The sequence below is a fragment of the Diorhabda carinulata genome, chromosome 7 (genome assembly GCF_026250575.1).
Source record: "Diorhabda carinulata isolate Delta chromosome 7, icDioCari1.1, whole genome shotgun sequence".
In the NCBI taxonomy this organism is placed as follows: domain Eukaryota; kingdom Metazoa; phylum Arthropoda; class Insecta; order Coleoptera; family Chrysomelidae; genus Diorhabda; species Diorhabda carinulata.
The window spans coordinates 12233537-12298004 of record NC_079466.1 but is presented as its reverse complement, the minus strand read 5'-3'; the positions used below and the strand labels follow the sequence as shown (position 1 = coordinate 12298004).

At 30.2% G+C, this 64468-nt stretch overlaps 3 protein-coding genes across 3 annotated transcripts; 2 read left to right on the top strand and 1 right to left on the bottom strand.

Annotated features, from left to right (window-relative positions):
* The first annotated feature begins 5586 nt into the window (after positions 1-5586).
* Positions 5587-14130, top strand: LOC130896263 (uncharacterized). The gene is made up of 15 exons (XM_057804235.1): positions 5587-5699; positions 7484-7770; positions 7826-8119; positions 8491-8801; positions 9365-9505; positions 9573-9900; positions 9954-10343; positions 10494-10901; positions 10964-11260; positions 11319-11576; positions 11672-12020; positions 12087-12286; positions 12414-12708; positions 12803-13109; positions 13176-14130. Exons 1-15 carry the CDS (start codon positions 5692-5694, stop codon positions 13428-13430), a joined length of 4128 nt encoding a protein of 1375 aa, XP_057660218.1. The 5' UTR covers positions 5587-5691; the 3' UTR covers positions 13431-14130.
* Positions 14131-15625: 1495 nt separating this feature from the next.
* On the bottom strand, positions 15626-63910 carry LOC130896450 (MOXD1 homolog 1). Its single transcript, XM_057804586.1, has 11 exons — positions 63831-63910; positions 24940-25222; positions 21310-21883; positions 18575-18730; positions 18265-18438; positions 17876-18161; positions 17553-17815; positions 17372-17488; positions 16991-17292; positions 16617-16908; positions 15626-16416 (listed from the first exon to the last, which is right to left on the bottom strand). The coding sequence occupies exons 3-11, from the start codon at positions 21847-21849 to the stop codon at positions 16228-16230; spliced, it is 2319 nt and encodes a 772-aa protein (XP_057660569.1). The 5' UTR covers positions 21850-21883; positions 24940-25222; positions 63831-63910; the 3' UTR covers positions 15626-16227.
* Positions 31397-32723, top strand: LOC130896451 (protein takeout-like). The gene is made up of 4 exons (XM_057804587.1): positions 31397-31531; positions 31730-31907; positions 32132-32328; positions 32391-32723. Exons 1-4 carry the CDS (start codon positions 31474-31476, stop codon positions 32702-32704), a joined length of 747 nt encoding a protein of 248 aa, XP_057660570.1. The 5' UTR covers positions 31397-31473; the 3' UTR covers positions 32705-32723.
* Positions 63911-64468: the final 558 nt, after the last annotated feature.

Genomic DNA, 64468 nt, shown 5'->3' with positions numbered 1-64468 from the left:
TTATTTATCATTTAATATTTTTGGAATTTTAGAAAACAATTTGATTTGATTGTTTGAGCAACCGCTTTCGTTAGATTATTTATTGCTGAAATATTGAATATTAGCATTAAAAACTAATTATTTATTATGTCACGTTTTTATAATAAATTCAACTTTGGATGTGTCGCTGAGTTATTTTTTGGAAATATTAAAATAGAATTATATTTTAGAGAAGAAGAAAATTTGCTTTATTGTTATGAATAGTTTATTTTCCAATCAATCAACATTTCTAATTGTTATCACTTGATTGAAATGGAAGAATTAGTTTGATAATTGCATGAAAATCGTAGTAATATCCAGAGGAATCATAACTTTTCCTATTTTTTTGAATAAAATAATATTTATTAAAAGTATTGATGTGTTAAAAAAATTGTAATTAATTGACACGCCCATATGTACGTTTCCTTCAATCCCAAACGATCATAGTTTCAATAGATAAGATAGGAAATTATTCACTTTCTCTTGAGTCATTTGATCACAGGGGCGTATTCAGAGAAGATCAATAGAAGTATTTCTAAAAAACTGAATACCCAACGGATGAAATTAGAGTCATAAATAGAAAAATAATCTGAAATCCGAAAAAGTTTTAAATTTAAAGTGGTTTGTATCAAGCAATGATAGTTATGGGGTGCCATTATTTTTCTTAAAATATTAGCAAATATCTCTTTCCTTTAAAACGAATTTCATTTAATTTTGTTATCCAGAAACATTTTATTAATTATAAAAAAAGGACGATTATTTAGTATCTTATATGGGTTAGTCAGTGGTATAAACGTTCAGTCAGTGGCATACAAACAATCACATGACGTAACCATCAACTTTAACCGCAAAAGTGATTGCACCAAGGACGGTTGGTACGAACATTCTACTTATATTATTAATAACTATGAATCCTGAAATATAACAGTCCAGGTTTTTCCTGATATAATCTTTTCATTAACTATTAATAAAGTCATTGGAAATTTTGATGATCAAAAATGTTTCTTACATTTGGTCAAAATTAGTTTAAACAAAAGTTTCTTTCCATTATTCAAGTTTCGATCGCTAGGTAAATAATTTTGATATTAATTGTAATAATTAATTCAGTTTATGGACGTTAGAGTTAAGGAAAACCATCTCGGTGTATCAAAAAGTGTATGTTTAAAGGAAGCAAGAAAATTAAAAAAAAACGCCACAAACTATTAGATTGAGATATTAAAGCCCTTATGCTGTGTTTTAAAGTTTCTTATTTTGGGTGCCTATAGCAAAGTTGCAATTTGACTTCATTATTGTATTGTGTTCGTTGTGTTATTGATGAGTTTCGTTGGTTGTGCATTTGGATTATTTTTTTATTTGAGAATCTTTGAACTTGGATATATATTTCATTTTTAAGGTAAGTGGATATTATTAAAATTAATATACATCACTACTCTCTTAGTTAATATATTCAAATTATAAGAGACGTTAGATGTATAAATGCTACAGCTTACAATTTCGAAAAAAAAAACTGTATATTTAGCGAACTACTCACTAAAATGTATTTATATAACAAATAATCACTTCTTTACAATTTTTTAGAAATGGCTGGAAATAAATGTGTTTATTTCAAGTTTGGACTAAGTAATAGATCAGATCCTACAATTAAAATGTACAGATTTCCTGTGAATGACCCTACAAGATATCAAAATTGGATCATACACTCGGGTGAGTTATTCTTAAGACAATTATTTTTCATAAAGGAATAAAAAATAGTGAATGTGAATAAATGACTGTTTACAAATGTTCAATAAGTAGGTATTTAATTATCGTCAATGAGGATATGCTCATTTATTATAATTATTAGTCAATTTAAGCGATATAGCATACTTTAATCTCGAATAACTAACATCACTAATGATTATTCTTAAATACGTTTCTGTCGTGGATACTCGTTTTGATTTTGTCAAAAAATGTACTGAGAGGTTTACTTTAAACATTACCTGATGTTTTCGATATAAAAAAGAACTTTTTTAACCAATATAATGTCCCTCCATAACATAATCACCATAATCATTTTGTTTAAAAGTGTAGTGTTATTATTGTTACTTTATTTAATATTTCTGTTCGATATTTTCTAATAAATTCATTTACTAAAACTTTGAGTGTTTTATTTAGTTATCTAATATGAAGGATGCAATTACCTCAGAGCACCGTGATTCCTGACGTTTATGCCAAAATCTAACAAGTTTTTTATTTACATTCATTTATTTCAATTTATTCATTTCAATTTATTCATAATGTTCATTCATAAATTCACATTGTATTGAAAATACAAAATTTTAACTCATCCTACTCTATTTATATTGAAATCCGTCTGTTCACAATTTAACTGAAAGTCCAAGTATTAGGTATAATGCCAAAGATGTTTATTGCCCAACCGACCTCTGACCTGTTAGAACCTTCATGCTAAAAAATTATCATCTAGGTATCTTTAGAATTATAAGTTCCGATTATCGACGACGGCATTTCTTCAAGAAAGGACATTTTGCACAATTGAAGAATTCGATATTGTATTATGATACATTTAGTATATTTCATCTCGTTACGTTTAAAATATTTGTATAGTTAGAACTTTTTACAAGTTAATGTTTTTGATTTTATCAAATATATTAATACAGTACGAAAGCGAAACAAAATAAAAAATATTTTTCCCAGGAAGAAAGTGGAAAATGGATAAATCACATAAATCAACTGAAAGTTAAAAAAAAACGTACAAAATAGCGAGGACTTATTTTTTCGCCTTTTTAAAATAACATCAAAATATGAATGTTTCAAAAATATATTCATGATCGAGGTTCTGAAATCGCAAATTCATTTTATTTCAGTTACCAAAGGAAAGTATATATATTTTATATACCTTTGTGCAATGATCCTTCTTTCTATCCCAAATTTAAGTGATTAACAGATTAACGAAAAATTATTTGTTTCAATTGCTAGTGCTACACGAACTCATTACAAAAATCTTTTTTTTATACATTGAAATTGGTGACAAATAATTAGTACTGAGATTAAGTTTATTTTCGGTTCGAGATGAATACATGCTATAACATTATTAGAAACATGATATTTCAAAATACGCCCTATCTATCTATCTATTGTAAAGATTCCTATCGAATAGGTAATTTGTGTCACTTTCGTAATAAAAAGTAAAGTCGGCAACAATGTACTGTCGGTTCGAATTTTGAAGATAAAGAAAACTTCACATTTAGTTGGGATCTTTCCAAAAAAATTTAGTTGTTGAAAATAGTGCTATTTATTTCAGATGGCACTAAGCTACGGGTCATTTTTATGGAGAACGAGCGTAAAAGTAACTAGATGGCGTGCAAAATTGCCTCAAATGGTTTTAACATTGTCACAGTTCTACTATCCTATTCTTTATACAATAGTAATATAATTCATTTTTCAACCGTGGACTGTTATATGTTCTCACATACACCAATATAGTAATGGTTGCATACTTACAAGTACCTAAAAACAAAATTTCATAAATCATTGTGGGTTGGAATATAATGATTTGAACTTTAGAAAAAGTGATAGACATTCTAATAAAAAAAAACGCGGAAATTCTAATAGCAGAGAAGATTATAAATAATTATAATTAGGAGTATCAACCATAAAGTATTTCATTTATTCATTTCAGTTTCAATTAAAAATTTATTATCGACTTATAACCTTCAAATCTAATTATTACTTTATCGTTTTCTAGTTTCTAATAAATAAATTGTAGATTTCTAACCATATTTTCTATAATATATTTTTTTAAATAAAATATTGTTTCTTGGATTATACATAAAAATACGGAAAGGAACCGTTCTCCTTATATAGAAAACTGACTTTCACTTATCGTGATTACGTCACCTAGAAATTATTTATCGTATTGTTTGTGTGCCACTGGTTTAATTTATTGCAATTACTGCGTATTCGAAGTCATCTTGAGTAATTTTATTTATGTACATGACGGTCAAAAAAAAGCCGTGAGCAGCAGAGCTCCATCACGAAAGTCGAATTTTTCGTCGAATGAAGAATTTAACTGATACACAATCAAATCTTTCCATAAAATGAATTTCTTGGAAATGATATCAATTCTCAATCTTATTTCTTTATATGGCAAATTTGCTATTCCTCAATAACTTTTCATTTCACAAGTTAACTCTCTCTCTCGAATGAAAATTCATAATTTCCTTGAAAAATTCGACTAAAAAGACAAAATAATCAGTGAGTTTGTGATACTTTCATTTGAGTTATTTGAGTTACGACGCTTTGATTTGCTTAAATAATGAGTAAATAAGTCCTCGTATTATCTGACAAATACTAAATGAGGTCTCCAGATGAAAAGAGGATTCAATTTATTGTTTCGTTAGAATTTTTATAAAATTAACTATTCATAACCATCATAAAAATAATATCAGTTTCCATTGTGTATGAAACTCGAAAAAAATAACTATAAGCATATAATATATTTATAACGAATTGGTAATAAAGAAATTAATTAAATGCAACTTTTACAAGATAGAGTGTTGTTTAGAAATCTGATTACGAAACTTTTATTTGGTTGCAACGAATGAAAAAAATGAATTTGTATAATTGTCGAGAATATCGATATCTCTTCTTGGTATTTGATTTCAAGAAAATTAACACTGTACTTCTTACCTAAAAAGAATTATATTTTAAGATTTCCTGTTAAAACTGTCCGAATATTATCTTCTCGATTGTAAAAAAATCCGGTTGCTTCAATAATACAACTAGAAAACATTAGACATTTCGACTAAATTAATTACACTGTGTTTAAATAAGTTTAAACAATAAATCTATTGAAACAACTTTCTTTTTAAAAGGTTATAAATGTCATAAATCTGATCTATTTTGTATAACTCTTAAATTATTTGGAACTGCACGTCCTAATTATCGAAAGATTTCGTGACTGAAAAATCCATGGCACACATTAGAAAATACATTGTTTTAATGTAATTGAAATTCAATAAACAGTTGAAGTGATCAAATTTAAAGTTTCTGGTGGATCTAATTAAATGAAAATATGTATTGTATCAAATATTATAGCTGGACACTTTGAATTATGTTCTTATAAAAAAAATATAATTAGAATGTTGTATGAAAAATGTTTAGAATGTTTAGATATAATAATATAATACATCAATTCGAATTTAATTAAAAAAGTTAATACCAATTGTATACAAGATATAATACTAAAAGTATTGTCAACGATTCCCGATTATGAACGATCTCAAAAAGTATTCTTCAGTATATTATTTTAAAACAAATAAGAGAAAGTGAATACCTATTGATTTTTTTAGAAAGTTGAAGGATATTCTAATATAATTTTTATTTCGAATCGCGTAAAAAAGTTTTGAAGCGCTAAAAAGATAATTCCGTGTATTCATCTAATGCAAATAGCTTTTTAATAGATATATCGGATTTTATAGAGACTGTATTAATAATAGTACTCCTACATTTTACTCCTTTCTCTGATATATGAGGAATGTCGATCAGAAAGTACAGTCGCAAAGAAGATCCACTTGGCGTGGACATCATCACCGTCGAGAAGCGTATTCTCCAACAACGATTGTTACGATTTACCGGAAATTTTAATGTGGAAGTGCTGTGTTTATAGTGAAAATGGTTAAGTAAGTTTTTATTTTTTTAACAACTATGTTAATATTTATTTTTTCTATACGAAATTAATATCTAAATAGGTTGGGGCAGTTGATATTGATAAAAAATATATTTTATTACCAAAGAGGTAAATAGGTAAATAGAGGTAAATAGTTTTATTGGAAAGGAAATTATTCTAATATTTATTACATGACAGATAAAAATTAAACTTTTAACGTATTCTATAGTGATTAATTTAATTTTATTTTCGAATGTTTGCAGGTCTTGTTGAGTTTATTATGACGTAGTAGGCATAGTGAATTTTCTTTTCATTTTCTCAACTTATTTTTTTTTTAAATTTAATTCCTAATAAACACGAATTCTCTTATCCGATTGTTTATTTATTACCTACATTTTAGGTTAACAAATTTGTTTATTGTAATGATGTGTGTTTTTCGCTTTCATTTCCTTTCCTATTAAAATTTTAGTTTGAGCAATCTGTGTGCTGTTTCTCTTTGCCCATGACCGCTTATATTTTCTTTTAACTTCGATAAACTCTTTTACGGATATATATCCAAAGAGGTTCTTCCAATTATATTACCCAATGTGAATAGAAACAATTGTTGTTAGATTGCATAACAATCTAGTCGATCGAATTAAATATTTAGTATTCAAAGATTGTTCAGCAATACAGCGATATAAGTTTGTGCGTGTTGTACAATATGCGTTGTTTATAATAAATTAAATTGGTTCATTCTGTTTTTTTTTTGAAATTTTAACCATGAATCTTTATAGTTTATAGGTATTAGATTACAAGCCTTCTTTATTGCATATTTATCATTTTATTTAAGAATTCTATTTGATTGGTTAGGTTAGGTTTTTAAATTTCTTTAACGTTTAAAATTATTTAGATCATCTCTAACTATGAGAATATATGAAATACATGAATCATTAGATTGAAAAAACATTAAAATCAAATAAACAATTCAAGAGTTTAATACTCGACTTTCTAACAATTATAGTAGATTACATCTAAAAAATAGATACATAAACATATTACGTGGTGCGCTTTTACTTTCCGGTCAACTTTCGTTAATCAAACATAATTTTTTTTAATGTATTCCATAAACTTGACCCTTCGCGTTGACCAAAAAATCTAATAAAATCCATTCGATAGAATGTTACTTTCGATTTTACTTTCAAACATTTATTTGTTATTGATTCGTTGTATATTTTTGCAAATATTCTAAATGAAAGAAACATCGATTTATAAATCCGTTTGATGTGAAAACTATCTAAGCATTCTATCTGTTACCGTTAATTACATTTATTTACCTTCTGGGTTTTCATGAATTATCGTTCTTTTTTTTAATAGAATCGCATTCACTTCCAACGCTCTTCATAATTTATGTAGTAAAATGTTCGGAGAAATCGTTGTTTAAACAATATATAGTTACGTAATGAGGAACTGAAGGAAAATATTAATTAATAAATATTCCATCAACGTCTAACTAATTAAATGTTCGATATAAATATTTCGATAATAATTTTAATTTATCTTTATTGAAGGAAATAGGATATATTTGAACGATGATTTTTCTAAAAATTGCGTATAACCAATGGGGATGAAGGGGTGTTATTGGTGACAGTTAACATCATGTCAATATCTAATACAACAACATTTGAAACTGATATTAAATTTCAAATAAAATCGTCTGGCATATTATAATTTGATCAATTGTTTATCATCAATGTCTTAGTGATTTACCAATACTACAACTTTAATATTTTTCAAAATTGGTGAATATTATTACAGGTTTGGACTAATATTAATTGTGGTGGTCGTAAATTTTTGTGTCGCGACCGATTACAATGTAACCGAATACGTCAAATCGCTTCCCGATGATATTAAATACATTGTAGAAAAGGCATTGTTATTAGAAAAAGTAGAAACGACAATGAACTGCATACAAGTTGACGAAAGAACTTGTCCCGCTATGAAATTTAGAGAACCATCGGGAAAATGTAATAATGTTAGACATCCGAATTGGGGTGCGAGAGGACAGAAATTATTAAGATTAATAAGACCTAATTATGCCGATGGTAAGTAGTTTAGAAAAGTTTAATAAATTTTTGAGTTATTCTTTATTGTTTTTAGGCACTTCATTTCCTATAAATCATTATCCATCATATTTACTACCTGATTCACGATATGTGAGTTCAATTCTCCGAAAAAATCCGAAAAATAAACATGAATCCGTGACTGCTTTATTAGCGGCTTGGAGCGAATTATTATTACACGATCTAACCAGTACTGGTACTTTGAAAAATCCGCATTGTTGTGATAAAAACAAAAAACACGATGAATGTTACAACAGTTATCTAAATGAAGAAGATTGTCTAGAATATATGAGAACATTACCGTCTATTGATATAAAACATTGTAAATTCGGTAAGAATTTTCGAAAACAAAACATTATAGTATATACATACACAGTTGAATTTCACGTTATAATTGAATATTTGACGATTAATTACATTGTTTCTTAATAAAAAAATGTATTTGCTCAATTGCACTAATAGAGATATCGCTTTAAGGACACAATGAATTATATCAATTTACCGATTAGGTAGTTAAGAAGGTAATAAAATTCGGTCACGCCTTAAGTGTTACTGATCATTAGAAACTAAACCAACAGATGATTACTTTGGAAATATATGTGAATTTTACAAATAATATGACAAGAGATGTATATTCAAATTATTTAATTTAGAAAGTATAGAAATTTATGGAGCCGTAACTTATTAATGGTAATTTTTCAGAATTCAGAGATCAGATGAATTTGGCAACATCATTTTTGGATGCATCCTCAATTTACGGGAATACCTTAGACGATATGAACAAGATTCGTTTATACGAAGGAGGTAGAATAAATGAATCAAATTGCACTACTTGTTTTTCAAATCCTTTGTATACTGTTTTAATGGAAGAACACAACAGAATAGCCAGAGAGCTAAAGAATATAAATACACAATGGAAAGACGATGATCTCTTTTATGAAAGTAGAAGAATTGTAATAGCGGAAATTCAACATATTACTTATAATGAGTTCTTACCGCTCGTTCTAGGAGAGGTAAAATATTCATTATACTTTATTCATTTCGTGTATGGAAAGTTCAAAGATATGGGTTTTTCGGAATCTTTAACAAAACGGTAAGTTTTATCATAAAAATACCTTAGGCAAAAATTGTAGATCTCAAAATTATCTATAAAAAATGTATCAATACTTTTTTTCCTACGAATCGCCGTTTCTGAGATATAACGATTTAAAAAGTTGTGATCGTCATAATATGCATGAGTACAAAAGAAGAAGAATTTGAAAGTTACGACTTGGACGATTTAGTTTCCCAATTTTTTTTTTTATTTTAAATCCCTTTTATCTATCTATTACAACTTTTTGATTCTTTATATCTTGGAAACAGGGGCTCGTCAAAAACAAAAGTATTGATACGTTTTTCTTTAGATCATTTTATGATCTACAATTTTTTTATTTTTATGATAAAACTTAACGTTTTGCTGAAAATCGCGAAAAACTCATTTTTTATCTATGACCTTGAATAAATTTTTTTCCATAAGCGGGAATGATGGTGAATTTATATATAGAAAGAGTATTGTTTTATCCAACGGTTATTATAGGAAACCATGACGGAATTTGATCTTGGATTGAAAAAATATGGTAGATTTTCAAAATATTCGAGTAAAAATCGAACTGGAATATATAATGAAGCTGCCGTAACGGCTTTGCCGATATTACTATCGTTGTTACCGCAATCACTGGTAATATAAAGAAGAATTGCTTTTTAATTTTCTCAAATTAACTTAACATATGTTTTATTGATTTTAGACCAAGATAAATTCCGGGAGTTATTCAGATAAGGTAATTGACCTAATTAGAAATCCTGCTTTAATACCAAATGCACAAATATATGTGACGTTACGGAGCAATTGGGACACTTTTGCACTTCTTCTTCATATGAGTAGAGATCATGGTATTGCACCGTATACAAAATATTTAAAATTATGCAACAAACCTTTAAAAACCATCGAACGTTTTACCGATTTAGAAATATTTCGAATCCAGAAATCAAATTTAGTACATTTAGAACAATTATATAAAAACCCTAACGATATTGATCTTATAGTCGGAGCCATTTTAGAAGAACCTTTACCAGGTATTTATACAAATTTTATATATTGAAATATCTTTATATCTATCTATTTTTAGGTTCTTTGTTGGGTCCAACTTTTAACTGTCTTTTGAAAAAACAATTCCAACTTTTAAGAGAATCAGACAGATTTTGGTACGAAAACGATTTACCACCTAGTTCTTTCACTAACAATCAATTGAAAGAAATCAAGAAAACAACTCTTTCTAGTATTTTGTGCGCTAACGTTCCGGAACTTTATAAATTACCTCCTAAAGTATTTATACAGGAAGATATATTTTTAAATTCTGGCATATCTTGTGATCAATATCAACTCCCACAATTAACAGAATGGACAAATCAAGAAAACGAATCTGATATTAATGAGTACGTACTAAAGGAAGCTCTAGCTGAAGCTCAAAAAGATCTCGTGGAAAGGAGAAAGATGGAATATAAAGTTTGGAATGAACGTAGGTATTTTCGCATTAACGAGACTAACAACACTCAGATTTAACCTCAACTAACTTGGAATTATAAAATTAAAGTTACATGTGATCGCGTTGATGAATACAATAAATTTTGTTATTATCGATTGATATCGGATTTGTTTTTGATTACAGTAGGGGGCGTTAACCCAAAGTCTCCTCAAGGTACAGCGGTAGCTTTCAGTAAAGCTAGCAAAGACGCTCTTCAACTAGCTAATAGTTCCCTACTATTTGAGTTGACTTCTAACAAAATTATCGATACGCTTATGCATCGTAGAAGAAAACGACAAGTTTTTATCGATGAAGAATTACCAATTTTAAGGAACGAATTGACGGAAAATCTTAAAAATATAGATATAAACATATATTTATCAGATTTACACCAACAAATGAAACCTAATGAAGATTGTGACGAAAAAGAAATTTGCGATTCGACGTCTCCTTTCAGAACCTATACAGGATATTGTAATAATTTGAAACATCCCCATTGGGGAAACTCCCTAAGTCCTTTCATTAGAATGTTACCTAGCGCATATGAAGATGGTAATTACGCATTTATAATAAAATTATTGTTTATTATTAAATTATTTTTTGTTTGTTTAAAGGTATATCAAAAGCTATAGTGACTGGTGTTAGCGGTTTACCTCTTCCGAATCCTAGAATAGTATCAAGGATAATTCATCCTGATATAAGTAATATTCATTCTAAATATACTTTAATGACGATGCAATTCGCTCAACTGTTAGATCACGATATAACACTTACACCTGTTCATAAGGGTTTCGAGGAATCTATACCAGATTGCAGGTCGTGCAACAGTCGTTTTACTGTACATCCGGAATGTGATCCGTTACCAATACCTCCCGGCGATCATTATTATCCAGAATTTAACGTTAAAACAGGTATACTTATTAATAGTTCTTATTAACAATATATTTTTTGATCATTTTGTTGTTTCAGGCGAAAGAGTATGTCTCCATTCGATGAGATCTTTACCGGCTCAACAACATTTGGGTCCTAGAGAACAAATGAATATGAACAGTGCTTTTCTTGACGCTTCTATGATTTACGGGGAGAATCCTTGTAAAGCGCGAAAATTAAAAAGTAGATTAGGTATTATGAATTATACTAATCATCCTATTAAAGGCAAACCCCTGCTACCCCAAAGTTCACATCATCCTGAATGTAAATCGCGTTCGGGATTATGTTTTATCGCAGGTAATTTGTTAATATTTTCAGTATATCAACTACAATCAAATTCGATCTATTCAGTAATGAACTTCGTTATGGTAATAATGAATGTTGTAATTTAGGAGATCCGCGCGTTTCTGAACAACCAGCTTTGGCAACGATCCACACAATATTTATGCGAGAACATAACAGAATATCGGAAATTTTATATAAATTGAATCCTCATTGGGACGAAGATAATATTTTCGAGCACGTTAGAAGAATTGTGACGGCCGAATTCCAACATATAACTTACAATGAATTTTTACCGAGACTTTTAGGCTGGAACGCTATGAATTTGTACGAACTCACTTTATTACCTAATGGATATTTTAAAGGTTATGATCCTGATTGTAATCCTACGGCGTTTAATGAATTTGCAGCCGCCGCTTTCAGGATAGGCCATTCTTTATTGAGACCACATATACCTAGGTGAGGTGATTAAAAAAATTTCAAGTTTGAATTAATTAAAAGTAACTTTTTTAATTATACCATCAGAGCGAATGCTAATTACGAAATCGTCAATCCACCCATACTTCTAAGAGATGGTTTTTTCAAAATGGACATGATGTTAAGAGAAAACATGGTGGACGAAATTACAAGAGGACTTATTTCGACACCAATTGAAAGTATGGATCAATTTATAACAGCTGAAGTAACGAATCACCTTTTTGAAGATAGGAAAATACCATTTTCAGGTGATATTCCATTATTTACTAAAGATCTCATTCAACAAATTGTTTGTCTTATGAATGTGTTTGTTGCATCCGAAAAAAATGTGATTGAGATCAGCACAAGAATTATTTTATTTAATATTTTTTGTAGGAATTGATTTAATTTCGAGAAACCTTCAAAGAGCTAGAGACCACGGAATTCCATCTTATAACAATTATAGAGCTTATTGTAATTTGAAGAGAGCTACGACTTTTGAAGATCTTCATCGAGAAATGACTCAAGATAGTATTGCTAAATTGAAAAGTATATATGCATCGGTTGATGATATAGATTTATTTCCGGGTGGAATGAGCGAAATAGCGGTGAAAGGTGGTATGGTAGGACCCACTTTCGCCTGTATTATTGGTATTCAATTTAGACAATTGAAGAAATGTGACAGATTTTGGTGAGTAAGTAAATGGAACATAATTTTTTTTCCAATTCCAATCCAATCGTTCCAATTACTCGATTGATAATATATTAATAGTTGTTATTTTAAGGTACGAAAACGATAATTTTGCGACGAGGTTCACAGAACAACAATTAGCCGAAATAAGAAAAATTTCGTTAGCGAAAATTCTTTGCGATAATATGGATGTAGCAAATTATATTCAACGTTACGCGTTCGATTTACCATCGAATTTTTTAAACCCCCGAGTACCTTGTCATTCGCTACCGTCTATTAATATTCGTGCTTGGAAAGAATACGGGGCTCATAGAGGATGTTTAATCGGAGATAAATATGTGGCAGTTGGAGAGTCTAATTTCCCGAGTCCCTGTTCCGCTTGTACTTGTACACCACAAGGAGTACGTAGAAAAAATGATATTTCTCTTAATATCCCCTATTTATTCATTTTATTTTTATTTGTTTAGGGAAATTGTGCCTCTTTAAGAATAGCCGACTGTCATAAGTTGATTAGATTTTGGTCGAAACGAGAAATTTTGAAAGATGAAGTTTGTACAGCCCAATGTGGTTACCTATTATCTAAATTAGATTCATCATCAGCGCACGAATTCCGACAACACTCGATCAATTTTCTTAGGAATAAACCACAATTTCCACCGACCAATCTAGACAATTCCAACGATTTCGATCTTATAGATTTTTCATATTTGTTAAAAAAATGAACTTCGTTTCTAACGATATAGCGTGTTCAATAATCACAATCTGTAAATGAGCAATATTGAAAATCGTTTTTAAGAACAATCAATAAGACAATAAAATTAATAGATGATCTCATTATAAAAAAGTATTTAGAACATGAATAATTCGGAAAGAAAAAATTAAAATTATTTAGACATACTACAAGGAAATAAAAACTTCCGCATATGTTAAAACAAATACTTTTTTGGGTAAATTTGCGTAGATATACGTTTTATTTTTAATTTTTTTTTCAAATTAAAGCTGTAAATACACTTCTTTATTCGGGTGCTCTTCAGATTAGTCACCTGTTAAGATTAATTATACTTCCGTGTTAAACAATTGCGTAAGAACATTGATTCAGCAATAGCATTGATTTTTTTAATAGAAATTTACTTCATCATTTAGTCAGTAACATCATCATCATAATTCGCAGTTATAGCTCCATTTTATTTTGTCATTAATTGCATTTATACAGGGTGTTACTCAATTTCGACTTTACTATGAATTTAGTACAACGAAATATGAATAATTTGTAATATATATTTAGCTTTAGATATTTACTTTCACTATAACTAAGTATTGTATATATATTTTCTCATTTTATAAAAACCAAACTGTGATTTAGCCTGAATGTAAATTGAATGGACACAATTACCCTTGTGCCAAATAAATATTTTAAACACTTCTTTTATTTCGAATGATAATCATAAGGAGACGTCATAATTAAATATAAAACATATACGAAAATAATTCGGTAGAATAAACATGATTTGAGTCTTAATATATTTATCAGCGTTTTGAATTTCGGTAGTGAATTGAATTACCCTATACACAAGTAATTTGAAACTACATTTAATCATTAGCGATAAAAAGTAAGTAGTTGGAAATAATTATGTCGAATATTAATTCCGTTAAATATGCGAGTAAATCTTCGCTTTACAAAAGTCACTGTGAAGAAACTAAATATTTATCTACGCCGAATTTGAAACACGTTGCACCAGGAAATTTGTTTAAGAAGAAGAGCCGTTTAGTTTCTGTATTATTGAAATGGAGGAAAACTCACTCGGAATTAAAAGATCTGATTTCAGATCAAAAAGCGATGAAATATCATTTAGATAAATTAAATCGAGAGTTTGTAGCAGATCCAATCACAGCGACATTACAAAGCGGTGAAAATTTATTCATCACTAAAAAAAATCTTATTTTAATTCAACTTTTGGTTTATACTCACAGGTGAAAAAGCGATAAAAACGTTTAACAAAGAGTGAATACAACCTATCAAATTATTTGTGCAGCTTATAAATCCTAAAATAAAGATTCTAAAAACAAGATGTTTTCATTAAATGGCATTGCTACGTGTTATCCGTATACTGTGTGTTACATGATGAAACACGGTTTAGGAAAAATCCATTTTTCCTAATTCCCAATCAATTTCTATCTCTTTTACCTGAATTTAATATTAAATTGCATTTAATATCATGCGACTAGGGGATATTTGAAAAAACCAAACTTATTCAAAGAGTGGATCGATACATATGTTACAAAATATATAAAGACACATTTATCCATTACATTGACCGCATTTCTTGTTTAAAGCGATTGAATCTAATTAATGAAAAAGGTGAAGTTGATTCTGCCGTTATAGATGTAAATAAAAACGTAAAAAAGATATGGAACATCTTGGAAAAATCTTCGAACTAGTCCAACGTCGAACAAAAAATTAGAAATTTACCAGTAAAATATTACATTGAGAATAAACAACAACAAAGAGGTGTTTTCAATGGAGATCAACGGAAGATAAAACTCTTGATTAAGTTGAATAAATAACAGCAATAAATACTTCTTAGAATCAGTGAATTTTAACGTTCGACAAGATAAATCTTTTTTTCAAATTAACGGGGTCTAGGCAAGTGATTCCCTCAAATCAATTGATAGTTTGAAAGATTTTCAATATTCTAGAAGGTTTTGTTATTGAAGTGACATTTTTTTAGACATAAAATGTGAAATTACTTTACATTAGGATATTAGTTCAGTGAATAATTTTATAGTTTATCCGGCAATCATACAAGTTGTCGTATAATGAAAGCAGATTTAATTTTTGTAGAGATGTAGAGAACTTTTGAATTGATTCAATTCAACGCCATTTGTGTATGGAAGGTATTTAAAGAATAAAACAATCTTTCTGCAAAAAGATATAATTGTATTAAAATAATGTAGTGGTACGGAATATATCTAGTGAAATCTAATAGGTAAGCTTATTATATCATAAATAAATACATACGAAACAATTGAAATTGATCGTTGTGTATGTCGAATTAATTCACAGCACAGTTTACTTAATAATGTAATATTACAATCTAATTTTTTGGTACAAATCCTTATATACATCAAAATGTACAAAATTAATTATTTTCCCGACTTACAAAAATATACAATTTTCTTATGAATAAATAATAAATAAAAAATTCGTACAAATCGGATTTAAATTTGTAAAAGAAAAATGATTATCGACCAAATCATAAATATTTCTGGATGTTATCTGTATTTTACTTTCTAATGTTTTAATAACATAAAAAATAATAACAAAAATGCTATATACATAAGACATAAATTATAAATATCCTTAATTATTATTAAAAGATGGTAAAACAAGCGTTTTTTTTTTCAACTTTCAACAAAATCTCTTATTTATATACATGACTAAATTGATCATTATCTACGATAAATGCAGAAATATTTCGTTTATGATTTTTCAGTTTTTCGATTCTAAATTCAAAGGTTCTAAATAATACTCCTTAGTACCTTTATCAAAAGATAATAACTTAATGATAAAATTAAATCGGGGGATGAATTCCTAGACTGTGCCCCAACTGTGTGTGTAGTGTAAATTGTTTTTGAGCGATAACTACATTGGACGTTTTCTTTTTTTTCGTACTGTTGAAATTCGGGAAGTTTCACGATTTGTTTATTCTGCAATACAAATTTAGAAAATTAATGGACTTTATTATTTGTTCAAATGAAATTATCGTATGAAAGTAACCAATGTAATATAGATAATAATAGCAAAACATATTGGAGTTTTTTAGTTTTAAAAATATTTTTCCAATACAATATAAGAGATTTATTTTTTTTTTGAGAATCCATTGAATAAAAACATAAATTTGACTTACCATATCGACAGTATCGTGTTTTTTCCGACAAAACGTTAAATGCAATCCCTCATAGAAATATTTTTCCATAGTTTTTGTAAATACGGTCTCATTATACGGCATATTACGTAAATGTTCGGTAAAAGTTAAATTTCGAAATTCTTGAGGTTCTTTTATGACCAATTTATCAAATACGATATTCCATTCACTTTGTCGATCATCGATCAAGTGGTTTTTAACTTTTTTATCGACTTCCGGAGATATTTTATTTTTTTGGTTATTGGGAGAAGTTGTAGTGGAATCGTTTTCGATACTAAAAAAAATAAAATAAAACTTTAATATATTTAATAATAATTCTACTACTAATTTTATTCGTGTAGGTTATGGTTAGTTACCTTCCTTCCAGAAGCGCTTTTTCGATTTCCCCCATATCCTTCCCATAAAATTCTTTGATTCCAAGATTTTCGAAGAAATACTTTACCGGCGGTATAGAGTAACATCCCGCGAGTCGAGTTCTTGGATAATGCAATACAAAAGCCAAACACATTTCATTTGATGTGGTGTAACCTCCCAAAGTCGGTTTACTTCTATTCAACGTCGAATAAGTACATTCGGTTATGAGGCCGTCTCCTGGTAATATAGGAATATCCTGAGGTAAAGACCTCGATTGTTGATAATTAAAATCATATTTATTGTCCTAAAAACATTTAACTTAATGGAATCTTAATAATTAGCTTGAGAAATTAATTAATTAATGTATATAATATAAATCTTACTTCAGCTAATGGCGTCAATTCTTTCATAGCTCTAAAATGCCTTAATTTCAATTTCCTCGCTGCCAAATGCGAATGTAACATAACGGAGACGACGTTAATACCTTCCTTAGGGATAAGCTAAAAATAAATAAGGTAAGCGATCGTCATAAATTGATGAAAAAAAGAAAAAAAAGTTACATACTTCTTTTGTGCAATCGACACTGCAATACCCGGCGGTTTTGTATTCTTTTTGATATGGAGGAATGAAATGCAGTGTAGATGGCGCTACACCCGTTACCAAAACACCGGCCTCATTTTCTCTCAATTCGCTTGTATAATACACCTTTAAACCGGACGTATCTACAGCGTTTTTTACATACGGATTGTCAAAGTGAACTTCTAACATATAGAAAGAATGTTTTTTCTCCGCCAGCGGTAGCCCTACGTGGTTGGGAAAATTTTCACCTGTTGAATAAAAAATTGATATTACATTGATATTTATACGATAAAATTAGATTTAATTACCTTTCGAACCAACTGCCCAAGCTACTAATGGTGTCAAACACTTATCCCATAAAGACGGAATATTAGAATAACAAGATTTGCCTTTATCTCTAGAGAACGTTTCCCATAATTCGATATCTTCTTCTTCGTCCAATTCGCATTCGTGCATTACCATGTGATGTATCATTTTAGAATGATTTTTACCGATATTCGGTTCGAATCCAACTATATGATGCTTTGAATTTAGAGCGGGCGCTTTGAATATCTTACACCAGTACAACGTCTCTGCGTATTGTGGAATGTTGAACTTGAAGAAAATAATTTTACGTTAATATTAGAAAATATGATGCTTATAATTAGCTTATAAATGGAATTATATAAAATCCAAAATATATTTTTGTGGCACTTACATTCTCTAAAACAACATCCCATGAAGTAGAGTGTCCAGCACTCATTTTAGCTACAGGTGGCGGACCTAATAAGTGAATACTTTGGTATCCTCGATTTTCACCATGATAAACCATTTCTGCGCCTCGTTGCGGATCATATTCGTGAAGCGCCCAAATCACCCGTACAGTATCACTCTGAAATAATTAAATAATTACCTCGAATTTCCGAAACAACTTTGTAGGACTAAATGAATAAATTTTGAATATTATAGTATTAGAAAACTAATTTCGACGACCAGCGGATGAATTTACAAAATTATTTTCAACATACCGATAAAATGTAATCGTCGGGATCGCAGGTGTCGAAAGCTCTTCGAAACTCGATGACCGTATGCGTATAGTTCTGCAGGCCCCTCATTAACGTATAATTGTCGATTTCATCTCTGACAGGTGCACTGCCTTGGCTAGCGAGTACTCCGTGGCAATCCTGAGAACAAAATAAAAAAAATATATAAATAATATATATATATATATATATATATATATATATATATATATATATATATATATATATACGTACAGTTGTACAAATCGAATTAGATCTGTCTATATTCCAAACTACCAAACTAGATACTTTAAATACAGAATGTAATGTTATTATATTAACAAGAAACAAGTTACAGCAACGCGCATGAAGAATTGATAGATAAATTTCTTTTGGTAATTTTGTGGTACGACCACGTTTTGAACATGTCGCAATTAATGGATCAAGTGATACATTTATACTTACCCTTATAAAAAATTTTATTATAATCGTTTTTAAATGAGATATTCAAGCGTAATCTGTAAATTTCTATTCACACCCTTAAGTTTTTCACACGCTATAAACAATAGTTGCAATAAAGGTATATAGGAAACGACTCAACCGCAGCTTTAACTTCTTTTTTATGATTATCTTTGCCTGAGGCTTTTCCTGTTGAATAAATTCTCCCAATATTGCGTTATAAGTATTACGGTTTAGAAATTGTAAAAAAAGTAATTTTCTTTAGCGTCTCACCGCAACTTTACGTTGTAAAACTATAGAAATATGGGTAGCGCGGATACAAAAGTTAACCGCACCCATCAATATCTATTAATCAAAAGTAAACAATAAAATTATAATTGCATTCATATTCTATAGAAACTTTCGTGACCAAATTTTTTTATTTTAATTATAACACAAAATCAATAAAAAAGACACAAATTTATCATTGTAATATAGTTTTTTGTTAAATTGTTATGTTATTTTTTAAAATATTGTCGTGCTTCAAATTTCAACTACAATAACTGCTTCCCAAGAATTGTTAATGTACTCCATGACGAGGGGATTAAAATTACTTTATTACGCAAAAGCAGCTGAAAGTTTCTCACGGCACGACCCAAAGAGTAGTCAAATATTTTTGTCCCCATTCCTATTTATAAAGAAAGAAAAAACAGATGGTACGTTTCTTGTTCGGGGTTTAAGCGGTGCCACTAGAGCCAGGCCGGTTCTTATATCTCGTCGCAGATGTTTTTGCACCTGGCACCACGTGCCTTTACATTTCTTTCGGTTCTAGACGATTTCAAAAAGTTTTTTTTCTACGTGGCTTTCCTACTGACCTTGCATTTGCTTTACAGTAAATATATTATTTTTTAATTACTGCTATTTTCTCGCAAGAAAAAATAATAAAACAATAAATTTGTATTAACAATCCCACAATTCAATTTAATTAAAAATTAAACGTTTCTGGAATCTTCTTCGTTTTCTATGAAACTATGGAAACATTCTGTGATATCATCAATTGAAACTGTTTTAGTAATTTCGTGACTTTGGTCGTTTTGTAACAATTATTACATCGGACTTACAGGTTCAAATTCTTAGAAACAGCTGCCACCGGCAGGTTTTCTTTAACAGTCGAGACGTTTATTATATTAATCTACAAATCAACCCATTAATTAAAATGACCAAGTATGTAGTTAACTCGCGTAGGAAGAAAATATTTTGTGAACGTTTATGGGGAGTTGACGAAATTATAGAAAGTTTTGATGTGTCTTTTTGATTTGATATTTTCAAGATTGAAAGTTGTAGTTTCGTAGACACTTCCAAATGTTAACTAAAACGGAGGAAATATAAAAAATAACTAAACCTAGAACGGATATGGCAACCGCCACAGGAAGTCGAATAAGACAGAATATCTATATTATAATATGTGAAGCTGGTTCACTGGTTATCTTGTGCACCTTGTGCACCACACCGTGATGATATAAATATACGCGTTACTCTTTGGAACACAGGATGTGAGATAAAAAAAAACGAATTTCCGATTCTTTCAGAGAAACAAATTAAATTGTTTTAATTATACCTGGAAATCTTCATTTAATTTTAAATGCTCTTTAGTAATCTCATTACATTTCTTTGAAAGTACCTATGAAAAGTAATAGTTCGTTAAATTGAACCAAATTCATATATAAAGGAAATTACGTTTAAATAAAGTTGAAACAAATATGATAGTGTATAAAAAAATTAAATCAGCTGACAATATGGTTAATTGTAGACACTTAAAAGTGACGGAAAAAAACGAAACTGTTCATAATTCTAATATATTTTTGTTGTCAATAGTTTACGAAAACTGATATATTGAAAAACAATATTTTTATTAGATCATGATCATCGTTTTTATCCGAGACAAGTATTTTATTTTACTGTCTACTCTACATACCAGTTTACTGTGAACGAGAAATATCCAATTAATATAAATTTCTATATTAATTACAGATGGTTTTAGACTTTTGTTTTTATCATTTGAACGTTTTACAGTTCAACCGATCTCCGGAAGTCACCGTTATTATAAGTATCGTTAGCTCCAAAAAGAACTCGAGATAAAAAAGACGTAAGAGGAAAGCCATTAAACAAGTCGATCTGGTTTTTGTTTAAGTGGATATTCTGATCAATCGTTTATATTTGCAGAATAATAGATTTAAAAACTTTACTTCTCATACAGAATGCTTCGAAATACGAAAGATAAAACAATCGAATCAAAAACTCACCATTAAAACTGCAACACCAGAATTATCATCCACCCAACTGAGTACAATATCAGCTTTCTCCATTTTCCCGTCTGGACTAAATCCCAGTCCAACGTATCCACGAGTTTTGGCTTCTACTCTGAATAATATTTCTTGATGTCTAGGTTGCCATCTCAGTATTATCTTTCCTTCTTTATCCAAAACTTCTGAGTGTGTCCAAACTATATCAGTAGATGTATCTCTACGATTACGACGATATATATTTTCGTTTACATCTTCTAAACTATGTAATCTTCTAGACAAATGTTTATTTTTTGTTGTTATTTTTAAATAATCGTTTTCAGATGGAAAAGTATGATTGTAGGATTGTTCAATTGCGGAAAGTTTTCTCCTTAATCTCGGATGATATCTTTGGTTTAGTCGTTTCTTAATATCGTAATTTATACTATTTACATTTTCGACATGCTTAACATATTGATCGAGTAAATCTTCCGTAGCACATGTAATAGTTTTCAGAAGAAAAATCAGTAGTATGCACGAACTCAACCATTTTAATGTCATGTTGAGTACATATGATGCTATTAATTATTCATAGCTGTAAATAAGGATCTAATGAATATATGAGATAACATATTTTGTAAAAAAGTACAAACTAGAGTAATATAATATTTTGTGTTATTTATAGGTAAACGTCAATCGTAACTTTCGAAAAGTTTGTAACAACTATGATTATAATTGTGAATAGAATACATTACAGAAGTTTTAGTATCGTGAGTCATCGAGTCTTTAGAACGGTACTATCATACATTTATTGAATGCCTGAATGGAGTTCTTGGGAATCAGGATAATAAAATTCCAACACAGAATTTAAATAAACGAAACGTATAGAGTTGTGACAGTAATATTTTTCAGTATACAATTAGAAAAACAACTGCGAATTTGTTTTTCGTGTTATCGTTGTACATCATACATTTTTTGATTTGACCCTATTGATTATTTCGTTACCATTCTTTACACAGTTTCTATAATATACAAATTTCCATATTATTAATCTTCTTATAATTATTTTTCCATTTATATATTATTTACCTATCTTGATCAACATATTTATAAAAATATAATGATAATGAAATGATACAATTATATTAATAGAGATCGATATAAAGTAAGGAAACCGTAATTGTTAAGATATTAAACTTCATTAGTTATAAATAAGTTGTGACTAAAAATGTTTGTTAATTATATAGATATTCTATATTAATTGAAAACGGAGGTTAAATTATTGGCAATTATATATAACCGCTGGAATATACAAACTACTAATAGGAAATCTATTGAAATAATTCCATAATCTAGTTATTCCTTAATTATTAGAATTTAAGGAAATTTCGTGTAAAGTTATATTTGCTGAATGGGAATGAATGACATTTAAACAGATAAAAAGACCATTTGTCTGTTTTCCTTTTTTTATCTAGCGATATACTCTAAAAAAAGATATTTTCCAATCATTTTACTGGCTTTTCTAAGTAAATACAAAAAACTGCGATATTCTCCACTAATTACCTCCATCGTGGTTGTATAGACTGTGCCTAAATTATTATTGATTGGTGTACAAACGTTATTAATACATAATTTGTTTTTCCCAGGGTCGATTTCATTAAAGTGATTCGCAATTAAAAAACAAAGTTAATTTAGAATAGAAATCTTCCGTATCAATAATATATTTATTCTAATGACCTAACGCTTTTAATTTTCATAATTAACAACTAATTCCTTCATAATTAACAACTACTTCCATTGAAAATTTCCAGTCGGGTATGAATTATGCGTTTTTACACCATCATACTATGTAAACTTATATAACTAGTGCGGGTAGGTTTCTTTGTTTCACTTTTGTATAGCCTACTGAAGAGTAGGTAGTTATCCCCTTCGATGCACCTTTTCCTGTGTGAAAAATATAAGGATTTCATTGCCACTTCCGCTAGCTCATCAATATCTGTACACCGGAAGTTACGCTACTATCAAGTTCACTACGCATGTGAAGAAATATAATGTCCATTGGTTGTAGTTATTTTTTTTTTGTTACTTAGTGCGTCTGAATAATTTCGTAAATTTATAAGGTGAAAAAATATTCAAATCTTATAATGTATGAAAAATATGATTGTTATATATTTCAATTCAATATCGACAATCAAAATGATTAATAACTTGAAACAATCGTTTACAAATCTGACATATAGGATCTCCTCGTTTATTCTTCAATTTACTACGTACGATTATTTTGCAGAATATAATAATTTTGTCATGGCATTCATAAAAATGTCATATATATTCCTGTCGACAATGATCGTTATAATATCCACGTTTCAGGAAAATCTATTTATTCATATAAATACGGATGGATTCACAAAACTTGGGAAAATCAAAATTTCATGTATTCAAATTGTGGCATTTAATGTGGCTCACGTTCTTAACATGTACACCAAGAATATACAAAAACTAATTATTATGTGAAAAATGTAATTTACCGTGATATTATTCACAAGCAGAATTTTATTAGAATAGTTTAAATTCAATGAGATTCAATTAAATTTTAGTATATCGAACTGGAATAAATATGAAAAATTCTTAGTAATTGATTGATAACCTCCAATTTGCATTTTAAACACGTTTTCTTAAGATCGCAAATTAGTGCATGGCTACTTCAAACTCACAGAACTGGTTTTTAAAGTTAGGTTCTGATTTTGATTTCCATAATCTTTGAAAGGGGGAAAACGTATATATAAGCACTTCAATATCTTTTCGAAATCTACTTCCCTATATTTTTTAATAAAATTAAACTACATTTGATGAGTACAAACGGTCTTTTGATAGATAACAAGACAAAACAAGTACTATAATGTTAAAATCAAGGTAAAATAAACCTAAAACAAGGATATAGAAAATTTCAGAAAGAATTTGACATTGTAGAACTTATTTCTCGATGCTTGAATATATATCTAGACACAATAAAATTTCTACAGTTTTTAAAATCTATTCTGTAGTCGCCAGGATTAAAAAAAAAAAGAATTCTGAAATGGACGAGGTATGCTTTCCTCTTCAATTAATTACAAACTTCGGTTGTTGTAAATGCACAAGAAAGGTATTTAACAAACTGGTTTCGTTCCAGTAAAGATCTCAAGAATCCGATTTTATTGTCGTTATAAGTTCTCGAGGCTAAATGGGAATTCTCAAAGTCGTATAAGGGTATCTTAGCCGGAAATATTTTGAATCAATAAGTACCTAGAAAATATGTCAAATAAAACAATAACGAACTTTTGAAATTTTGAACATGCTCATTTTATAGGAAAAAGGTACTTAATTTGGTAATTATAGATATAATTTAGGACAAAAACTGAGTAATACGACTATGGAGTTTTGATTTAAATTGCTTGTCAATGAATCCAAATTTCATGTCGATATGAAAAAAGTTGGATTAATTCATCGGATCGTTTAGATTCTTTGCTATAATTTCTTCATAGACTAGAATGGGAATGTAATTAACTAAATATATAAGCAAATACCAATTTTTTTTTAATTGGAAACAAATTTATTTATTGTTTTTACAGTAAATTATTTAAATGAAACAAGTTTTCGAGATAAAAAACTTACCAAACTGTCTCGATTGACCTTTGTAGTAACAGCACGTAATCCTTTGGATTCAAAACGAATTTCGTCACGTTTTATTGTGAATAATTCATAATAATTCAAGAAGCAAATTCGAAATCATTAATTTTCGGGTCTCTTCGAAAGGTAAAAAACTCGATGTACTCCACAACCGAAGAAGTAAACAACTGTCGGTGGTGCATATGTGTAGTTTTAATTCTCGTTGGTCGATTTCCACCAGGCCGGTGCCTCAGGCAAACCCTCTTCCTTCCAACCGGCAGTCAGCTACCTATACAGATGGGCTGTTATGATTTTATTATGCTGGTTGCACCAACATACTGTACATAAAGAACGAAACAAATTTAAAAAGTCACCGGTCATAAAGTTATTACAAAATATAGAAATGTTAGTTTATTATATTTAGAATAAATTTCCTTCTGTTCTGTTTATTAAGTATTAAAATATAAGCAAAAACATTTTTATCTATCTAAAAGAAACGGAATTCGGAAATACAAAGCAAGACGTGGACGATACGAAAACGATGTACTTATAACTTTGTACTTATTATTTGGGTTTTTAGGTGTTAAAGTTTTCTGAATTTTACAAAACTATTTTTATATTCCAAACCAATAGAGTATTTGTTAAACAAAATAAAATTATAGATAGAATTGAAGAGACCATAACTGCTAACATGGACCAAACAATTTTTTCTTCACTTTATCCATTTCCCCTCTCTCGGAGAGGTTGTGTGAACCATCTCAAGGTTCGGGACGGTGATATTCATTCATAACACGATACGAAACTTCTCGTATTACTATAAGAATAATGAAAATTCGACAATTGATCGACGTTTATATCCCGACTTTATCACAAGCTTTGGTAGCCATCCAACTAGGCTATTTTGAATACGGTTTTTATTATTTTTTCGTTTTACTTTAATAGATTGCGTTCATTATTTTTCGCTAATATAGTTTGTAGCAATTTGTTTTAATAATTGGAGAAAATATTTTTTAAATTTTAAATAATTATTTTTAAAACACACATAAGGAACGAACTATCGATAAATATTTCAATAATAAAAATTGGAAGTCTGGCTAGAAAATGAAATGATTTATATAAAATTTGTGCATAGACACTTCGAATTAACTGTTGATATTAACGTCTCTTACGGTTATTCGGGCAAAATCTTCTATATATTTATTGATTTTTAAGATTATAATTGTCTATTAGAATAATTACTTCATAATAAATGATGTACCTAAAGCACAGGATAAAAATCAGCGAACTGGTTTTAAAGAAATACAAGAGAATGAAATGGTACGAGTTTTGTTCGGCCGTAGACATGAAACGGTCAACTATATAGTAGGTAGTCATAGACAGCGTGGGAAAATATTACGGAACGAGTTTTCGAATTAACTAACGATACAAAAGACTAATTGGTAATAAACGTTTTTAGATATAAAAGTTGGTAACCGTTCAAAATTATAGAATTATAGAACGTTTAGTTTATTTGATTCGGTAAATAATTTATTCACTGCAACTATAATTATTATATTACACAAGGATTTTAATTATTAAAATTTGCAATTGAGTTTTTACAGAGTGTTTGTCTGTATATGGAGATATTTTTATTCAAAACATATCAAAATCCACCACATTACTTTTAGATTATAAATTAACGATATTTTTGTATTTTCAAATATTTTTTTTAATTGTAATCATTAAATTTCGAAATCTTTATTATAAGTTATTACAAAAAATTATTATGAAGGAGGAAGTTACATCTGTTATATATCTCGAACATTCGATCAGCCGAGGGGTTAGAGAATAATCGTAAAATCAACCAAATCACAATCAGTGGCGTACTCTTTCAACATTTTAGCGATCACGAAATTCTATATACACATAAATAATAAGAAGATTTTTTCTCTGTTAAAAGTGAAATCAACATATTTCAACATTTATTGATACAAACTAAATATTGGTATGATGCAGGGGACGAAATTCATTTATACAAAATAAAATTATCGGTATCTTTTCAATGATTTTTAAATTTGAGAAATTCGTTGATATTAATGTCCTACTTAAAAAAAAAGGTGCTTTAAGTACGATAACAAATTTTGATAATATAGAGTTAATTTGCAATTAGATTTGTTGTAATCGAGAGAAATGTCAAGTGGGCAGTGTGGAATAATCTACGAGAAGACTTAAATTGGATATTAATACAATTTTTTCTAATAAACATATATAACAAACTAATAAAGGAAGTGAACAAATGTGTGTTTAAGACATAAATTGAGTCTGTCGCCTCTATGTTCATACTACGCCAGTGGCATTAGTTTAGTCACCGTTGTATTTTTAACATCTGCCGCCACATTTGGTTGAACATTGAGTTCCGGTGTAACAGATGGGGTGGCACGTGCCTAACAGAGGGAAAACAAATGAATAGAATCTCGCACTTGTTTGAAAATTTAAAATATATATATATATATATATATATATATATATATATATATATATATATATATATACTTATATGAACATTTATTTTTTAAGAAATTTCTTCTTAACGTTTCCAAGAATTCAGTGAATACAAAAATATTTTCGAGACCGTACGCATTGTGCAAAATATAATAGATTCAGGTAAGTACTAAGCAGAATATACCCCAGAAATTTTTCTTTTCTTAGGCATTGGTTCGAGTTTTAAGCCGAGTCTCAAATTAAATAATTTTGGTTCCCATAGGAAAATTTTTAAGCAGATTAAAAATTAAAAACGATTCAATCGTATGAAAAATGTTGATTACTGAAATTTTTCATTTTTCTATCAACTAACAATATTATTATCGCACAGGTTATTATTTCAGTCATCTTTTATGAAATTGATTTATCCAAATGCTCAATTTATCGTATAATTGATTTGTATGATGCTACAAAACCATAATAAAAAAAATTATCTTTACTTGAAAAAACTATAGCTAGTTATGGAGAGAAAATTTGAGGTTATTTTATTAAAACGGAATAGTATCAAATATTGTAAACACATTGTCAGCAATAATTTTATTATATAAACGAAAGAATGTAAACACTTTGGTAATGTATTATAGTTAGTTCGCTTAAGATATTAATTGTAATCATTCAATAATACAAAATTAATTGTAATTTTGTGTTAAATAAATTTTTAAAAATAATTTTCGAACACCGAAAAATATATTTGGCGCAGTCAGTAGGATAAGTGCGGTCGCGATTTTTCACCCATAGTGTGGTCGAAGTTTCGACTACGTATTTTAATACAGAAGCACTAAATCTACGTTCTACGAGGGACAGGACTTCAAATAATTGTAAGTGTCAAGTTTCCTAAATTTTTATTCCTTTTTATTATCTACCTTATCTATTCTGAGTTGTTACGTTGTTAAATACATTTGATAATTTGAACTTGATAGATAGTTCAGATTACGATAAAATGGCAACGGCTAATCCAAACACCCTTAAATGGGAATTATTTAAACTAAAACTGGAAAATATAAAACCATACGACGGTAACAGAAATACTTTAAACAAATTTATCAATAGATGTGAAAAATTAATAGAGACGTACTCGATTTATAACGATCAAGATATCAATGTCCTGGAATGTATCCAAGAAAAATTAATTGACAAAGCTGAGATGATGGTAGGAAATAGGATTGAACTTAATACCTGGTTCAAACTAAAAGAAGCTTTGATACAATGCTTTGCAGACAGACGTGGTTTAGACTGTATATTACAAGAACTAACAACAACCATATAAAAATGAGAGTCTGATAGCCTTTGGAAATAGACTTCAATTGCTGAAAAGTCAAACAATCCAAAGAATCAGTAATAATTTAAATTTAGGTGAAATTGATAAAAAATGTCAAATAAACCACTGTGAAAAAACAGCTTTGAACACCTTTATAGCAGAATGTTCAGGCACCATACGTAATAACATGTATTTGAAATGTTTTTGGAAAAGCCTGTATCGTTAGAAGATGCTATGGCTTATGTTGACGAGTTCGAAAATTTTGAAAAACTCTATGGCCAATTTTATGAGCCCAGAGTTAAATATAATAATAATAATAAAAATGTTCAAACGAATCAAATAAGAAATAATAGAAATAACCAATATAGTAATTACAATTCTTCTTACCGACAATATTATGATAATAATTACAACAGAAATTAATCTAATAACTATGAAAACAATCAAAGATATAATAATAACAATAATTATAATAATTTTCCTAGTCAACCAATAAATATAAATCCTATACCACAAAAGAGACAAAATTATCCAACAAACGCGCAGGTGTTTGGCACCAGGAAAAACGTTTTCCGGCCAAATCAAATACCTGTAAACCGTTTACCAAGTCCAGAACCGATGTCTACGACATCGAGAAATTTTTCAGATAAACCCAGTAGTCACATGTCTACTACATTAATAACAATTTTAATAATAATAATGCAAATAATACTAGATATTTCCAATCACGAAATGAGAAACCAAATTAGACATCGGAGGAATTATACAATAACACTAAAACTACGATCGAATCGTAAATTTTCGGAAAGAGCCTCGAAAAAGAATCAAAAATAGAAGAAATAAATTTTACTCCTAATGACCCATTAGCATACTTTGAAAATTTCATAGAAACTAACGAATCAGAACCCAGTGAAAAAATAATTGAAATAAATTTCACATCTAATAATTCATCACCAAAAATTCAAAATTTCATAAAAATGAAAGAATCGGAATTAAAGCATTGTAAAGAAATAAATGAACAATGAACAAAGAACAAAAAGAATTCGGAAGAAAATATTATAATGGTAGGAGAAATGAATAATGATACAAAAGGAGAATTAGAATTAAAATTATTTGATGAAGTGAAAGAAAATGTAATAGAATTAAATAGAAAAATAAATGAAATAAATAATGATAAGACAATGGGAGAAAAAGAAATAATAATTTTATAAAAATAGATAATGATATATTAGAAAAGAATGTTATGTTATAAAACCTGAATTAAATACAAATATATTGGATATACAAAATCAAAATAATATGATTGATAAAAGAGACATGAATAATGAAAATAAGAAAATGGTTATTAATTAAGAATTAATTAACAAACAATTTGATAAGAATAATAGTAATATAAGTTCAAAATATTTCAATAAAAAATTAAAGGCTATACTAAATGAAAAGTTAATAGAAGAACTATTTTTGAAAAATAAATATTATCATTCATTAAAATGGTCGCAATTCAAGAAATTATAAAATGGATTTTTATAATAAGACCTTTCTTTCTATTTTATTATTTTGTTATAAGAATAGATAAGATTTAGAATTAATAGAAATCAAAATAAGTAAAATATAAAAGATTAGTTAACTTTTAGAAACTAGAATAATGAAAAGTTATTATTAATTGGAATATATAAAAGAAACTTAATAATATAATTCATAACTTTGTTTATTTAACTAATGAAAAAGAAGAAATTAATATAAAAATTTAAATTATAATCAGTGTAACACAAATGAAACTTTTAAGACAATTTCTATAACTTTGAATGAACCTCTTAAAGTCCATCCTTTAGAAATAAGCCAATATGAAATTCATAATTTTAATTACTTAACGGAAATCGAAAATATAAGTGGCACAGAAATCAAAAATGAAAAAGAAAAATATAATCGCAAAAATATAATTGGCACGAAAAAGATATAAGTAAATTAATTCGAACCAATCACATGAATATTTATTCACTGTACAAATGTTGTCAAAGATATTTTTACTGAAAAAGAACAAAAAGAAACATTAGAATATTATCATGTATATAAAAAAGGACATAGAGGAATTAATGAATTAAAGAAATCATTAACTGAAAAATACTATTGGCCTAAGATGCTACAGGGTATAGAAAATTTTATTTATAGTTGTGAAACTTGTCAAAAGAATGAATATGATAGAAATCCTCCAGTAATTAAATTTAATTTAACCCCAACAACTAGTAAACCATTCGAACACATACATATAGACTTTTAAAATAGCAAATCAGTCATATTTAACTATAATAGATGCATTTTCTCGCTATGGTCAAGCATATTCAATGACAAGTGTGAATGGAACTTCAGTTGTTGACAATATATTGAATTACGTTACTCATCATGGTTTGCCCTATAAAATAACAGCTGATTGTGGTTCAGAGTAATTTTGTGTTAAATAATTTTCGAACACAGAAAATTATATTTAGCTATACGAGTTATTATTCGTTTCATACTTGCTGACCTAAGAATAAAATATTCACAAACTTGATCAAATAAAAAACCACATTCACAAAAAAAAACTCTTAAAAAGAAATAATACGTAAAAACAAGTTAATCAAGAAATCAACAACAATATTTTTCTCTCAAGGACATTCTGAAAAGTCTATAAATATATACGAGTATTCTTTAATTTTGTTATATATATATTCAAGATTTCACTGTAAAGTGGTCTCTGTTGGTTGGTCAGTTAGACCTATATCAGTATGAGAGTAGTTTATTTTTTATTGTATTTCTTAAGTGTAGAGGCGGCCAAAAAATTACGTAAGTCAAATTAACCGTACTAAAAGATTTTTCAATTATCAAACTTTTTTAAAAAACGATAAATATTTTTAGAACTAATCATGTGTAGTAGTAATGACTGGCAATTGTTTCTAAATGAATATCATCAAAAATATTTTGCTGACATTAATCCTTCCCTTATATAAAGATAGTGTTTACTACTAATTCAAATATTTACAGCGTCATACGTAGAGCAATGTTATAGAAACCCACCAAATGAATTGTCCCAATGTCTTAAAAGAAATATAAACAACCTTCGATCGAAGGTTCGAGATGGAATATCAGAACTATCGATACCGTCTTTAAATCCATTGATATTAAATGGTACAGCTATACTTGAACCAAACGCCGATTTCAGGTAAGTTAAATTACGAGGGTTTGTTTTAATGAAATTTACTCTTTCTCAACTTCAGACGTGATGGGGCGGATTCAGAAAAGTAAACTATAATTCCCAAATACGTTGTTTATATAAAATTGAATAGTTCTTTGTTTTGATTATTCTAATCGTACAAATTTCATGACGCTAATGATTGACGGTGTTTACAATTAGGAAACAAAATAATAATCAGTTCAATCTTACAGGTGTGAAGTGGAAGATATAAAATTATGGAATATGAATAATCTGGTGATAAACAATTTTGAAATGGAATTAGGAAAAGTTAAAAAATGGTCACTAGATATAGGATATTCTTACCTATCAATGAATTTCAAATATAAAATGAAAGGGAAATTACTCGTACTTCAATTAGACAGTAGCGGAACCGGTTTTGGTAACGTTAGTAAGTATATACCAAACACTCAAACGCAGAAAATATCCTATAACTTCTCAATTATATTTTAGCTGGAGTTAATCTGAAGATTGATACGGATTTAACGACTTACGTTAAAAACAATGGGAAAGAATATCTGACAATTAAAGATGTGAATGTAAAAATGGATACAGATTCTGGTTACTTCAATTTTGAGAACCTCTTTAAAGACAAAGAAGACCTTAACGAACGAGCTAATCGGATCATTAACGAAAACTATAAAGTGTTTCTAGAAGACTTCAAGCCTCTCGTAGAAAATATCATACAATCGTTTGTGAAGCAGCTCTTCAATACGTTTTACAGCAAGTTTTCCTACGACGTATTGTTTCCAGAGAAAGTTCAATAATATATATATATATATATATATATATATATATATATATATATATATATATATATATATATAAATAAATAAAAAATATAATATAATATATAATAAATATAAAAAAAAATATCGGTTGTTATATTTACAATAAATAAATTTTTATTATAACGTTATTTGTTTTCATTATAATTTTTTTCCGGAAATGTTTTTGTGGTGTGTCACATTGAGTAGTTGAAGGGTTCTGTTCTGTTCTATCGGTCTTTAATTAGACACGAGCCCACAATAAAAGTCGGTTTTGTGATATGATTGAAACTGGCATTGGAATATATTTAGATTTAGTGTAAATACTCAAAGTGCGAAAACTATACATTTGCGATTAGTACCACAACCAGCGATTCATTTTAATATTATAGAAATAGATACATCTAGAATTAATCCGTAGATTTGAATTTTATTTTTGTATTGTTAAAAATAACGATATTAATGGAAATAATTCTCACAAATTCAATGATGACAAAGTATGGTTATAATGCCTACTGAATATCTAACTTTAATCACATCAACGTATGAAATTTGTTAAGAAATTAATTTATGACTTACATTGCTATCTGGAGAGCGGTAGTGAAAATAAACATAAAGATAATAATTACTACTTGAATCGATGTTATAACTTTTAGTATTGTCCTTCGTTAAGAGATGACACTACTATAAAAAACTTTGTGAAATTTCTTAAATATTTTTTTATTATTAAAACTAACGATATTCATTAAAATAATTAAAACAAATCCAGCGATGGCAAAGTCCATACTATAATACTGTAATAGAATTAACAGTAAATATTATTATTTCTACGTGAATCGATTTTATAACTTTTAGTATGGCAACTAAAGAACCGTCCCCAAAAACCGATAACTCCAGAAAATTACTACCTACATATGTACATGGTAGTAATAGAGCCCGCAGAGCCCTATATCACACCAAAATAAGTGTGGTAGAAGAAAAACGGCACGTCGGACCTGTACAATGTTACAGATGCCAGGGATTTCACCAGGGACAAAACACGTCCAACATGGACGAACACTTCTTATTCTATGATTTCACGATTTTATCGCCGTCTAACGAGCGAAGTCAGAAACTATAAATAGTCTTTTTCATGTTATTCGACATCCTCTTCTAAAAATAGTTGCCTCTCCTTAAGGATGAGACTAAATTAATTATATCCAAATTTGATATTTTCATAAACAGCTATTTAATCACATTCTTATGCAGATTCCGAAAATCACATCAGTTTTCGAATTTGAACAACGGTTTTCGTTAAAATCCAGTTTTCACGACTTTTCTCCACTTTTCCCCCCTTAATGATTTTTTTCGGAGAAACTGATAGCTTTTCTGGGATCCTCATATCAAAATACCCCTCCCCCCCGTTCAAAATTCAAACGAAATCGGAGACAACATATTTTTGTCATTTTGAAAATTTGAAGAAATGGCATACTTCGAAAGTATCGAAAAAAACACGTGGCATTACTTATTTTCTTGTAGAGATTCCGAAAATCACACCAGTTTTTGAGTTTGAGCAATGGTTTTCGTGGAAATTCAATTTTCTTGTTTAATTTCTACTGAAAGTGTTTTTGTAGCGCATATCATATCCGCAACCCGTTATACGACTCGCATAGTCCCACAGTGCAGTTCCAGTTCAAGAATCTGTATTATATTTTAATCAGTTCTAACAGTAATTACTTGTATATCATTCTTTAATTCCATTTGAGTGCATTATAATTAATTAGATTTTCCTGCTCTACACCAACAATTCGGTGTATGTATGATTGGTTGTCTGCTCTCAAATCCAAATATTTTAAATCAATTTCAATGAAATTATCTACCATTTTCAAAACTTATGAAATCAGTATTGTGCCATTAGGAATAATCTGCTTCAATCATTATTTCAATATACTTTATACACTTTTAATAGTTATAACTTATAGTATAAAATAAAATCATATTCTAATTCCATTTAAGGACATTATTATTATTTAGATGTTCATGTAACTCGGCAACCAATTCCACACTGCGGTATATTTATGATCAATTGCCTGCTCTTAAGGGTGAATCCAAGCATTTCAAAGAAATTTTATTCCAAACTACTTATTAGATCAGTTATTTAGGTATTGTTCCTAACGTAATAATGTAAGCAATTATTGCTATATATATTTTATTTACATTTAATAGTAATAATCAGTATAAAATCATTTAATATCCATCCAAGTTAACTAATAATTATTCAGATGATTCTGCAACTAGTTCGACATGTCGTGTATAATTGGTTGCCTGCTTTTAATAACTACATAATATACATAATTCCAAAAATGTTCAAGATGCAAATTAAAAAACGAATATAAATTAAATTTAAAGCAAAAATCTACTGTAAATTTGTAAATATTCCACTTGTGAGAGATTATTTGTTACCTTTTATTATGAATTTTAACTTTTAATGTTTTTTTTTTCGGTTGTTGTTGTTTCGCTTATTTAGTAATGCAACAAAAGCTTAAATATTTCATCACATTATCAAAAATAATGAATATTTTATTCATGCGTGTCACAATTTTTAAGAAAATTATTCGGTTTTCTGCAAAAAATTGAGAATATTTGTACCTATAGAGTGGAAATATGTGAAAAATTACATGATATAATGTATTTTATTATGGAAATTTCGAAAATTATATTAGTTTTTGAGTCTGAGCCATGGTTTCACAGAAAATACAATTTTCATCACTTTTTCTTCCTCAATACAATTTTTTTGAGATCCTGATTAAAAAAATACCTGTGTAATATTCGAATAGAATCAGGGGTGAAAGATATTTTTTTTTCCATTTTAATAAGAGGTTAACCGTAAAAAATTTGAGAATTTGAAGGTATTTAAAAAATCATCCTTGTTTTCAGGTATGTCTTAAGACAAGGTCTAGAAAAACACCATTAATGCTTCGAGTTTATATTAGAAGAAAGGACAATTTTTATGTTGTCATTAATTTTTTTATTAGTATTGATTCATCCTATAAGTTCTAAGATATATTCAAATAAAAATTAGGAGATGTGGTTAAAATGTTAATTTATAAAATTACTATATATGGGCAAAATTGAAAGAGAAATTTTAAAAAGAACTATTGTGAAAAGTAATAATAAATCGTATAGCAACAGACGCCTTTTTTGTTCCAGCTCCATCATAGTACACTTGGTAATCAACATTGACGCCATCTAGTGGGCGGAAATCAATGTACTTCCAACGAAGTATCCTCTTCCGCTTTCTTTCTCTTCATTGTTTTCCTGACATGACCAAGATGGCGTCTGTTAGTTAGTGAACAAATTCACATATTTTTTCATATCTCACAGTTTTTGTGATCCTAATGCGAAATTATTGACTTCCGTAAGTACAAATTTATTAATTTTGCTCAATTATGTAGTACTTCTTTATGTTTTTTATTTTTGCTCGAAACTATAATTTCAAATAAATTTATGATTCAGCAATATCACGTTGGCCAGCTTGTTCTTAGAACAAATTTTTGATAAAATTTAGTTTTTTAATTTAGTTGTAAGCTTGAAAATTATCTCAAATTATATGTTGTGTAAAAGAATATTGCATGATAAATGATTAATTGTATTCCAAATCTACAAATAATTTTTTTATCCTCTGGATTGAAATTTTGTCGTAATTGTATTTTATGTATTAACAATAATTGAAAAAATTTAAAATTACTTGAATTATTCTTATTTTATTTCACATATAAAACCAAAATTTTAGTTCCCGATAATGAATACATATTTATTCGAAAGCTTGTAAAGCATATTCAAAGTTGTAAGGTATTAAGTTAATAGAAAAATTGACGTACGAAATAATATTACAATTATTGTCAAATTATGTTGGCGGTGCTGCGGTCGCCATCTTGCTAACACTTAAAATGCCTCATAAACAGCAGGTAAAAATTTTGGAGATATCTTCATTAAATATGTATATGTATGAACAAGAATTAGGGATTGTTATAGGGCTATAACAATAACTCTGTTCTATTTATGACTTATAACTATAATTATAATTCTTGTATCAATAACACTAAATTCGGAGTAGTACATGTAAATCATATTTTTCATATCTATGTAAACATAAGTTAATTATATTTTCATGATATTTTAACGGGAAGGAAAAGCAATGCTGAAAATCAGACTAACAAGATATTTTTTATATGGGAAATTTGAAGATTTGCACTCAAACCGTGTCTATAAATTTGTCACTATTATTTAATAGAATTTATAATAGAAAACGTTGACCGGGGCAGTTGCAAGTTAAACAATAAATTTACTAGGTATTATATAAATTATTTAATTAAGTTCAAATTAGAATAACGATCATTCTGCAGGTTAAAGTTTATTCTGGAACAACACATCTAAAGGACCTAGAGCAACTGTTTCGATCTGAGTTATCGATCAAGTTATGGAAGATACTTCAATGTTACTATCGATGAACATGAAGTCTGAGAAGTCTCGGCTGGATCCACCTTAAAACGCAATCCATTTGAAAACAAATATGAAACTTGAGCTGACAACTCTTAAATTGAAAAAAGATGAGTATGTATCTGAATGTCTCAAATTTCATCGATATATTACTTTTCTAATTTATTCAATGTTGCATTGACCTTTGAAAAATTATTTTTGTATATCCATATATTTGGCAATCATTTTATGATATGTAGTTAGAATAATAAATCTCCATGTATTTGGTACAAATGAAAACAGAACTTGATTCGTTATATTTTTTTTTCGCAAATGCTTAAAGCAAAGATGTATTTTCTTTTTTTATCAATAAATTTCTTTTGCAAGTTATCAGTTTTATTATATTTCAACTGCTGTCATGAGTGTTTTTGAACTCTTAAAAGTTGATCATATATCTGCCTGTTTAAATTTTTGTTCTTTATCAATTTCAGAATTGAAGAGTACCTGATGCCTCCAATATAAAAGCAGCCAACATTTCCATATTAAAGTGGTTATCAAAGATATGGATGGAAACGGTCAATTTCATTACTTTTCATTATCCTAATCTTTCTTTTGTTGAAAAAATAAATAAACTATTAAAAATGAGTGACATTTATGTTAGTTTGAATATCATTTTAATATAGAATAAAAGTTCTGACATTGTAGCATCTTATTAGTAGTTTTACATAAATTTTCTGATTTATTTTTGTGTTGCTTTTACAAGAGCTTCAAATTTGCAAGAACAAAGTGAAAGTAAGTGTGTTAATAATTCGAAAATTATTCCAACAGTTAGAATATTTAGGAAAATTGGAACATACATAGAAAACGAGTCGAATTGTTAATTCAGCTAGCCGGCAAGAGAGAGTGGCAGTGGACGAAAAAACTCTAATAAGATACATATGAAGCTGGGTCATGTGTAAACATAGAACCACTCCTTACTACGTCACGCAAATTCTCACGGGACATGGCTCGTTCGGTACCTTCACCAAAAGGATCCGAAAGACCGTGGATCACACATGCACAACATGTGGACAAAGGGACGACCCAGCCCATGTACTTTATGAATGTGTATGATGGGGTGAGGAGAGAGAAATTGAAATAACAAATAGGAGACTTGCCACCGGCAGCTGAGATCATAGGAGAAAAGCTTAAGGACAGGAAGACCTGGAAGGCGGTAGCTACGTATATGACTGAAGTAATGACCAAAAAGGACAAAGAAGATAAGAACACTCAAGGATAAAAAAATTAGGAAAAAAGGAAATAGGGGAGGTACGCTGATGGAATGACAACTTGTGCTTCCGGCGTACGCAACTCCCAATGATTTAAGAAGGAGGAAGGTGGATTAGTAGATGAGTGTCCCACACAAACTCACAGCATTGCATGTAGGGACAGCATTAGCTTCCACCCCACCTCATGGCAAAAAAAAGTTAGGTTGGGGGCTCCGGTAGTCAAAGGAGGAGGGTGTTGCTGAAGATAATCCACACCATCCTCCTCTACGGGGCACCTATGGGCGGAATTCATGAAAATAAAAAAAAACGCTGCTTCGGGTCTGCAGCGCATATAGAACCGTTTCCGCAATAGCGCTGCAGACCATCGCGGGTGCGATTCCCATTCATATATTGGTCAACGAGAGGGTCAGAATATACAAGAGTGACCAAATTGATCGAGAAAGGAAAACAATGGAAAAAAAAGGAAGAAAGGAAAATCAGTTTGGGCAAATGGCAGCGAGAGTGGCAAGAGGAGGGTGCCAAGGCCGTGTGGACGAGGACGTTGATACCGGGTGTGACGAAGTGGTACAAGTGCGCACACCGCAGAACCAACTACTTTTTCACCCAATTTCTAACGGGGCATGGGTCTTTCAGAAAATACACTATGGAATAAAAAAACTAAAGATGACCTATGCCCCAGCTGCGGTGTGACGGAGGACCCACGTCACGTGGTGCTAGAGTGCCGAGTCCGCCAGCAGGAGCAGGAGGAACTAAAACAGATATTGGAGGTGGCACCCTAGAATGCAAAAACATGACCGCTGCCATTAGAGACAAGAAGGTTTACGACCGGGTTATAGACATTGTTACGGGAATAATATGATGTAAAGAGGAAAAAGAAAGAAGGCGTGAAGAATAATGTATTGGGTCATTTTAATGTGTATGTGCCGTCGTAATTTATGTTTTTATTTTATCCTTTTTTATATATACCAGTTTTTGAATTTTCAACTCTTTTTATTTATACACCCTTTTTTTAACCTTTTATCTATACAGTTTTTAGAGCTTTACTTGCAGAAAAACAATTAGAGATACACTTGAAAAAACAATAGCCGATTTCACTTCAGATAAAGAAACATCAGAATTCAAAATCAACGATGCTAATTCAATAATAGTGCAATGTGTGAGTGACAAACATCTAGACATAATAAAAAATGCGAAAACGGCTAAGGAAATGCTAAGTTCACTAGAAAATGTATTCTAAAGAAAAAGTGTCTTCACAAAACTTACACTAAAAAAGAGACTACTTACCTTGAAGCATAGAAGAAATGATAAATTAGAGGATAATTTCCATGTGTTTGATACTATAATAAGGGAGTTAGAAGGAATAGGATCAAAAATAGATGATGAAGACAAAGTATGCCATCTTTTGTTAACGTTGAATAAAGAATACCAGGCAGTGATAACCGCGATTGAAACTATGAACACCAGAGTAACAATTTACTTTGTGAAATCTCGTTTGCTTGATGAAGAATTGAAAATAAAATCAAAACAAGGACAGATTAGTTGTCAAACTGATGCATCCTTTAATACATTTCAATATGTGTGTTACAAAAGTGGAAAACCCGGACATAAGTTAGCAGAATGTCATCAGTCATCACGAGACAGCTTTAGAGGTAGAAGAGGTTTTCGTAGTAGTCATCTTAGAGACCAGAATAGAGGTCAAAGTCGAGGTACAGGAAGTCAAGCAAACGCCGCCAATGAAATTGCATTTATAGCTTTAAGCAGTGTAGTGCCTTGTACTGGAGGTATTAACAAGTTTATTTTGGACTCTGGGTGTACTCAGCATATGGTAATGGGTGAAATGGAGCTTTACATGTCAAATGTTATGGATTTAGCATCAGAAGTAAAAATAGGAACTGCAAAGAACAATGAAAAAAGGGACAGTCAAAGGGGTATGTCAAGGGAAAGAGATAAAGATAGATGCACTAATAGTATAAGGTATGACACATAATTTAATTTCTGTGTCTAAATTAATGTTGAATGATTTCAAAGTAGTTTTCGACAATAAATCAGGTATAAAAGGTGCAACTTTGAGTAACTCCACTCCAGCCACACGATGGTATGGTCACAACGATCTATCAAGATTGAGAATTTTTAGGTCTCAGGCATGGGCAACTATTTTGCCAAGACAAAGTAAATTAAATAGACGAGCACAACCGTGTATAATGGTAGGGTACAGTGAAGCTGGATACGGATTATGGGATAATATAAAATGTGAAATTTTCTGCTTAAGAGATGTGATATTTAATGAAAAACAAACGAATTTCGAAGAAATATCGAAACCAAAACCTGATAAGCGAATGAACAAATAAGAATAAGATTTGATGAAGAAACTGAATTAAGGGATAAAGAAGATAACATTGAAATCGAAGAAGAGAGTGACTCAGAAGAAATAACTTTGGAAGAGTCCGAAAGTTCAGATGTTTTAAATGATTTTGAAGAGTATTTACCAAGAACAGATACAACCTCTAACGGGAAAACTGTGAATATGCCAAAATATTTTAATGAGTACGAGATTTACACAGCCTACTGTCTAATATCATTAGATAATCCAGTACAATATGAAGATACAGTGAAAGTGAAAGATTGGAGAGATGCTGTGGAAAATGAAAAACATATATATATATATATATATATATATAAAAAGAGAAGCAGCAAATACAAAAAATCGCACGTTTATTGAAAAAAATCGTTATGAACAATTGATAGAAGAAACAAAAAATGCAAAAACGGCTGAAAAAAAGGCTTCTCGGGATTACTGGTTATTGAAGCATTATGATGTTATAACTGTTGGTCAGAAAGATAAGTTGATTTTTCCTGTGGATGCTACTACAAATAACAATATTATATACTACGTTGCTGATACTAAATTATTTCAAATACTTCACGACGCACATCAAAGTATCGGCCATGGAGGACGAGACAGAATGCTGAAGGAGCTTTTTTCAAGATATAAGAATATAACTCGCCACGATGTTGAACTATTTTTGCAACTTTGCGAACCCTGCCAGCAAAAACAAAAAGGAATAAAAAAAGGGATTGTCGTGAAGCCCATACTTTCAGAATTTAATTCTCGCTGTCAAGTAGATTTGATAGACTATCAATCTCATCCAGACCGGGATTATAAATTCATAATGGTCTATCAGGATCATCTCACAAAGTTTGTCATATTAAGAGCCCTGAAAACAAAACGCGCTGAGGAAGTAGCGTACAATTTACTGGATATTTTTACACTGATTGGTGCACCAGCCATCTTACAATCGGACAACGGTCGAGAATTCGCAAACCGAGTGGTCAGTAATCTTAAAATATACTTGCCGAACTTAAAAATTGTGCATGGCAAGCCTAGACATTCCCAGTCAAGGGAGTGTCGAACGAGCTAACCAGGACATTGAAAACATGCTTACAACTTGGATGCAAGATAACGATAGCGAAAATGTCGAAAATCTTCCTTGTGAGGTAAATGATCAAGCGTTACTTGATCCGAATTTGGTATCAGTACGAGAGGAGTCATTGAGTTGTGCACTTATATGTTGTGTTTGTTCCGAGGAGACAACGGGTGGTCATTCGTGCAGAATGTGCAATAGGCCTATTCATACTATTTGTGCTGCTCCGGAAGAAAATATTGCAGAAGGTTTTGGATCCAAAGTTGCTTGTCCTTTATGCGCAAAAAACGCCTTTTCGATAGAAACCCCTATCAGAGCCAAAGATAATTTGATAGTACAAGCTCAGAAAATGCTTAAAACTTCTGAAAAAAAATTCCCTCCCGTATCGTTGGGTACCACTGTACGCATTCCTGTTCCAGAAGTCGATAGAGGTCGTGGTGATGCTCGCAATATACTGGCTGTAGTATTACACAAAACTGATGACGATCTATATCAACTAGGCACAAAGCAAGGGATTGTCAAGACATTGTATTCAAGACAACAGTTCACTGTTTGTCATCAGAAATTACTGCAAGAAGAAGACGTCCCCAATCTGGAAACGACACTCCGTACAGTTGCGACTTTTCAATCTACGGGGACAGGACAAGGTTTTGTGAAATGTAGCTGCAAAAAAACTGTGACTCTAAAAAGTGTTCCTGTGTCAAAAGTAAGGCTCTGTGCTCTTCAAAGTGCCATAATAGTTTGTCGTGTAAGAATAAATAAAACCTACTTTTACTTAAAATTGTGAATGCCTATTAGACCTACTTTTTGTTATAAAGAGAATTGTTTTGTTTGTGAAGTTCAATTACAAAATTACTTATATTATGTTAAAAGATACTTGTAATGTTATGTTACAAACAAGAAGATTTTTAAGTTTCCTGTTATTTTTTTGTGATTTTAAAGTTGATAATAAAGTTTATTTCAAGTAAATACAACATGTTTTATTTGTCCGCTATTTGATAAGTAAGTCTGTTAAGATTTATTGATATTAACCGGCTTACCTAACATTAGTTTAGTCTTAAGATTTATTTATTTTACACATTACCGGTGAACCAGCAGGTATTCTATACAATCCCTAGGAATTGTATACAATACCTAGGTAAAGTATGAAATGGACAATGATATTCATGATATTTCATACATTGCCTGGACGCCCCAGGGATTGTATACATTACTTAGGAATTGTATACAATACCTGAATTATACACATTGCCGGTAACATATATATATATATATATATATATATATATATATATATATATATATATATATATGCACAACCTGGTCTAAAGTCAAAATCACCATTTAAAATTTTTAAAACAGATCTTTATATGGATTGAAAGAGTCTCCTAAAATATGGAATGATACATTTAATGACTTTGCAAGTAAGAACAAATTTGAAAGATCAAAATATGACTGTTGTTTGTATCATAATGGAAAAGTATGGATCCTTATTTATGTCGATGACATGTTGGTAGTCGGAGAAGAAAAAGAAGTGGAAGCAGTAGTCAATTTATTGAAGAATTATTTAATGCAAAGGATATAGGTAAAATAAAGAATTTTCTAGGCATGGATATAACAAGGACAGAAAATAAAATAGTAATAAATCAGAAGAAGTATATAGAGAAGCTGCTAGACAAGTTTAACATGAAAGAATGTAAATCGAAAACAACACCGATGGTCAAAGGATTTCATTACTTAAGTGAAAGTGAAATAATAGAAGTGCCTTATAGACAAATAATAGGAGGACTTATTTACCTGTCCACAACCACCAGACCTGATGTGACTCTTATTTGAGTATGTTTCTAGATAAAGTATGGAGTATGGAACGCAGCGAAAAGAATCTTATGTTATTTGCAGGGAACAAATGAAATGGGGCTAAAATTCTACAGAAACACTTCAGATGCTGATTGGGTAACAGATACGTCTGACAGAAAGATTGTAAGTGGTTGCATAATACTGTATGGAATGAATCATATATCATGGTTTTCAAAGAAGCAAAACTGTGTAGCATTATCTACAGCAGCTGAATATTTGGCAGCGGCTAGTTCTGCTCAAGACCTAGTGAATATAAAGGGTATTTTGAGTGATTTTAATATTATTATCGGCGCAGTTCTTTATTGTGATAATAAAAGTTCTATTTGAATGTCAAAGTCCAATGAAAATTCTAAGAGAGCTAAGCCATAGATATTAAGAATCGTTTTTTAAAAGACTTAGTTACGAAAAAAGAAGTTGCTGTAAGTTATGTGTCAACAGAACAAAATTTAGCTGATATATTAAATAAACCTTTGGTTAAGGATGCTTTCATTTACTTACGGAGAAAAGTAAGTGTAGTCTAAGTTTTGTTTGCTAAGTAGTTAAGTTGCCATTTTCATGTATCATTATATGAAACATTTTAATCGAGGAGGAGTGTTAGTTGGTAAAATGTTAGCAGCCAACTTCATGTATGTCAGTTGTTCAAGTTGTCGCTGAAAATGATATGTAATGTAGCAGGCATATTTTTCTTCATATATTAATAAAATATTCAAACTTTAAGAAAGTAATCAGTATTTCAATGCAAGAAAGCTCTTCCAAGTAATAATCAAACAGGAGCTACTACAAATACAAAGGAAAAACAAAAAATCAATAGGAGCGGTGAGATAATGATACACAAGCAATCAACCGTACTGGAAAAGGAAAAAGAGGAGACGGCAACAACAACGACAACAACAATATATTAAAAAAAATAAGGGCAACAAAAAAAAGGGAATGGGTAGAGAGTAAAATAGAGGAGGATGAAATGAAGAAAGAGAAAAGGGAGAATATGGAAGAGACATCTTGGGAAGAGGAAATACTAAAAAAATAAAAGAAATTATGATCACGCCTCTATTTCCAATTCAACTAAACTCAATTCGTAGGAGATACGTTCATTTGCTATTACAACCAATAGTTGAGTCTTAAAAATGTGTAATTGGAAATAATTCCGATTTTATGCATGAGGATGCACCCCCTAAATCAAAACTCATTGAAAACCTGTTATCAGTTAAAAACAAAAAAGCATAGAGATAATCCAGGGAATGTAGCTCAACTGATTCTTTAGCAAGATGTTAAAAAAATGCTCCAAAAAATGTTGAAAATTGAATCAAAACTATACTAGAATGCAAATGAACTTGAGACACACAGAAATATTACTCATGTTATACCCTTTCTGTTTTCATTTCATAGATAATAAAAAAATATATTTTATTTATCACTACTTGATCGTATGATTTCGATGTATAATGGAACACCTACTTATCTGTTCGAAATTATTCAAGAATGCATTCCTTATATGGACAGGTAATAATGGAACTGTTAACTGGCCACTTTATAGTCCAGATTTGAGCCCTATTGATTTTTGTATTTCAGCAGCGGAGTTTAAAAAGAGCCCTATCTCAATCTTCTGCTATGTCTATGTCACACGTATTCACTTGGTTACAAATCCAGAAATCTTAAAAGAGTCCATGGTAAGATTTGGAGATCTTATCTCTAAAAATAAAAGAATAGAAAAAACTTATCAAAACTCTTCTTTTAAATATATAACTTTTAAATATATATATAACTTTCAATTATGCGTATAATAGTTGTTATTGAATGAGAGAAAATTTTCAAGGTAAAACACGTTTCATATAAAAAGTAAAATAAAATTAATATTATGCAATCTATAAACTAGTTATGTATTAACAAGTGTGTAAAGTAGCTTTTTTTCGACGAATGTGACAATTATATGAGTCGAAAGAAGGTTTTCATACACGAATTGCATACAATATTTTTTCTACTAGCGAAAACTTCATCAACATACAGAAGTTTAATGATAATTTTTCTTATAAAATATATTATGTATTTATCAATATTTTTAACATTTTAATCAAGAATGGAACAAAGCAACAGACAAATTCAATTATTTACAACACTACGTAAAAATTGTCGAGATAATCAAATTATAAGTTTGTATTCTGTGTTCTTTATTGTTTGACATGTCAGGTGTTACTCTCTGTAATGAATGAGATGTTAGGTTAAGGTGTGTGAACAAGAACATGTGACTAGTAACTGGAATAAAGATTAACTTCAGTTTATATCAGAAAGCATTTTATTCAACTAAATATAAAATAAACTTCTGTGGTTCACTTAACTCAACAAAAACATATTATTATATTGTATAAATATATTTATAAGTGGACTACAAAAAACAAGAAGTATACTACCTGCTAATAGATAAAACACCTAATAATAATCAAGAAACTTCGATAAAAGATATAAGTTAAGGTTTAAGGTGAGGTCTAAAATATGTTTTCAAAAGATTCATTGGAAGAATTTTCATCTAATATAAATGAGGAAGGGCACACAATTACGGAAAAACGAACTCCACCAACGAACGGGTACCATCCTTATCGCTTATCAAAAGGAATCCAGTTTCTATTTCTGAATCTGTCTCAGTAGACAGTGTCGGACCTACATATATTAGTGTTGAAGCAGAAAATTGTATCGACAATTACTTAATATCAAAAATTATGGATAATAGTAATTCACAACGCAAACCCAAAAGTCGGAATATCATATTCGAGCGTACTAGTACAAAATCAACGACCAAATTACCCACCAAAAGAACAAGCTATTATTTTTCCGTCAATTAATGGAATCAAATGCCAAGAGTATTCGTATAAAGTTGGTCTACTTATCTCACCAAGAATTATATGCTTCACGCATGGCTAGCGACAGAATTTTCATATATTTATCATCGAAACAGATGGTAGACAAATTTCGGGAACATCATGGAGGGGAAATAACTATTAACGGCCAACAAATCAAATCACGTAGAATGATCACCCCAGTAAAAAGACTTTTAATTTCAAATATTTGCCCTTCAATCTCTAACGAAATTATCCAAGCAGCTTTAGAAAATATTGGAATAAAACTGTCGAATTGGTGTTAATGATCCTGTAGGCAGGGCCATATATTTAGTTTCAGACGCCAAACATATATTAACTCACCAAATAACGTTATCGTACCAGACAATATACAATTCGAAACAACTAGTTATCGGATTTTTCTCAATTTGGATGGTCAGGGATGCTATAAATGCAAACAACCAGGTCTCACTGCATACAACTGTCATTCTGCCCCTCAAGTCCAAGTTAACACTACTACTTCTATACCCCCAGTGCAAGTTAATATCATTTCTTCTATACTGCAACTGCATTCTACCAAAAACTGAAACAGACCAAAATGTCAAAATAAATGATGATAACACAGAAACTAACAAAAAAAAATCAACGAAATTGAAAGTCCCCCAATACAAGATAAACTTACTGAAGGAGTAACAACTTTTAAAACACCCAAAGAGCTTAATGTAAAAAAATTGAAGAAAATTGTACTGGACGAAAAAATGAAAATGTTGGCACCCGCGAAAAATTTTATTCCCAGATATGAGCTAATATTAAATTATGATCAACTGACAAATTTAATCACTAATATTCATGGTTCAAGTGAACCAATCAGTATTATACGACATTATACCGCAAATTTTGAGCATTAGGAAATTCCAAATGCGAATGGATAACTGGGCATACATTTCATAGTTATGTATGAAACATTTTATTTCCATTTCTCAGAGAAAAAAATATGAAAACTGCCTCTGTTGTAGGTGATGCCAATGGAGACTCAAGAAAAACTTGAAGCGGAATTAAATAGATAGATTTAAAAGTTGATGCATTGGCAAATTATCTAAAAGAACCAAATTGTTCTGATGGAAAAATATAATGATCATTTGCAAGTTAGATTATATCAACAGTATTTAACCAAAAACATAACATTGTTATAGAATATTACCATTTATCAAGGTTTGAAAAAATAAATTCAAAGATGGAAAAACCAAAGATCTTTTCTAAGCATGATGGTACAACATGTCAGGGCACTCAATGGACACCTGAAGACTCTAGACTTAGTAACAAATGCAGTATGCATAAAGTTTTATTGCTAAAAAGGAATTCTATGTAAACATTTAATGTTAAGAAATGTGGAAAATACTACTGGTGTTCAATTGTACAAGATTTAGAATTTATTTTATAGTTAAAGTGCACATTAGCATTTAAATGTCTCAAAAGATGTATTTGAGAGAAGCAAATCTAGGGTAAATTTAAAGAAATGTGAGTTCAATGTGAAATAAATAAGATATTTAGGACTGGTGTTTAGAGAAAAATGTCTAAAACCTGATGATGATAAAATTCAAACAATATAGAATGTGGAGGTACCAAAAAATAAAGGAGTTTCATATGATTTTGGATATGGCTGCTTACATTTTGAAAATGTGTACAAAACAGTTATTAATGCTTTCTTGTTTATCATTAACTGCTAATTTATTTTGTTTTATGAAATTAATTTTCTTGATAGTTAATTTTTGAAATTTTTTTTTCTTCTGTTCATGTTTGTGTAATGCTGTTGATTAATTCAGTTTTAGTATATTTGTGTCCATTTATACTATTCTAAAAGAAACTGGTTCATGAAATAATAATTTTATAGATTGTTAAAAACTTACTTGTATATTAAGATTATCAGACGAAACAAATATCGCGAATTGTCACAGGAACACACATACTCGTAGTCTAAATTTTCTTGTGAACTACATATCTTTGTAGCAATTTGAGGAATTTATTAAAAACTGATCTTTCTAGTTCCTGTCGATTTGTTGCAAATTTGTATATTGTAATGATACAGTATATTGAAATTTATGAATTGGCTGTACTTGTTTTTAGCTTTCATTAATTTCAATGAGAATTTATACATTGATAATAAAATATATTAAATATTTACCTGTATACATAATTAGATTATTGAAATATTAGATAAGTGTTAATTTTCCGAATATAAATAGTACTCTATTATTAAATTAATAAAATTAATGAATCTAATGTAACATAAATATATTTCAAATAACAGTTAATATAACCTAAAACAGAAATTCCTCTTTTTCTTCCATCAATCTACTGTCGGAATGGTTATAGAATAAGGCATTTTTATAATTTCAAAGAAAATAATTAAAAAGGAGTTTGTTCACGATAAGTAAGTTTACTATAAAAAAATATGACTATGAATTGTGTATTGTTTGTGAAAAGATAAACAGGGATTTTCGAATTCAATACGTGGAGTGAATTTTATTTATTGTTACCAATAAAAGAACAATGAACACGTATTAATAAGTAGTTAATAATTATTAATAATGAATTTGAATTGGACTAGTACATACCGTATATATTTTAAATGTTAAAATTTAATTTATTATTATTAGTTTAGAATTATATAGTAAAGTTATTAGTAATTATATGTAATTCTTCACATCCAAATAAATTGAATTTAGTTTAACAATAATATTCATTCAAAAATTCCAGTAATTCTTTAAAATAAGTTTAATCCAAATTTATTAATAAAATCTAGTTAATTCATAAAATTAATAACTGCTAACTCGTGAACTCAAAGGGAACCGCCTGAATAAATGGAGTGACGTCCATATTATAATTATCAATAAAATTTTAATTTATACGAGGGTTATATAAAATTTAATACATTTGTTTAAATTTTTTTTTCTAAATTATCCCAAAATGGTGTCCAATATTAAAAAGTTAAATATATATAAAAGGATTATTATAACAGCTCATTATTATAACAATATTAATTCATTAGGCAGATAGTCTTTGCTGACTAGTTAGAACAAAAACCAATATAATGACTCAAATTAGTTATCATAAATCACACAATGGATGGTCTATTGTCAACTAAAATATTTCCGGCCGGTCATTTGCTCTCCATCCCGGGCTAGAAAGAGATCGGTATAAATATTACAGTTTTAATATCTTAGTATGTATATCAGTTCCAATGATTAGCATAACATAGCATTTTGTGAATATATGTGCATTAGTCAATGATTAAATCAACCTTAATTACATATTTTAAACATTTTTACGTATTCAAGAATTTTAACCATATATGAATTACAACATGCATTTTTAATGTGAAATTCAACTTCTCAATGTTTTGCCATAGTTCACATATTCCCAAATTTGCTGCAAGCTCCAATATATTAGTTTTTGTTAGATGAATGGTGTTGCATTCAATATTACATAAGATATTTGTCACAGGTAATTCTTTGTCACTAAAAATGTTTTGTGCAAAATTGGGACCTAAAGATAAAACTGTTTCTCTTCACATTTATTAAAAAGTGATTTAGTTCTTTCTCGACATTTTTCTTCAATTTTTGTAAAATATTGGAAGAAATTACTCCACTTATTTCAATTGTTATGTTTTTCAAGTCATTTTCTAATTTTCTGATTAGAGTAGTAAGTAAATTCAAAAATGCGGTAGCAGCTAAATACTTTTATGTCTCTCTCGAGCGCTCGATAGGGAAGAACTTAAACGTTCCAGAAGCTTTGATTGGCTGAACCTTATTGTTAGTTTGCGATTTAGAGTAAGATCCCAGAGCAATCAGACACAACTTATTTTCAAATGGATAAAGCCTTAGGTTCTCAGTAGTGTCTCATGTACTTAGAATACCTGTTTGTTTATGGAGTTCGCAGAGTGATCCCTGGGCAGGTACCAGGTGAGAAAGGTAACTAAAAATTAGAGTTATTTAACTTAAATTCTAATGGCTCATATTTATATATATTTTGTGGAATATTATACTGAACTAGTATTATGAAGTGTCAGACACTTTTCATGGATCAGAACTTTTGTCAGACGCTTTAAAGTTCCACAAAAAATAAAAGAACTTTACTTATTTTCAAATGTCTGACTTTTACCTATGTTATTAAGATAATTACTAAAAAGTTATATTTTATCTGTCAGACAAGTTTGAGTGAACAAACATCCTTTAAATGAAAAAATTATTTAACTGGGAGTGCGAGCGCGAGAGCACTATACATGCATTTAACAGCGAGTGAGAGGTTCATAGCAACTCGGTTCCCCTTCTTAAACTTACCATCTGCTCCACTCTACTGCGTGTGTGTATGTGCCTGTGGCGCACCACTTAGAGTATACAGTGCAGTTTGGATCTGTAAGAGCACATGTTTTTGTTGTTTATATTGTGTAATTTGTTACTGATATTAAGTTATTTGTGATAGTGAAAACCATGGAAGAAGATAAATTTATGTGTATATTTTGCAAACAATCTCATGACAAATTAATATTATTTACAAATGAAACATTTACAAAATGTAAACAAGTTTTAAAACAGCGAGTAATCCATAACCTAAAATTCAAAGACTTAAAATTACCGGAGGATTTGTATGACAATGGTTACCATCGAGAGTGCTATAAAAATTTCACTGCTTTACCAAAGAAATATTATTCTGCCACTCCAGAATATTCAAAAAGTGCTAAAGAAAATTTATTAAGTGATTTGAAATAACATCAGCAGCACCGTCATCAAGTAACCTTAGTATTATTAATGATCCATGTGTACAATCTACCTCAAGTCAAACAAATAATTCTATAGTTTTAGATTCAGATGTAGTATCAAACTCAAGCCCAGCTCATACTATGTCTGAACCTAATGTAATACCTGAGCCAAGTGTTGAACCTAGTGATGAATCTGAATCAGTTGAGCCAGCGACACATATTTCTGAGGAACTTTGTGTGACTTCCGAATGTGATAGTAATTCCTTTACTCCTAATAATTCATTTGAACGTGATATGACAACTGACAAAACCCAGGCATGTATATATTGTGATCAAAAGAAAAAAAGACATAAATTAAAACTACTACGGTTGCATTCATGCGATAAAAACCAATTTTTAATTCAATTACATGAACAAGAAGAAGACATGGCAGAATTAATTGAGAAAGTAGAAGATATAACGGATCCAACAATATATTATCACAACAATTGCCAATTAGATTATACTTATAAAATATCGTCGACGAAGAATACAGTAAAAACATCTTGGCATGAGCTTCGCAAACACCATCAAGTTGTTTTTGATGAAATTTGTAATTTTATACAACAAAATATCGTTGAGAAAGGTCGATGTTACTTTCTGACTTATCTCCACAGACAATACATGGAATTATTCAACGAGGAAGTTGGAGATTCTCAGGAAGTTATGGGGAATTACACTTCTTCTAACTTAGAAGATAAAATAAAAAAAGCATTTAAGGATGAGATAAAGTTTTTTGTGCATCATAAGAAAAAGCTAGTTGCTCCGAAACATGTTTCTGTCATTGATGAGGCGTTGTTGAATGATTTGAAGGATCAGGATATTCTCAATAAAGCTGCTTTGATATTGAGGAAATCAGTATTACAAATCGAAAAAAAGAAATTGCCAAATCATTTATCTGTTCAAGATCTTAAAAACGGTGAAGTGTCAGTGCCGGAAGACTCCCAATTTTATTTTACTCTTATTGGAGGTAATAACAGTAAAAGAAAAAATAATTTTAAGTGTGTTCGAGTAGTTAAATCTTTGAGCCAGGATGCTCAAGATCTTAAATGGTAAAAATAAAAGGTCAAAGCATATTAAGCTTGGAATGGCTTTAAAAAGCTTGACAAGTAGCCGTAATATCATCGACATCATCCACAGATATGGCCATTGCATCAGTTATCCAGGAGTAGAGGAGTTGGAAACTGAAGCAACTTATCACTCCATGCAAAAATCTACTATATGTCCTGAAGCAATTATAACAAACCCAAATTTATGTACTGGAATTGCGTTTGATAATTATGATCGGTTTGTGGAAACTAAAGATGGGAAAGACACGCTACATGACACTGTTGGTATAATTTACCAAAACGTGGATCCAAATGTTACACAAGAATCAGACACTCCAAATTTGTCTCCTTCCACCAGCGAAGAACCTGGAACGTCGGGGAAAAGACGACGACGGAGAACAATGGAGGTTACTGAGGTAGAAGGAAGACCATACATGAAAAAACCTAAGATGACTGATACTTTAGAGATTTCTATTCATGAAGCTGTAGAAACATTACCTGAAAATTTACAATTATATAAAAACATTGATACAATTTGGATGTTAAGTCATGCTTATCATTTACCAAATCTTCCGATGTGGGTTGAATACAATTGTTTAATCAGTAACAATGAAAACAATCCAAAACAAGTTGTTTGTTATCTAACTCCAATCAATTTATCGTCCACAAACACATCGGTTGTTTTAGAAACAATCGAGCAAAGTTTAAAAATTTGCAATGAAGTAAAACAAGCTAGTATTCAAGTTACCTATGATCTTGCAATAGCAAAAGTAGCTTTACAAATTCAAGCTACTGAAACACCCAAATTTGATAACTTATTTATTCACTTAGGACCGTTTCACATCATGATGGCATACTTCAAAGCTGTAGAAAAATTTATAACTGATTGCGGCTTGTCCAACGTTATGGTCCAAAGCAGTTTGTTAGCTTTAGGCTCAGTTGCTGGATTTCTGGATGGAAAACACTTTAATCGGTGCAAAAGGCTTCATCCGTTGGTGTCAGTAGGTTTAGAGATTTTACATTTTAAGTCCGTTTTAGCTTTTAATAATATTGAAGTGTCGAATGAAATTATTGAAGAACTTGTACGTTTGCAAAATACTCCAACATCAACTTTTGAGATAGAAAATGACGAGTTGAAAGTACTATTAAATAATTATTGTATTTACAAACAACAAAATTTAAACGGCGAGCATGGAAAAACAGCGCAGTTTTATTTAATATATGTTAACTTAATCAACTATTACTTAACTCTGTCCAGAAGTATTCGTGTTGGAGATTTTGAGTTATTCAAGTACGTATTACCGAAGATCACGAATTTATTTTTTATTTTTAATCAACCTAACTATGCTCGTTGGACTGTTAGATATCATTCTAATTTATTGAACGTTGCAAATACTCATCCAAATTTGTACGAAGAATTTCATGAAGGTTTTTTTGGCATTCGAAGAACCAATAAGTCTTTTTCAAAGCAACCGATTGATCTTGTTCTTGAACAAACAATAAACGCTGACGTAGCGAGGAAACTTACTGGAATCGTGCATTTTACTAATTCAATTTCTGCACGTCAACGATGGGCCCGCAGTCATGATATTAGATCCACAGTAATCAGTTCAGTGTATGAAGATTTAGATCTGCAAAAGGGACAAGATGTTTCGGCTGAGCTTACCAATCATGCTATAAAAACTAACACTAAGCAATTGCAAAAATTTATCGATACTTTTGATCTCTTTATAAATCCATTTGACCGACAACTGCCGAAAGATCTATAAATTAATATTTCATCGGGTAAAGCTGCGTCAGAGCCCGTAGAAAAGTTTTTACTTAATATTGAAAAAAATGGTAAAGCTAAACGACAAATGTTTATTTCGGAGTGTGAATCAGACATCAGCAGATTCGAAAAAAGTATTCAAAAAACACCTCAGGAAAATTTTACCGTGGATTATGCAAAAAAAAGTAAAACTAAAGTAGGTGGTAAAGTCGCAGAGATACGAATACAAAGAGACTTTTTTGGCTGTATTTTAGGCATATCTCTAGATTACAAAGTTGATATGGAGAAGATTTTATCATATCCTATTACTACAATGCCATTATCAATGTGTCATATTGATGGGACAATTTGTAAAACCCAGAAGTCAATTTTGATGAAATCTTTGGAGAATGATTTAGAGCACAATTCACCTAATCACATAGACATCTTATTAATTGATGGTTTCTTTATGCTGCACACTATGAAAAATATTCCGAAAACTTTTGGTGCAATTTCCAAGAAAATGCTTCTAATGATAACTCAGATGAAAGATACGACGTTATTTTTGATCAATATTTCTCTCCTTCAATCAAAGATTATGAAAGAGATCTTCGCAGAGAGTCTACGCAATTAGATTTCAACATCACTGGTCCTGATCAAGTTCGTCCGTCAGATTTTTTAAAGGAACTTAAGAATATCAATTTTAAACAAGCTCTTTTTGATTTTTTTATTCAACACTGGGCATCTGATGAAATGCCATCATCAATGTGTCATATTGATGGGACAATTTGTAAAACCCAGAAGTCAATTTTGATGAAATCTTTGGAGAATGATTTAGAGCACAATTCACCTGATCACATAGACATCTTATTAATTGATGGTTTCTTTATGCTGCACACTATGAAAAATAGTCCGAAAACTTTTGGTGCAATTTCCAAGAAAATGCTTCTAATGATAACTCAACATTTCTAAAGAATATTAGTTAATTTTAAACAATATCACTCTTACATAGTTGATAATAATAAAATCGTATCAAATGTAGATGATAATTTATCCATGTCCAGAGCATGAAGAAGCCGATACTAAAATTGTTTTTCATGTAAGCAATACAGACGTTCAGGCAAATTTTCTTATAAGATGCTCAGATACTAATATTGCAATAATTATGCTAGGACATATGCATAATTTGATAGATGATGACTCAAATGTATGGTTAAACGCAGGCACCGGAAACAATCAAAGATATATTAATTTGACTAAAGTATATGAGTATTTGGGACCTTCTTTGTGTAGAAGTTTGCCAGGATTTCATGCATTGACTGGCTGTGACTTTAATCCTGCGTTTTTTAAGAAAGGTAAACAAAAACCTTTTAAAATATTAATGAAGAAACATGAATAACAGCAAGCTTTTATGCAGTTTGGAGATCCAGAGTTGTTTACCGATGAGCATGTACAAGAAGATGTTTTCAACACAATTCAAAAATTCATCTGCGAAATTTACAATGTTTCTGGTGTACTTGATATTGGTGCTGCTCGACTCCAGCTGTTTTTAAATAACTACAGGGTAAATAATATTAACGAAGAGTTCAATCGAAAAAATTTGAAAAATTTTGATGCTAGCAATTTACCACCATGTAAAACTGAATTATTTCAACAATTTCTTCGAGCTAACTATATTTCTAGTATATGGAATAACGCAAATGTAAAAATACCAACTATTTTTACTCCTGAACACAATGGGTGGAAATTAGAAGAAAACCAATATCACTTTTACTGGTTTGATGGTGACCAATTACCCGGAGACATTAGTGAATTCGTTACTAATTCAGGTATTATACCTTTAACTTAAAGTTTGAAATTTTTTGTACTTATAATTTTGTTTTTTAATTTTTTAAACTGTTTTGTTGCAGAAGAAGCTACCAATAATGACAACATAACTGATGACGAGGATGATGACTCGAACGAACAGTATCGTGATTGGATGAATGAAGAAAATTCTAATGATTTTGTCGATGACTATGATGATTAAAAAATGAACAAATACTTGCTGTAATTAATCATAATTATATATTCTTCCTTAAAATTATTCTAACTTGTATTTTTTTACAATAAAATAAAAATAATGCCTTATAAAACAAAATATTCTATTCATTATTTTAAATACATGCAATAAATAAATTTACTTTAATATTTATTAATTATTAATTCAACATTAAAGAACACTTTTTTGAAGTAAGGATGGAAAAATTTTGGATTGAAAGCAGTAAGTATTTTTAATACATTTGAATTCTTTACTTTGAGACGCATGCGCATAGTGCTCTTGCACTCGCACTCCCGGTTAAATCATTTTTTCATTTAAGGGATGTTTGTTCACTCAAACTTGTCTGACAGATGAAATATAATTTTTTAGTAATTATCTTAATAACATAGGTAAAAGTCAAACATTTGAAAATAAGTAAAGTTCTTTTATTTTTTGTGGAGCTTTAAAGCGTCTGACAAAAGTTCTGATCCATGAAAAGTGTCTGACACTTCATAATACTAGTTCAGAATAATATTCTACAAAATATATATAAATATCAGCCATTAGAATTTAAGTTAAATAACTCTAATTTTTAGTTACCTTTCTCACCTGGTACCTGCCCAGGGATCACTCTGCGAACTCCATACACACACAGGTATTCTAAGTACATGAGACACTACTGAGAACCTAAGGCTTTATCCATTTGAAAATAAGTTGTGTCTGATTGCTCTGGGATCTTGGACTAATTAATCTATGCCAAGTATGGGCAACCTTTGACATGCTGAGGGCCAAACTTTAGCGTGCAAAACGTTCGCGGGCCGCGTTTAAAAGTACTTAGTGCATTTTATAGTAGTGATAATATTTTTTTGCTATAGATATTAGACATGAAATAATACGACAATGTTATTATTGTATTATGTATTTATTATTGACATGTATGTGTATATTGACAATGTGATTATTGTATTTATTAAAATAACAAAATGAAATTTTAAAAAATGGTACAACATTATAATTAAATAGTTACATTTGCAATTGTTACAAACTACAAAAGTTAAATCAATGAGACACTTGAGCTTGAATTTGGGAAACTCATCCATCGATATTTGGATGAATTCCACTGATACAAAGACGTAAAGAATTTTCCAAATTATCGTCAGTCAGTCTTGTACGATGTGTTGATTTATTAATTTTCATCAATGAAAAGAACTGTTCGCATTTATAAGTACTGTCAAACGCAGAAATCAATCTTCTTGCGAATTTTCTAAGCTGCGGAAAATTGTCTTCTTCTAGGTATTTTTTGTAGAAATCGCACAACTCTACGTCTTCAAATTTGGATTTTAGGAGTGAGTTTTCTTGAATCTCGATTAACTCCATTTGTAAGTGTATTGGAGCATTTTGTACATTACATTTTGTAGGAGTAGCAAATAAATTGAAATATTCTTCCATGTTTTTGAAGTCGCTAAATCTGTTCGAAAATTGTTCCGACAGTAACTTGAGTTCTTCAGCATATTGAGCATAACCGATCCCACTTTTCTCGTTTGCAACTTGCAGTGCGGTTGTAAATGTGAGGGTGAAATATATCAGTCTCTGATAAGTTTGGTATGTTTCAGATTGCTCATAATTAGAAGTTTGTTGACAATTAGAAGATGTGAGCAAAGAAACAATGAGTGAGCAGAAAGATAAACAAATGCGCGATGATCAAGAGACTAGAGATACTCCACTTGACGCGTCAGAGAAAGATAAAAATAAAGGTAAATTTTTATTTATTTTAGATGTGGATCCAAATTAATTAGAAGTTAATAATAGATGCTATTTTAGAAGTTTAGAAGCTTAAGAAGTTACGTTTATTAAAGTAGGCGTAATGTTCAGTTTCCCCAGTATGCCTGCGGAAAAGTGCGTATCGGCAACGCCGCTTAATAAGAGCTTCTTGGCGAGGCCACCTATTAAAAAAGTGCGAACAACGAGTGCAAAAAGAGATTCGGTTGTTTTCCGTACTGAAACGTAGTAGTTTGTAACGTTATGTTATTAATACAGTTTTGATTATAACCTTAGAAAATATAGCTGATTTTTAGTAGATGTAAAATTGGGTTTGATTTCAAGTAAAAGAATATCAATCCTAAACACGTAAAATAAAATCCAAACTAAAATATTTTTTCATTAATAAAGGGCCTGGAGTATCTGTTAGCCCAACAATGTCAACAACTACACCTCCAGCTACATTGCAATCAAGTACGAGTGCAATTGCGACAAGTACACCAGTTGGTCAATCAAAAGCTCTTGCAAACACCTCAACAAGTCAAAGTACTAACACACCAACTCTGTCGACTGGTGGTGGTATTCCAAGTACTCACCATCAAGATCAACAGCAACATACTTCACAAGCTAACCAAGAATTGCAACAGTTCTTGAGTAAGCAACGTGAAAATATTGAACTTCAAAACAAAGGTTTTGAGTCAATGAAAATTTTAATGGATCACATTTAGAAAGCTTCTGAAAACTTTTTAGCTGTAGAACGGCTACGAATCCAAAGCACTCGAGGTAATTTGATTAGCTCAACTGCCTTTTTAGATGAAACAGCAACGCAAACAGGTGCTGGGGCAAGTGCTCAATCAAGTCCACAAGACTTTAATATAGAAGTTACTAAGGCTCTTAATGATACTATTACTGCTTTAAGAACTACTTTAGAGTCAAATAATAAAAAAGCTAACTTTCCAGTACTGAGAAAGTATACTCTTAATCCAGATGCTGACATCAACATTTGGATGGATAAGCTTAAATCGGAATTGGAAACTAAAGATTTATTAGATGTGATTGACTCTACAATAAAGGCTCCTAGTAATTTAGATGAAGAAGCTATTATTAAAAGGAAGCAAGCAGTAAGAGAAATCATTACTAGCCATTTAGATGATAAATACTATAAAAAAGTTCTTTCACTTAAAGATCCTGAAACTGTTATTAAAAAATTGAGAGAAGCTAGAAGGGTTGAAAACAATGTTACTCACACTTCAGTGAGAACGAAGTTGTATGGCATGAGACTGCAACCCAGGGAGAGTATTGATCATTTTTGGAACAGATTTGAAAATACTATCGTTGAATATGAAAACTGTGATAACGCAGAGCCTTTGACAGATGAAGAGAAAAGGTCAGCCTTTTACCAAGCAGTCTGCGGTGTCATACCAGAAGTCAGGACTGCAGATTTAATTCACAGAAGAGTAACCAAAAAATCAATGACTCTGGATGAGTTGAAGTCTCATTTGCTGGAAATGGAGGCTGAGAAAAAATCATGGAATTCTCAGGAGCAGGTTGCGAGTGCAAACCAAGCAAAGCGCTTCAAAAGGTACCATGACAACTGTCATAGATGTAACAGCCGGGTCATTATATAAAACATTGTCCGCTAGAAGCTACAGGTGAATGGTATTGTTATATTTGCCAAGTGATAACTGATCACAATGCAAATACCTGTACCAAATATGATGCTGCTAGTCAAAGTTCAAGAAACTCCGACTACATACGCGGTCGTGGTGGTCGTGGTCGTGGTAGAGCTAGAGGTAGAGGAACGTCGAGAGGAAGATCGACTTGGAGAGCTAGTTTCAGAGGTAAATCCAGAGGATTTGCTAAGACCAACCGAAAGGCGTCTGGGAAAAAAGCTGTTCCACCAAAGAATGGGGAAAACCAGAAGCCACAAGCCAGACAAGCAGGTATGAAGTTTGATTATATTAATAATGTAGATAATATTACGTTTATTGCAGACTCAGGTGCTACTGAGCATATTATAAATAAAAGTTTGTTTTTAAGTAATTTTAAACATTGCACAGGAGGTGTTATTAAAAGTGCAAATAAAAATAAGTCAGCTGACATAGAAATAGATGGAGTCGGAGACCTTTACTTAAAATCAAAACTAAATAAAATTAAATTAACAAACGTATTATTTGCAGAAAATATATCAAACAATTTAATTTCCCTTAGACGTTTTGCAGATGCAGGTTTAGGTATTTTTCTAGATGATAAAAAATTAGAGATATTTGATAAAGAAACAGGTGAGACATATTTGACGGGAATCTATGTCAAACCTAACTGGCTATTAACGTTTGAAGTCAAATCTGTTAATGAAAGTACTGAGTCAGATTATACAACGTATTCTTGTACTGCTGAAATCATACCTCCAAATGAATTCTCCGAACAATCTCAGACGGTACCTGTTGATTTAAATTTACAAAGGATGGAGGGAGTAGTAGATGTTCTTCCTCAAAACTCAACACTATCTGAGCTTGGGAGGGAGAGTCAGAAGAATGGTCATTTGGAGAAAGATGAAAGTAATTTAGATGTTAATATTACAGATTTCATATTAGATGAACAAACATTAAATAGAAGAATTTTAGATCTGAATTCAGCTGATGCTCTAGAAGAGTTTAATAATATTAAAAGTGTCGAAAGTAACATACATCAAATGAAAATGATAAAGTTAGATGAAGGTATGTTATGGCACATAAGACTGGGGCATCCAAACTTGAATTATCTAAAAGAATTAAAGAAATCTGAGCAGTCGTTGTATAATGTAAATTTTAAAGAAATTATCTTAGATTGCGAAACCTGTATTCTAGCTAAAATGGAAAAATTACCCTTTAAAGAATCTAGATTGATAGCAGATAGACCGTTACACACGATTCATTTAGATACTATGGGACAATTTAAAATAAACTCGTTTCCAGGTGCTTGTAAATACATTATTGTGTTTTTAGATGATTTTTCTAGATTTGCTAGAATATTTGCAGTCAAAAATAAAAATGAAGCAGCTAACTGTTTAGAAAGTTTCATCACAACAGTTAGAAATTTATTAGGTAAAGATGAAAAAGTGTGCTATATCAGAACTGATAATGCTAGGGAGTTTACTGGAGGTGATTTTGTAGATGTTATGCATAAAGAAAAGACAGAATCAGATTATGCTCCTCCATACACTCCATAATTAAATGGTACAGCTGAGAGATTTAACAAAACAATACAACAAAAAATTAGAGCGTTATTGTTTGACTCTGGCTTACCTAAGTCGATGTGGATATTGGCAGCTGAAACAGCTGTTAATATGTACAATCGTACACCTCACAAAATCAATGGTTTTGTATCACCATTGAATAAACTCAATGCAAAGATTAGCACACATATGAATAAAATTAGAAGGTTTGGATGCTTACTTTACGTTAAACTTCCAATATCAGAAATCAAGTTTTCTGAAAGAGCAATAAGAACCATACTAGTGGGTTACTCACGTACGGGATACGTCTTGTGGGAGCCAACCTCTGGTAAATTCTTAAATTCTAGACATGTCAGGTTTAATGAAAAACTAGTTTATAAGGATATTTACAAAACTAAAGATTTAGAAGTTGAAGATTCTCCGACAGTTGAAAAACAAAAAGAAGTTGAAGTAGATGATGATTCAATTGATGGAAAAATCGATTCTGAATCTTCTGATGTAAATATTCCAGTGACAAAAGATTCAGGTAAACAACTAGTTAAACCAGACAAGTCTAGAAAGCGTAAATTAGATGAAAATGTAACAAATGATACAAAATCAAAGAAGCTTAGAACTTCTAAGAGAAAGCCGAAACCTAAAATAGATGAAAACTTTGTTTATGCCAAAACAGCTGAAAAATTCAAGATTATAGACGAAGAAGAATTTATTCATGTTATGCTTGCTTCAGTCAGCAAAGATCCCAGTAATTACACAGAGGGTTTACTGCGTGAAGATAGTGCTGAGTGGATCAAAGCAATTAAAGAAGAACTCAAATCAATAGAAGAAAATCAAGTCTATGAACTTGTAGATAGACCTGTAGATGCAAATGTATTAGATTCTAGATGGGTTCTAAAAACTAAAATTGGCAAAACAGGTGAAACCATCTATAAGGCTAGAGTGGTTGTTAGAGGCTTTTTAGATGAAAATTAGTACGAGTTGAAAGAAACTTATGCTCCAATGTCAAGACTTCCAGTAATTAAATCAGCACTAGCAATCATAAATAAACTTGATTTAGATGCTAGACAAATGATGTAAAAACAGCTTTTCTGTACGGTTCTTTAGAAAAAGCTGTTTTTATGGAAATCCCAGAAGGTTATGATTGTAGTGATGAGATTAGAAAGACGAAAGTCTGGAAGCTTAAGAAATCTTTATATGGATTGAAGATCAGTCCTAAAAGATGGAATAAAAGATTCACTGAAGAAGCACTGAAGCTGGGTTTAGAGAATGAGCCATGCTATTTACTTGGAGGAAAGATGGAAAAATTGCTGTTGTAATCATATATGTAGATGATATGATTGCAGCTAGCAATGATCCAGAAAAATTAGACAAAATCATCAATCATTTCAGCAAGGTTTTTGAGATGAAAATCTTGGGAGAACCAGAGAATTTTCTTGGAATGAAAATTCATCGTGTTAGAAGCAAACGTGAAATGTCTATTACTCAGCCTGAGTACACCGAAAAGATCCTAGAAAGATTTAACATGAAAATATGCAATACTCATGACACTCCGATGATAACTAGACAAGTTAAAAATAGAAACAACAAAAATAAAACAAAATTAGATGATTCTGATGATCCAACTGATGCACCTTATAGAGAGGCTATAGGGAGTTTGTTGTGCAACCAGACCAGACATAGCTTACGCTGTGAATTTGTTGTCTAGAAGACAAAATAATCCAACAAAAGGAGATTGGACCGAAGTCAATAGAATTTTCCGATATCTTAGAGGAACAACTGACTTGGGTTTGTACTATAGAGGTAAAACCGAAGTCATGGAAGCTTTGACTGATTCTAGCTTCAGAGATCGAGAAAAGTCGACTTCAACGAGTGGCTATGTAATTCAACTGTATGGTGATACAGTAGCTTGGAGAAGCCACAAACAGTCCTCTCCTGTTACATCAACGTGTCAAGCAGAATATTTTGCTATGAGTGAATCCTGTACTACTACTTTGCATATTAACCTTAGAATTAGAATGATGAACATAGATGATAAAATTTAGATGATATAGATGTTATTTAAAATACTTTAATTAATGAATTAAATCGTATACTTATTATTCATTCTTTTACAGAAACTAATAACCAGTCATAGCAGTGTGCGCAGTGGAGAGTACAATGGAGTTCAAAGGCAACTTTTAATTTAATATTTGATTGATACTTTCATATTCGTTATTATATGCCATTGATATTTTATATTAGATGTGTTCACGATCGTAAGTCGATCTTAGATGTAATTTCAAAATTATTGTAAAAGATGTATGTGCAACGGGAGGGAGTGTTAGAAATGACGTGCTTTGCGCATACATGAGGCACCATCTATTAGATGAGAAAAACAATATCTGGGCCTCTGGGTTATGCTCGTGCGCATAGACATACTCACTCTGAAAGAGAACTTTGTACGATAAACACGTGCTTCTATATACACTCTGTGTATTTTAAATAAAGCAGTTACTACACATAGTACATATATATATATATATATATATATATATATATATATATATATATATATATATATATATATATATATATTAAATCGTTGTGTTATATTTTCAATATACAGCCATCCTTCCTAGCTTCCATTATATATATTTAAACCTTTATTCCTTCACAAGGACACACATCATTAATAATTCTTAATGAATATAATAAAATATTATACACTCACCATTTTTACTAAGACTGACTGAAGAATCACGTGTTGCCACAATTCTAACTTTGTATTGAATGAAAGTAGACTATCTAAACAGATCATGATCATCTGATGAGTAACATCTTCAAGTTATACAGATCCATATAAATAACAAGGACTTGTTGCCACTAAACATCTTTTTTATTATTTGCATTCTAATGGAAATAACATCTTAGTTGAGAAATGAATTCAAAGTTATCACTTCTATCTAGAAATAAGAAATATTTAATCAATTCTGTGTTTTAAGCCCCGATATACAACTTTCTTCAATCAGATATATTACGCTTAGTACTGTGTGATAGTTGTGATCTATGGGCCGTTCAAGTATTAACTAAGCAGATTTATTAAAATTATCACCTAATCGTAATCAGGCAATTTGATTCTATATTCCATGTGCATTAGAAGATGTGCTTGCTTATTTACGTTAATTACGCCAAAAGGAACTTTATCATCTTGAGATATAAAAATTACTTGATCTGATCCAAATATGGATCTAATGTTGTCTAAATAATGGATTGATGATTCAGCGAACTTGCTATCTAAGTGGCTGTTGTGGAGATCAATTTGAAAGTAAGCAGCTTAACAAGGACTGTTAATACATGTATTTGTCACTC

What these genes read in the sequence shown, in the direction of transcription:
- LOC130896263 (XM_057804235.1), top strand. An exon ending in TACCGCTCGTTCTAGGAGAG is followed by an intron (nt 8,802 to 9,364) that starts GTAAAATATTCA and finishes CGGTTATTATAG; the next exon opens with GAAACCATGACGGAATTTGA. An exon ending in ACCTAGCGCATATGAAGATG is followed by an intron (nt 10,902 to 10,963) that starts GTAATTACGCAT and finishes GTTTGTTTAAAG; the next exon opens with GTATATCAAAAGCTATAGTG.
- LOC130896450 (XM_057804586.1), bottom strand. Translation starts at nt 21,849, where the DNA reads ATGACATTAAAATGGTTGAGTTCGTGCATACTACTGATTTTTCTTCTG. An exon ending in CTGGTGTTGCAGTTTTAATG is followed by an intron (nt 18,731 to 21,309) that starts GTGAGTTTTTGA and finishes TTTTGTTCTCAG; the next exon opens with GATTGCCACGGAGTACTCGC. An exon ending in CCGACGATTACATTTTATCG is followed by an intron (nt 18,439 to 18,574) that starts GTATGTTGAAAA and finishes TAATTATTTCAG; the next exon opens with AGTGATACTGTACGGGTGAT.
- LOC130896451 (XM_057804587.1), top strand. Translation starts at nt 31,474, where the DNA reads ATGAGAGTAGTTTATTTTTTATTGTATTTCTTAAGTGTAGAGGCGGCC. An exon ending in GAACCAAACGCCGATTTCAG is followed by an intron (nt 31,908 to 32,131) that starts GTAAGTTAAATT and finishes TCAATCTTACAG; the next exon opens with GTGTGAAGTGGAAGATATAA. An exon ending in AACCGGTTTTGGTAACGTTA is followed by an intron (nt 32,329 to 32,390) that starts GTAAGTATATAC and finishes ATTATATTTTAG; the next exon opens with CTGGAGTTAATCTGAAGATT.